The sequence below is a fragment of the Myotis daubentonii genome, chromosome 1, assembly GCF_963259705.1.
Source record: "Myotis daubentonii chromosome 1, mMyoDau2.1, whole genome shotgun sequence".
In the NCBI taxonomy this organism is placed as follows: Eukaryota; Metazoa; Chordata; class Mammalia; order Chiroptera; family Vespertilionidae; genus Myotis; species Myotis daubentonii.
In genome coordinates, this window is record NC_081840.1 from 90,296,345 (window position 1) to 90,368,433 (window position 72,089).

Genomic DNA, 72,089 nt, shown 5'->3' on the forward strand with positions numbered 1-72,089 from the left:
GTCTTAGTGTGGGCCTCTTTGGGTTCCTCTTGTTTGGGACTCTGTGATTCCTTGACTTGTAAGTCTTTTTCTTTCACCAGTTAGGGGAAGTTTTTGGTCATTGTTTCTTCAAATAAGTTTTCAATGTCTTGTTCTCTCTCTTCTCCTTCTTGCATCCCCATAATGTGAATGTTAGTATGCTTGAAGTTGTCCCAGAGGCTCCTACACTATCTTCATATTTTTGGATTTTTTTTGTTTGTTTTGCTCTTCTGATTAGGTGTTTTTTGCTTCCTCATATTCTAAATTGCTGATTTGTTTCTCAGAATCCTCTGCTCTACTCTTTTTTTTTTTTTTTTTTTTTTTTTTGCTCTACTCTTAAACCCTGTATGTTATTCCTTACTTCAGTTAGTGTATGCTTAATTTATGACTGGCCCTTTTTCATATCATTGATGTTCTAAGATCCTTGAAATTATCACTAAGTCCCTTGAAGCTATCATTAAGATCCTTGGGCAGAGTTGGCCTGGCTGGCAGCGACTGTGGTCTGTGCCTGGAGAGAGCGAGGAAGAGGGTGAGGGCAGGGCACCCTCCGGAGGAGATGCCGTTGAAAACCATCCAGAGCAGCAGTAGAAACAGTTGGTGTCCCTTTGTTTTGTTTATAAACTGACCGTTTGTTTTCTTTCCCGGCGAAATGTTATTTGGGTTAAAAGAAGAAATGGCTCCCCAAGAGCTCACCCGGCGACTGGCCACAGTGACCACTCATGTCGAGAAAAGGTCAGTAGAGTCCTGACAAGGAGGGCTGAATGTGAAATATTGCTGAAGGCAGGATGAAATAAAAAGAAAAATACCTTCTAATAAAAGAGAATTTGACATTTGCAAGATATTGAGTGATGAATTGACTGTGCCAAATACCAGCCTATGCATGAAATTTTGGTGTAGAGGAAGATCAGAGGATTGGGGGTATGACCTGTTGGATTTGAGTCCTTCCCTGGATAAGCCATTGAACGTCAGGCTGAAAAATGGGAGGTTTAATAATTCTTCCATACTCACTCCAAGGCTATTTGTAAGATACTGTGGGTAAAAATACCATCTACACTGTGAATGTGTTATTGGTCATATCTGGGCAGGACACTGGGCCTGGAAGGAGACCTGGATAATAGTTTTCAAGAACTGGTAGGCAGTATTCCTTGGCTAACACTAGGCTGCCTGTGGGGTCCAGCTATGGTATATTTTGCTCATCTTGCTACCTCCCTCCTCCAATAGTCAGCTCCGTGTAGGATACAAACATGAATTTGTGTAGTTTCTGCCCTCAAAGAACTACCACGGACCCCTGGCATCTGTGCCCTTTGCAGCATTCAGTCTCCTGTGCAATCTCACAAACATATGAAATAGGTGGAGTATCAATTACTCCTATCTTACAAGTGAAGGGATTGAGATTTTAGGAGACTCATATTTTATGGTTTCAGGGGTAACACATGATAGGCTTGGGACCATGCCGGAAGCCGGTCCATCCTTGCTGCTTGACACAGTCGCTGCAGGAAAGAAACATCTGCACAGCATATGTTTCAAGGGACCTGGCGTATATAGCATACTGTTCTTAATATGTTTGCTCCCCTTAGCGCTATGTGTTTTAACCAAGGTCACCTCTCCGAGAAAGGTTGTTTCCCCAGGTAGGGATTTTTCCCTGAAGTTAGGGAGGGAATAAAACCCCTTAACTAAATGCCAGGCAGGTAGTTAATCACTTTAACTGTGAACAATCACCCTTAAGCTACATAATCTTTACTCCCTGGAATGGAGATAAGAACCGCCCTTTGGAATAGAAATTGACAGGATAAATATCAACTGGTATAAATACAGATGTAACAAGACAATAAAACACAGAACTTGGCTGGAGATCCTGGACAGAACTTGGCTAGAGATCCTGGCTAGGCTGCTGATCAACTGAAAAAAAAAAAAATCCTTGAACATGCTTATAGCCATTGTTTTTTAACTCTGTACCTAGTAGACTATTTGTTTCCATTTCATTTAGTTTTTTTCTGGTCTGGAGATTTCTTCTGTTCTTTCATTTGTGACATATTTCTTTGTCTCTGCATTTTGGCTGTTCCCTGTGTTTGTTACAATGTATTAGGAAGAGCTGCTATGTCTCCTGGAATTGGTAGAGTGGATTTGTGTAGTAGATGTCTTGTAGGGCCCAGTGACTCAGCCTCCCCACTCACCTGAGCACCCCTGTGTGGGTTTTGTGCACAATCTTGTTGTAATTGAGCCTTGATTGCTGTTGGTGTCACTGGAATGAATTGACTTCCAGGCCAATTGGCTGTGAGGACAAGTTGCAACTACATTAGAAGAGCTGTTGTGCAGGAGATACCCCTATGGAGTAGGACTTGCTTCAGTGGGACTTTGTTGCCCACTGAGTATGCCCCTTGAGTGTATTGCTCATGGATGTGTAGAGCTGTAATCTGGTATGGTCTTAAGCTCACTGGGTGCACTGGTATGAGGTTTCCCTGGAGGTGCAAAGTAAGCCACTGCCCGAGGCCACTTGGCAGGAGCTTCAGAGCAATCTGCAGATGGCTGCTACTTGTATTGGGCTTGGTAATGCCTACGTGAGGCCCAGCTGTGAAGCACGGCAGGTTGGTGCTAGTTCTGGGTCTTGGGCCTCTTATTGAGAGGTATGGGGCATGTTGACTCCAGCTGCTGCTTATTTGAGAGATTTTAGCAAAGTCTGAAGCCTGAACCAAGACAGGCCATTCATATGGAAAAGCTGCTGCACACAGCTTGGGTGGGGGTGCAAATTGGATGGGGTTTCATGGAATCACCAGGGCTGTGGGGACAGTGTGAGCCAGGTTGATGGAGGCTCAGATATAGCTGCCAGTCCACTTTGTGACAGGGGAGGTCTCAGCATAGGAACAATGAACCCTGTGAGCTCCCCTGTCTAAGAGAAAGCTGCCTCCGAGTTCTTGCCCCATTGCCAGACAATCCAGTTCCTCTCAATATATCCCTGGATCTTCCCAAGCCACTACCCTAGTGTTGGAGTTCAAAGAGAGCAAGTCCAGGTAAATCCATGTGCAGGCCCTTTAGCAGCCTCTGTGTCACTCAGCCATAATCCCTGCTGGTTTTTATAGCTCAAAGTTAAAGTTATGTGGGCTTCTCTTTACAGTACTGGAACCCCAGGTTGGGAGTCTGGTGTGGGGCTGGGACTCCTTGATCCTCACAGGAGCCCTCTGCAGCCTAGATAATCCATCTTGATTAAAAACACACCATGTTGAGCAATGTCATCCCAATCAACTTAATAAAAATAACACACAGAAAAAATACAAGCCACACATGGATGTCAGGCTCCCATTCTGTGCCTCCATCCCTCCTACCAGTCTCAATGTGCTTCCTCCTCCTCCTTCTCCTCCTCCTCATTATCATCATCATCATCACCCTTCTTCTTCTTCTTCTTCTTCTTCTTCTTCTTCTTCTTCTTCTTCTTCTTCTTCTTCTTCTTCTCCTTCTTCCTCATCCAAATCCATACAAGGCTTTTATTGTATCTTTATAATACTGCAAACAAGTGTGACAAATCATTCAGCATCTTGGTGTTTCTATAGCTGGACAACTTAGGCCTTATTCATCAGCCCGCTGAGCTGTTCCTTTTTCAGAAACATAGATACCATCCCAAAATTTTCTGATATCCTTATTTTTAATTGTTGTGGCTTGCTGAATCAAAGAAGCTGAAGTTGATACAAATTCAATGTTGTTTCTTTCAAGAATCAACTCATCTTTCTTGGCTTGAGATACTGAACAAGCAATACGTGACCTCATTCAAACTCTGCGTATGTATTTTTCACTTAAGAAATTCCTAATTTCAATAAGAGAACCATTCCCCTGAATAACGACAGTGATGGTGAAGTGAGTGTACAGAGAACTCATCTTGCAGTGGAAGCCCAGTGTAATACCCTTGATCATGTTCTGTACATGACTGCAGATAGTGCGAACTGTGGCCAGTTCCTTTCTATTTGCCCACCATTTGTCAACCTGGAGCATCTTCTTTTTCTTTCCAAGGAGACTGAGTTATACATTGATGTGGTTGAAATCCCTCTGCAGGGTGCCTCTGGGGCCCTTTACAATAACTGTGTGTCCCTTCAGAGTGATGTCCACATTTTCTGGGTTGTCCACAGTCTGATTGCTAAGAATGGTCTTCATCCTTGCAGTAGATGCGGCAAAGAGAAAGTGTCTCTCTTCTTTACTTCTCTAGTTGTGGGACTGCTATTCAGCCAGATTCCAGGCAGTTCTGAGTGATGGTTGTTCTGTATTTCTCTTGTAATTTTGATGTGGTTGTGGGAGGCAGTGAGTACCACATTTACCTACACTGCCATCTTGGTTCTCTCAAACGTTCGTCTTTGCTGAGGTCTCCATGGGTGTTTTCCTGGTGGAGGGTGCACACCAATTATGGGAAGTCAGCCTGGTCAAGTCAGAAGTTCCACCCCCAGCCCTCAGTGAGCATGTTTGCTGTAGGCTGCAGTGTGGGCCCACCCTTCACTATTAGTGCCTCTGGCTAGACTTCCTGACCTCTGTGACCTCCTGAACATCCTCAGGAAGGTCCTTGTTGACCAGATGGCCGGGGGCTCTCCTATCCTGGGATGGGCGTCTGGTACGTATTGGTTCATGGCTGCCTAGAGGGCCAAACCCTGAGCAAGAGCTGCCAGGAGCTATGGGACAAGTACTGGGAATTCTATAAGGCTGACTGGTTCCATAGCTGAAGAACTTTCTCTTAGTAACCCCTCAACCCCATTCCAACCCACTTACATCAATGGCCTGACACTGGGCTGGGACTGTACCTTTCCTACCAGAAGTACCAGATTCTGGGCCCCCTAAAGCCTCCAGGCTGAGTGGCCCTGTGCACCATGCAGACCGAGCTGTCCTGTTCCTGAATCGGATGCCAGACAGGGCAGGACTGACTTCGAGGTGATCAACTGCAAGGGCAGGAAGGATGTGCCCCCGAGGCAGGCCTGGCAGGGTCCTGGGCCTAATCCTAGCCCCTTCCTCATTCTGCATCTGTCTGGGTGGCCATTTATTTTTATTTTATTTTTTTTAAAATATATTTTATTGATTTTTTACAGAGAGGAAGGGAGAGAGATAGAGAGCTAGAAACATCGATGAGAGAGAAACATCGATCAGCTGCCTCCTGCACATCTCCCACTGGGGATGTGCCCGCAACCCAGGTACATGCCCTTGACCGGAATCGAACCCAGGACCCCTCAGTCCACAGGCCGACGCTCTATCCACTGAGCCAAACCGGTCTCGGCTGGGTGGCCATTTATAAGCCCACTACTGAGCCTCAGTTTTCTCATTGTAACACAACCATGAAGATGGACAGTCTTCCCCAGCCCTTCTCACTGGAAGCCAGAGACCAGTGATGGAGATGTTCTGTCCTCAGCACTGGGCCCCAGCCAGCCAGCCAGTTCCAAGCCCCAGCCCCTCAACACTACTGTGGGCTGGGCTCTGGCCCATCTTCTCAGAGCAGGACCTCTCCTTGAATCAGTCCCCAGGATCCCAAACCTTAGGCTGTTGCCAGTCTCATTCTCTAGTCATGGACTGTGGAAATTCTATTAAATTTTATGTAATTTAAAAAAAAAAAGTATCTTCTTTTAGTCTGATCATTTGGAGGGGAAGTACAATATCCTCTTTTATCATTGTATTGTGCACACTGGGACCTGCGGTGCCTAGAACATGCATTTATCTTTTCTAGTAAATTTATATTTAACATATAAGAAACTTATGCTTTTCATTACTTCTATTACTGTTGAATAATCAATAATTATTAGACTACTAGAGGCCCAGTAGTCTGTGCACTCACGGGGGGTGGGGGGTCCCTCAGCCCGGCCTGTGTCCTCTCACAGTCTGGGAGCCCTTGGGGGATGTCCACCTGCTGGCTTAGGCCTGCTCCCTGGGGGATTGAGCCTAAGCTGGCAGTCAAATATCCCTCTGGAAGCCCGGGAGCCCTCGGGGGATGTCCACTTGCCAGCGGGGAGCAGGCCTAAGCTGCAGTTAGACATCCTTAGTGCTGCTGAGGAGGCAGGAGAGGCTCCCACCACCATCGCTGTACTGGTAGCCATCAGCCTGGCTTGTGGCTAAGCAGACCTCCCCCTGTGGGAGCGCACTGACCACCAGGGGGCAGCTCCTGCATTGAGTGTCTGCCCTCTGGTGGTCAGTGTATGTCATAGTGACCAGTCATTCCAAATCTTTCTGCTGTTAGGGTCAATTCACATATTACCCTTTTATTATATAGGGTAGAGGCCTGGTGAATGGGTTGGGGCTGGCTGGTTTGCCCTGAAGGGTGTCCTGGATCAGGGTGGGGGTCCCGCTGGGGTGCCTGGCCAGCCTGGGTGAGGGGCTGAGGGCTGTTTTCAGGCTGGCCACACCTCCTTCAGGGAGGGGAGTCCTGTTGGGGTACCTGGCCGGCCTGGGTAAGGGGCTAATGGCTGTTTGCAGGCTGGCCACAGCCCCCAGCCACCCAAGCTCCCAGTGGAGGCTGGCTGGAATAAAGTATCTGGGATTTCTTTATCTTCTATAATTGAAACTTTGTTGCCTTGAGCAGAGGCCTCAGCTGGCCAGGGCAGGCAGGAAGCTTGGCTTCATCCATCGCCAGGGCAACCAAGCTTCCTGCTTGGTCCAGCTCTGTGGCTGCTGGCCGCCATCTTGGTTGGGTTAATTTGCATATAGTCGCTCTGATTGGCTTATGGGTGTGGCTTGCAAGTGTAGCGGAGGTACAGTCAATTTGCATGTTTCTCTTTTATTATATAAGACATTCTCAAGTATTTTATATTATAAAATTAAATATTAAAATATTACATATTTAACAAACTAACATTTATCATTAATATTTATTTAATATTGTTAATAGTAATATACAATCAATTGTTCAATTTATAAATCAATATTTATTATATAAATTAATATTTGTTTTAATTGATATTTGTTATTAATAAAGCAATATCAAATAGCAATATTAAATACTTTATTAAAAATAAAAGTAGGAGGCTAATACTTTTCCCTTTTTTCATAGAAATGATATAGTAATAATTTTTACCACATGCTTTAAATTTTGTACTGTAATTGTAAGTAACAGGAAATAATATAGTGTTTACTCTAACCATTTGAATTAAAAACAATACCAGGTGTTCATTAATATATTTCGCATACTCAATATAAAAAAATTCTACAAAGAAAACTGTACTTATTTAAAGAAATGTTAGAAGTGAAAAGTACATCTTACATATATTTCCTGCCAATACCACAATTACATCGTTTCTATCTTAAAGAAGCAAATATCATCTGTGTTAAATCTAGATGTACCATTTTTTACAGATCCTTGCATCTTTAAAGGTGGCTGTCCCAAATAAACTTAATGGGTAATCTTTAACTCATTCTAGAAAAACCTGTTCAGTTCTTTTCCAATGAAATTGCAATCTAAAACTAAGTATCCCCTTAGAAATAGAATAGAAGAGTGAAGATAAAAAAAGGAAATGGTCCAAAATGTGACTCATTCCTTTGCTATGAGGTTTTAAAGAAACATGCAAAGGAGAGCAGAATATAGATTTTCATGTCGTGGTGTAAAAAAAATTACCTTAGTTATAAAATGTATAACACTTTGCATGAAATACTGCAATTTTTTAAGAGAGTAATCTGAAAAATTATTTGAATCACACCAAGTTTCTTAAAAAAAAAATAGCTCCTAATCTTTTCCCAAACTTTTCCTAGAACTATAATAGTAGAATGAGGAAAATATATTGAAAAGTGTTTTCCCTGCATTGTAATAAAATCCCCAATTATCAGTTTATTATTCTAGAAAGACATGTTACTGTAATTCAATTTTTAGTCCTTTTTTCTTTCATATACCATGTTCCAAAATCAATTACAATACTCTGAAATATAAATTGTGGTGAATAAGTATTTGGAATTGATTTTTCTTGTAAAATGTTTTATATAAGTTAGAAGTACCCTTAAGTGGTTGGGGCAGTTTTTCATCTATTTGACTTTTAGAAGAAATTAAAATACTTTGTTATGACATTTTTGTCGTGATGTTTCCCTTTGTAAAGTGGGAATAGAGTTTTTTGCTACCATAACCAAAAGTGTCAGGATGAATATTTTAAACATATTATTCTCAGAGAAAAAATGCAACAGAATTAGCAGACCTATTGTGCATCTCGTCCCAGAGCAAGACTGGAAATACAACTAAATTGGAGAACATTCACCTGGAATTACCAACTGAGGTCCATCTGAGGAGGTGACTTATATCAAGGAAGGACAGAAAACACTTGGAGACCAGTAAGAAGGGTGAGGTCTTGAGAGGAGCTGACCCAGCTCCCAGGGTGGCAGGCTGGCAGGCGGAGAGAGAGAGCGCGCTGGGCTATGGGAGGGTCTGTTCCCTCAGAAGATAGAGGCCCGGAACCCAGGCTGGGCTCCACAGCCCCGAATACCAGAGCTGACACCCACGAGACCCACGTAACATCCAGCCATGAAAGGCGGCAGGGCTGCTGGCTGCAGTGGAGCCTGGAAACTATAGACCAGAGTCATTCAGAGAGAAAGCCACAGTTTTGTTTTTGTTTTGTTTTTCCCTTCAGAACCCAGGAGTTTTCATTTGCAGCTACTCACCCAAGGCTTTGGTGTAGGAAGGGAGACAAGGACTTGAGGTGCCTAGGGAGAGGCCGGGGTTAGAGGCATTGCAGGGAGACTTGGAAAAACAGCGGCCAGGAGCATTTGGTCAGAGGCCCCCAAGCTGAAACACTATTTTTCCTGAGAGGAGCTATTAGCTGCTCCCAGAAGAAACAGGGAAGGAAAATAAAAAAAACCCGCCCGAGGACCTAGTCAGCGGTCGGCAAAATACCACGTGCGGGTACTCATGTACAGTGCGATTGAAACTTCGTGGCCCATGCCCAGAAGTCGGTATTTTGTGGAAGAGCCACACTCAAGGGGCCAAAGAGCCGAATGTGGCTCGTGAGCCACAGTTTGCCGACCAATGGCCTAGGTGATACAGGAGCCCTGCATGCCGCCCCCTGCATTTTGAGCTTTTCACAGGAAACAAGAGCAGAAGCCAAGCTTACAGGTTTGAACAGCCTCAAGGAGCCTCAGTGACTGGATATGGGGAGGGGCCGTCTGCCCCACTATCCTGGGAACCAGAATGATACTTTCCTTGCATGGGAAAACTGATAAAAATTCCAGGTTTCTAGCCGACCCCATTGGTCTCCAAACAAGGATGTCTGTCCAGCCAAGGTCAGATTAATGCAGTGGTTCTCAACCTTCCTAATGCTGTGACCCTTTAATACAATTCCTCATGTTGTGGTGACCCCCAATTTCATTGTTACAAATTGAACATAATTAAAGCATAGTGATTAATCACAAAAACAATATGTAATTATATATGTGTTTTCTGATGGTCTTAGGTGAGCCCTGTGAAAGGGTCGTTCGACCCCCAAAGGGATCGCGACCCACAGGTTGAGAACCGCTGATTAATGTTTTGGGCCACTTGCAGAGGAGTAGCTCTGGGACAGGGAAACACACCCACCACATTCCCTGATCTGAACAGCACCTCCCCCCACCTAAAGCCCTTTGAGAAACAGACTTTTGAGTGAGTAAGATTGACAGCTGGATAGTAGGCAAAGGAGGGCAGAGGTGAAGCCGGGGGAACCAGGGGAAGTTTGCTGATCCAGCCCTGGGCCCCCAGCTGCGAACAAACCTACTTAGAGGGCAGATTGGCACTGCTTGTTTGTAGCCAAGGCGTGTGGAGACAGACACAAACACTGGATGTGGACCGGTGGATTGCTTGGAGCTTCAAGCAGGTTGCTGAAAGCCAAAAGACAGTGCCTGACAGTGGTTAGCAGTGAAGTACTTAACAGGAAGCCCAGAATGGGCAGACGGAACAGAAGAGTGGGATCCAAAGCAAGCTCCCCTGGGGCACTATACTCAGCTGAAAAGAATACCACTTCACTTTTTTTAACTTAAAAATTTTTATTTCTCTCCCATTTTTCTTTTTTCCTTCCTTTTATCTTTCCTTTTTTTTCTTTTCAAATTTATCTTCTTTATCTATCTGCTTTATTGATTTGATATTATTCTAATCTGTTATTTCATTCATATATCTAATTTTCCTCTTCCCTTTTCCTACTCAGTTTTTTTCACGACTCAATTTTTTCTCTCTCTCTTTTCTTTTTCTCCTGCTTTCTCATCTTTTCTCTTTTTTAAAATTTATTTTAGGTCTATCTGCTTTCTCCTATATTTCCCTTTTCAATTTTTTCTTATCTTTTCATCCTCTCCCTTTATCTTTAAGAATTTTCCTTCCCCTAGTCCAATACTTCTTTATTCTTATTTTCAGTTCTGCATTTATATATATGCTAGGGGCCCAGTTCACAAATTTGTGCACCTTGAAAGGAACTGTGGGCTCCGAGGTTGCGGTGGGCACTGGGGTATGTCTTGGTCCATCCCCTGCACCCCCATCTGTTCCCTCCCACCACGACCGTGGGTCCTCTGTCTGTCGGAAGCCCTGATCCTGCCGCCACTGCTCCCAAGCACTGCCGATGCTGGCCCCACTCGCACCTGCTGATGGTGTGGAGCGATTGGGGCCAGTGTCAGCAGCGGGTGCGAGCAGGGCTGTCACTGGCAGCGAGTGTGAGCGCCGGGTGGGACCGCAGAATGCAGGAGCAAAGAATTTTCAGTAATCACCAGAGGCTCGCTCGATGACAGTGACTGGTGCCCTGCCTTGGTCTGGTGCCCCTGCTCACCTGCTCCACCATCCTGCCGTGGCCGATACCCGCCATATTCCGTGTGCACGCCCTGGTGGTCAGCGTAAGTCATAGCGACCGGTTGTTCAGTTGTTCCGCTATTCGGCCTATTTGCATATTAGGGTTATATATATATATACTAGAGGCCCGATGCATGAAATTTGTGCAAGAGTAGGTCTTCCTACCCCTGGCTGCTGGTACCAGCTTTCCTCTGGCCCCCGGGACCAGGCTTCCCTCACAGTCCTGGCTTCGTCCGGAGGGTCATCTGGAAGGACGTCTGGTCTAATTAGCATATTACACTTTTATTATTATAGATAGATTATCCTTTTTTCTTGTTTTTTTTGTTTGTGCTTCTTTCTTTCTTTCTTTTTTTCTTTTTTTCTTTCTTTATCATTCTTGCTCTCTTTTCTTTTCCCTAATTCTCTCTTCTCTGATGGTTGCTTTTGTTGGTGCTATAGGGGTCTTGTTTTTTTCTTCTTCTGTTTTGTGTTTTGTTTTTTTCTTCTTCTGTTTTGTGTTTTGTTGTGTTGTATTTTGTTCTGTCCAATCAGCACTTCCACAACAACTCCCATGATGTGGTCAGGGGTGAGCCACAAAATCAGCCAGCCTGAGAGGAGACTCCATTCATGAATGGGACAATAGCATTCAAGACCCAACTACAACAGGAAAACCCAAATAACTCAAGTAAGGTGCCTTCCTGTAGCACCCAACCCAGGAGATATAAGCAACTGCACTACTGGGTTCCACAAAACATCTACTACATAAGACCACCCCACAAAATCTGAGAGGCATAGCAGTTTGATCTAATACACAAACAAAAACAAAGAGACAGAAAAAAATGGGGACACAAAGTAATAACCCCAAATGAAAGAAAAGAAGGAATCACCAGAAAATGAAATAAATTAAATGGAAGTAAACATTTTGTCAGATAAAGAATTCAGAGTAGTGGTAATAAGGGTGCTCAAACAATTCAGTGAGAACTACAACCAACTTAATGAGAATTATAAAGATTTTAATGAGAGTTACATCAACATGAAAAGAGAGCTTGAAACAATAAATTATAATCAATTGGAAATGAGGAATGGCATAGGTGAAATAAAGAATACCCTGGAAGGATTCAACAGTAGAGAAGAAACAGAGGACTGAATCAATCAATTAGAATACAAGGTAGAAAAAACACCCATTCAGAGCAGCAAATGGAAAAAAAAAAAATGGGAGAAGAGTCTAAGGGAGCTTTGGGACAACATGAATCCTAACAACATTCACATTATAGGAATACCAGAAATTGCAGAATCTGAAAAAGGGATAGGCAACCTGTTTGAAGAAATAATGTCAGAAAATTTCCCTAACCTGGTTAAGGAAAAAGTCACTCAAGTTCAGGAAACTCAGAGAGTCCCAATCAAGATGAACCCCAAAAGACTCACACCTAGGCACATATTAATTAAAATGGCAAATATTAAAGACAAAGAAAGAATCTTAAAGACTGCAAGAAAGAGACAGAAAGTTACCTACAAGGGAGTTCCATTAAACTGTTAGCTGACTTCTCAATAGAGACACTCCAGGGCAGAAGGGAATGGCATGAAGTACACAAGGTAATGAAAAGCAAGGGATTGAACCCAAGACTACTCTATCTAGTAAGGCTATCATTCAAAATTGAAGGTTAAAAAAAAATCTTTGCAGACCAAAAAGGGTAAAAGGGTTTATTACCATCAAACCAGCACTGCAAGAAATGCCAAAGTGTAAAAGGAAGGAATAGAGAGAAAGGTAAGAACACAGGCATAAAGAATTAGAATGGCAATAAATAAGTACCTATCAGTTATAACCTTAAAAGTAAATGAATTAAATGCTCCAATCAAAGGACATAGGGTAGTTGAATGGATAAGAAAGCATGACCCCTGATGGCGGAATAGGTAAACACTGGAGTTTGCTGCCTCGCACAACCACTTCAAAAATACAACTAAAAGATGGAACGGACATCACCCAGAACCACAGGAAGGCTGGCTGAGTGGAAATTCTACAACTAGAAGGAAAGAGAAAAGCATACCAAGACTCAGAGGAGGCGCAGTGCAGAAGTAAAATACTAAGGTAAAGAGGCGCACACGGAGCGGGCTGGCGGCTGAGGGCGCAGTTGTCGTTTCCAATCGGGAGGGAGTCTCAGGCTCTGAGCTCCAGTTCCGGGCGAGTCTCTAGGGACCCAGACTCATACAGGAGAAGCGGGACTGTCTGGCAGCAGTCAGAACTCAAGGGCAGCTTTCTCTCTGAGGGGCTTGCAGCGATTACCCGGACATTGAGAAGCAAAGCCTCTGAGGGCAAGACTGAGAGCAGCCATAACTGCTCGCTCCACCTGCCCTGTTGATCCCGTGGGACCTGCCCCACCCAAGCCCTGCAGGGAGGCTTTTGCTGGATAGCCTCAGGCAAAGGCGAGATTAGCACCTCCCTAGAGATCCAGGAGCAAGGAAGCCCAGAGGTCAGAGTGGGACCATCCAGTTTGCAGCTCTGTGGAACCGTAAAGGACACACTCAGGGGGCAGACTCAGTGAGCACCAAAGCCCCATTGAAGCAAGTCTTGCCCCGGAGGGGTGTCTCCAGCACAGAAGTTCTCCCACTGAAGACACAGCTGATTCTCACAGCCATTTGGCCTGGAGGTCAATTCCTCCCAGTCATACCTACAACAATCAAGGCTTAACTACAACAAGACTGTGCACAAAGACCACAAGGGGGTGCACCAAGAGTGTCCTCCTCAGGTAATTAGGGAGGCTGAACCACTGGGCCCTAGAGGACACTTAGCACAGAAAACCACTGTATCAACACAGGGAAGCATAAAAAATGTGGAGACAAAGAAAAAGGACACAAATGACAGAAATGGAGGAAAGCAAACTACTGGATATAGAGTTCAAAACCACACTTTTAAGGTCTTTCAATAATTTCCTAGAAACTGCCGATAAACTTAATGAGATCTACAAGAAATCTAATGAGACCCCTGATGTTGTGATAAAGAACCAACTAGAAATTAAGCATACACTGACTGAAATAAAGAATATTATACAGACTCCCAACAGCAGACTAAAGGATTGCAAGAATCAAGTCAACGATTTGAAATACGAAGAAGCAAAAAACACCCAACCAGAAAAGCAAAATGAAAAAAGAATCCAAAAATACGAAGATAGTGTAAGGAGCCTCTGGGACAGCTTCAAGCGTACCAACATCAGAATTATAGGGGTGCCAGGAGATGAGATAGAGCAAGATATTGAAAACCTATTTGAAGAAATAATGACAGAAAACTTCCCCTACCTGGTGAAAGAAATAGACTTACAAGTCCAGGAAGCACAGAGAACCCCAAACAAAAGGAATCCAAAGAGGACCACACCAAGACACATCATAATTAAAATGCCAAGAGCAAAAGACAAAGAGAGAATCTTAAAAGCAGCAAGAGAAAGAAACTCAGTTACCTACAAGGGACTACCCATACAAATGTCAGCTGATTTCTGAACAGAAACTATGCAGGCCAGAAGGGAGTGGCAAGAAATATTCAAAGTGATGAATGCCAAGAACCTACAACCAAGATTACTTTATCCAGCAAAGCTATCATTCAGAATTGAAGGCCAGATAAAGAGCTTCACAGATAAGAACAAGCTAAAGGAGTTCATCACCACCAAACTAGTATTATATGAAATGCTGAAAGGTATCCTTTAAGAAGAGGAAGAAGAAGAAAAAGGTAAAGATACAAATTTTGAACAACAAATACACATCTATCAACAAGTGAATCTGAAAATCTAGTGAATAATCTGATGAACAGAATGAACTGGTGATTATAATAGAATCAGGGGCATAGAAAGGGAGTGGACTGACTATTCTTGGGGGGGGGGAGAGGGGTGTGGGAGATGCGGGAAGAGACTGGACAAAAATCGTGCACCTATGGATGAGGACAATGGGTGGGGAGTGAGGGAGGAGGGTGGGGTGGGAACTGGGTGGAGGGGAGTTATGGGGGGGAAAAAGAGGAACAAATGTAATAATTTGAACAATAAAGATTTAATAAAAAAGAAAGCATGACCCACATGCTGTTTGCAACAGACCCACCTCAAAACAAAGGACTCATACAGAATGAAAGTGAAGGGATGGAAAAATTTTTCCAGGCAAATTGAAATGAAAACAGCTGGGATAGAAATACTCATATGTGACAAAACAGACTTCAAAGTGAAGGCCATAACAAGAGATAATTAAGGCAACTTCATAATACTAAAAGAATTGCTCCAACAAGAGAATATCAGTCTGGTAAACATATATGCACCCAATAAAGGAGCATCCAAATATATAAAATAACTTCTGGAGGATTTCAAGGGATAAATTGACAGCAATACAATTATATTGGGGACTTTAACAACCCACTTACATCACTGGATAGATCTTCTAGACAAAAAAAAAAAAATCAACAAGGAAACAGTGATCCTAAATGATACACTAGATCAGATGGAATTAATTGACATTTTCAGAACATTTCACCCCAAAGCTACATAATATACATTCTTCTCAAGTTCACATGGGACATTTTCAAAGATAGACCACATGTTAGGATACAAACTAAGTCTCTACAAGTTTAAGAAGATTGACATCATATCAAATATCTTCTCAGATCTCAGTGGCATGAAATTAGAAATCAACTACAACAAAAACACTCACAAACATTCAAACACATGAAGGCTAAATAGCATGCTATTAAACAATGAATGTGTTACCAAAGAGATCAAAGAAGAGATTTAAAAATCCTGAAAACAAATGAAAATGAACACACAACAACTCAACTCCAAATTCATGGGACACAGTGAAAGCAGTCCTGAAAGTTCATAGCACTACAGGCTTACCTCAAAAAACAAGAAAAACTTTTCATAAGTTATCTAATCCTACAACTTAAATAATTAGAAAGAGAACAACAAGAAAAGCCCAGCATATGTAGAAGGAAATAATAAAGATCAGAGCAGAAATAAATGACATAGAGACTAAAAAAAAATTCAAAAAATAAAACAAAACAAAACAAAAACAATACAAAAGATCAATAAAACCAGAGCTGGTTCTTTGAAAAGATAAACAAGATTGATGAACCTCTAGCCAGACTTATCAAGAAATAGAAAGAGGAACCAAATAAATACAATCAGAAACGAAAGAGGTGAAATAACAGTGGAATCCTTAGAAATACAAAGAATCATAGAGTATTATGAATGACTATATTCCAACAAACTGGGCAACCTAAGTGAAATGGCCATATTTCTAGAAAAATACGATCTTCCAAAAATGAATCAGGAAGAATCAGAAAACCTGAATAGCCAAATAACTACTGATAAAATTGAAGCAGTAATAAAAATTTCCAGCAAACAAAAGCCCTGGTCCAGATGGCTTCACAGGGTGCCGGGGTCCAACCCCAGCAGGTCCAGGGGTCCCCAAAGGTGTGGACGGAGTCGGCGAAGAAGGAAGGGCACAGAGACAGCGTCCAGTTGATCAGCAGCCTAGCCAGGATCTCTAGCCCGGATCTCCAGCCAAGTTCTGGTCTGGATCTCCAGAGAGGTTCTGCTTCAGATCTCCAGCCAGGTTCTGTGGCCATGTTCCCTCGCTAGGTTCTCCAGCCAGGTTCTGTCTGAGATCTCCAGCCAGTTTCAGTCACTAGGTTCTAGTCAGGTTCTCTTGCCATGTTCTGTAGTCAGGTTCAGTCCAGGATCTTTTGCCATGTTCTCTCCAGCGAAGTTCTTCTGTCTCCAGGCTCTGTGTAGGTTCTGTCTTCTGAATTCTGTGTTCTAAGTTCTGTCTCTTTCTGTCTTGTTACATCTGTATTTATACCAGTTGATTCAATCCTATCAATCTCTATTACAAAGGTTAGGGCATTTCTTATCTCCATTCCAGGGAGTAAAGATTATGTAGCTTAAGCATGATTGTTTGTAGTGATTAACTACCCACCTGGCACTTAGTTAAGGAATTTCATCCCCTCCCTGACTTCAGGGAAAAATTCCTACCTGGGGAAACAACCTTTCTCGGAGAGGTGACCTTGGTTAAAACACACAGCGCTAAGGGGAGCAAACATATTAAGAACCGTATGCTATATATGCCAGGTCCCTTGAAACAGCAAGGATGGACCGGCTCCCGGCAACAGGGGAGTTTTAACAAACAGTCAAAGAAGAACTAACATCTATACTCCTCAAACTATTCCAAAAAAATTCAAGAGAAAGGAACATTTCCAAGCACTTTCTATGAGGCCAGCATAACTCTAATTTCATAATATGATAAAGATATGACAACAAAAGAGAATTACAGGCCAATATCCCTGATGAACATAGATGTTAAAGTCCTCAAAATATTAGCAAATCAGATCCAGCAATACATTAAAAAGATCATACACCATGACCAAGTGGGATTTATCCTGGGGATGCAAGGCTGGCACAATATTTGCAAATCAATAAATGTGATATACCACATAAACAGATTGCAAGACAAAAACCACATGATCATATCAATTGATACAGAAAAAGCATTTCACAAAATCCAACACCCTTTTTTGGTGAAAAGTGAGAATAGAGGGATCATACCTCAACATAATAAGAGACATATATAATAAACCTACAGCCAACATCACACTCAATGGGCAAAAACTAAAACCATTTCCCCTAATAACAGGAGCAAGACAGGGATGTTTGCTTCCATCATTCTTGATCAACATAGTTCTGGATGTTCTAGCCATAACAATCAGACATGAAGAAGAAACAAAAGCATTCACATTGGAAAGGAGGAAATAAAACTGTCATTATTCACAGATGACCTGATATTGTACATAGAAAACCTTAAAGACTCCACCAAAATATTACTAGATTTAATAAATGAATTCAATAATGTAGCAGGATACAAAATTAACATAGAGAATCTATGGCATTTTTATACACTAACAATGAACTCTCAGAAAGATAAACTAAAAGAACAATCCCATTTACCACTGCAACATAAAAACTAAGATACTTAGGAATAAACTTAACCACAGAGGTAAAAGACCTGTACTCAGAAAACTATAGGAAAAAATTGGAACTATTGGGAAAAAATATAGAGGAAGATATAAACAAGTGGAAGAATGTATTATGTTCATGGATTGGTAGAATCAACATAATTAAAATGTCCATACTACCCAATGCAATCTATAGATTCAATGCAATCCCTAGTAAAATACCAACAGTATATCTCCCAGATCTAGAACAAATACTCCAAAATTTTATATGGAACCAAAAAAGACCCCCAAATAGCTGCAGCAATCTTAAGAAAAAAGAACAAAGTTAGTGGCATCACAATATCAGATACCAAGTTATAGTACAAAGTTCCTGTGCTCAAAACAGCATGGTACTGGCACAAGAACAAGCATATAGATCAATGGAACAGAACAGATACCCCAGAAATCCACCCAAACTATTATGCTCAAACAATCTACACTAATAAAAGAGAAAGATGCAAATTGACTGTACTTTTGCGGTGCCCACCAGCCAACCAGGAGTGAGTATGCAAATTAGCCCACAACAAAGATGGTGGGTTAATTTGCATACATAGGCGCCAAGCGGCTGGTAGTGGGGCGGGAAGCCATGGCAACGGCGCAGGCATCCCGCACTGCCCCAGCCACTCTGGACCTCTGGGCAGCATGGGAAGGCTGAAAGGCGGCTCCGGGCCAGAGCGAAGGTGGTGCTGGCAGCCAGGGAAAGGAAGGCCTATTCTTGCACACATCTTCATGCATCTGGCCTCTAGTATTTTATATAAGAGGCAAGAACATACAATGGAGTCCAGATAGTCTCTTCAATAAATGGTGTTGGGAAATTGGATAGATACATGCAAAAAACTGAAACTAGACTACCAACTTATACCACACAAAAGAATAAACTCAGAATGGATATAAGACTTAAATGTAAGTTGTAAAACCATAAAAATCTTAGAAGAAACCATAGGCAGCAAAATCTCAGACATCTCTTGTAGCAATATGTTTATGGGTACATCTCCTAGGGCAAAGAAAACTAAGGAAAAAATGAACATATGGGACTACCTCAAAATAAAGAGCTTCTGCACAGCAAAAGTAACCATCAACAAAATGAATAGGGAGCCCACTGTATGGGAGAATGTATTTGGCAATGGCATATCTGATAAAGGTTTAATATCCAAAATAGATAAGAAACTTAACAAAAGGAAGACAAACAATCCAATTAAAAAATGGACAAAGGACTTAAATAGACACTTCTCCAAAGGGGACATACAGATGGCCAAGAGATGTATGAATACGTGCTCACAGTCACTAATCATCTGAGAGATGTAAATCAAAATAACAATGAGATATCACCTCACACCTGTCAGAATGACTACCATCAACAAATGACAAATGCTGGGGAGGATGTGAAGAAAAGGGAACCCTAGTACACTGCTGGTGGGGTGCAGCCATTATGAAAAACAGTATGGAGTTTCCTCAAAAAATTAAAAATGGGACTTCCATTTGACCCAGTGATCCCACTTCTAGGAATATATCCCAAGAAAACAGAAACACCAATCAGAAAGGATATATGCACCCCTATGTTCATAGCAGCACAATTTACAATAGCTAAGATTTGGAAATAGCCTAAGTGCCCATCAGCATATGAATGGATAAAAAAGCCGTGGTACATTTACACAATAGAATACTATGCATCTGTAAAAAGAAAAAACTCTTACCATTTGCAACTTCATGGATGGACCTGGAGAGTATTTTGCTAAGTGAAATAAGCCAGTCAGAGAAAGATAAGTATCACATGATCTCACAAATATGTGGAATCTAATGAACAAAATAAACTGATGAACCGAATAGATCCATAGACTGTTGAACCTCAGAGAAAGGGATGGGAAGGCAGGGGAAGCTGGGTGTGTGGGAAAAGATCAACTAAAGAACTTGAATGCATATATGCATAACTATGGACACAGACAATAGTGTGGTGAAGGCCTGGGACTCAGGGTGGGGGCGGTCTAGAAATCAATGGGGCGGAAAAGGGGACACATGTAATACTTTCAACAATAAAGATTTAAAATTTAAAAAATATTATTTTCATAAGTTTTTAACCAAAATTATTTCATAAAATGCTATTTTATTTATGGGTGTGTTATTTTTGATACCAGGAAGTATCCAGATTAAAAAATTCATATGGCCCCTTAAACCCTGGAGTCCTGGCCAATTAGGAGCCCAGTCCCAGAATCACTTGTCTCTTCTCTCCTTTCTACATACAGATGATGCTGTGTTGTTTGCCAAGGACTTCCCAGCAGGTGGAGTGGCCATGGCCATCTCCCAGATGGCAGTAGCGTCCATTGGGTGAGTCAAGCTGCTCCTTCAAATGCAACATGGCAATAAGCAAGTCACTGCAGATAAGCAATATAGACTGCGTGGTTCATATCCACAAGGAGAGGGAGTCCTGTCCTTCTGGCATGATAATCTGGCCAATGTCATCAGATACTTTCTCACCCAGTCTCTCAACTTTGTTTTCAAAGATAAATACAAGTAGACCTTCCTGGGTGGTGTGGACAAGAGAACCCCATTCTGCCACTACTTTACAGGGAATCTGGCATCAGGTGGTACTGCTCATTGTGTTTTGTGTATGATCTTGATTTTGAACATACCCATCTAGCAGCTGTTGTGGGCAAAGCTGGAAATGAAAGGAAAGCCAAAGGCCTCAGTATTGCCTGGTTAATATATACAAACTTGATGGGATTAAGGGTCTGTACCAAGGCTTTAATATGTCTGGCCAGGGTATTATCATCTACCAAGCTACCTACTTCGTACCCATGACACTGCAAAGGGAATGCTCCCAGATCCCAAGAACACTCACATCTTTGTCAGCTGGATGATGGCACAGTCCCTCACAGTGCTGGCTGGGTTGACTTCTGGTTTATTTGACACTGTTCCCTGCAGCTTGTTGATGCAGTCAGGGCACACAGGAACTGATATTATATACAGAATCATACTCAGTTGCTGGAGGTAGATTGCTCATGATGAAGGAGGCAAAGATTTTTTCAAGGGTGCATGGTCCCATGTTCTCAGAGGCATAGGTAGTGCTTTTGTGCTTGTCTTGTATAATGCAATCAAGAAGGTCACATGAATTGTTTCCTAGTCTTTCCTCCTCCCACCCCCATGAACAGGTCTGTTGTATTATGTAACACAGCGGTTCTCAACTTGTGGGTCATGACCATTGGAAAACACATATAGCATATCAGATATTTACATTACGATTCATAACAGTAGCAAAATTACAGTTATGAAGTAGCAACAAAAATAATTTTATGATTGGGAGTCACCACAACATGAGAAACTGTATTAAAGGGTCGCAGCATTAGGAAGGTTGAGAACCACTGATGTAACATATCTATTTATCAATGGCAACTATTTACTGATTGAAAATGGGAAGCAGTAATATTCATCTGACCAGTTTTCTCCTAAAGCCATTTCCATGATGATGATGAGACTCAATTATATTTTTTATTTCTGTCATTCCAGATAACAAATTTCAAAAAATAAAAAAATCTGAAATATAAAAAATCACATGTATAACCGGCAATTATGTATTTACTTGCATATATAACAGCATTTGATTATAGTGCCACTGTCACCAATATTCTCTGATGCCATAGAGGTTAATATTAAATATTTAAAAATCTAACTGTTAACAACAGTGATTGTTTGTGTATATAGCACTTTTATACTCATATGAACAACAAAGTAAGAACTTAAGCAATTTCTCTTCTTTCTTTAGTTTTAAAATATGTTTTTATTGATTTTTTTAGAGAGAGAAACATCAACTGGCTGCCTCCTGCATGCCCCCTGCTGGAGATCGAGTCCGCAACCCATGCATGAGCCCTGACCGGGAATCCCCAAGGCATGGTGCATGGGATGATGCTCAACAAACTGAGCCACACCAGCCATGGTGTTAAGCAATTTCTTCTGGAGAAAAACAGAAAAATGTCAGTAGATAGTGAAACAAAATATTTTAATTTATTCTAAAAGTTAGAGATAAAAACACAGCTCAACCATTTAAGGGTACTTCTGACTTGTAAAACATCTTTTTTTTTACAAAAAAAAAAAAAAATCAGTTCCAAATGCTTATTCACCACAATTTATATTTCAAGTTTGTAATATTTATTCTTTCCTATAAAAGTAAATATTGTATAAGAAGAGCAATTTAGCAAAAGCCTTTTATGAATACAATATGCCATGTTTGAACTTTCTAATTCATAACAACATGTGCATTTTCAGAGTATAAATTGTCAGTCAGAGATCCAAGATGGCAGTGGAGTAGGTGGAAGCTACACCCACCTCCTCCCAGGACCAAACTGAAGTACAACTAATACATAGAGAAATCAATCTGAATAACCAAGTGAACACTAGCTGAAGAGGAGTCTTATAGGATATAGACTTAAGAATTTACAGAAGAAGCCACATTACAGGTAGGAAGTGCGGAAACGCAAGAAGGGCTGGCCCCCGTACCAGGGGCCGTGGCTGAAGTTCCAGAGGGATATCTCAGCCGTAGGGTGGGGATGTGGGGGTTTGTGTGAGGGTTTCCTCTGATAAGCAGATCTCAAGCCCAAGCCGGGCTCCCAAGCCCAGAGCACCAGAGCCTGGAAGAGACACCCACATAACATTTGGCTGTGAAAATAGTGGGGTTTCTGTCTGGAGAGATGGGAGTCTGCTAGAAACTCAGGCACCACTTAAAGGGTCAATACACAAAATCTCTTTCACAGCCACTCACCCTGGGCTCCAGCTGAAGGAGGGTGGAGCAGACTAGACACCTGGGAAGAGAGACTGGTTTGTAGCTCTAGGGAGAGAGCCTAGGGGACAACCGCTGGGACCCCTGTGCTGAGTCACCCTACTGCACTAAAGGCACCATCTTTCTTGGGTAGAGCATCCCCCTCCATGTAGCATCAGCCTGGGGAAAGCAACTGCCCCACATTTGGCCTCTGTGTTGACCCATCCTGCAGGGCTTCCACCCTGGTAAGGAGTCAATGGCCTGGGCTGGGGTCTGGGCAGATTCAAGGGGTGTCAGTGACTGAGTTATATAGCTTAGGGAACCCTTCTCATTCATAATCAGGCCCAGAAGAGGCAGCCACAAACTGTGGATCATTTTGTAGCTCCAAATATTTTGCCCAGGGTGAGTCACAGGCAGTGTCTGACATTGACCTGTGTAGAGGCTCTCACAAGAGTCCCCAGAACCAGCACAGTGGCCAGCTTCACACATCAGAGCAAGGTCCAATTAGCTTCACAAGTGGCATATCCAAAGAGAGATCTTGGCAGGCACCAGATCCTGCTGAGGTGATTTCTGTTTTGTATGTTTAGCATATGCACAGTAGCTTGTACACTATGGTTGGGATTGGTCATAAGTTAGGCAGTCTGAGGGTGGGTAGAATGAATGGTCCAATCAAGTCTGAATTACAACAGGAGGGCCCACATAACCCACACAGGGGACATCCCTAGAGCACTTAGCAGAGGTGATCAAGGAGACTGCACCATGGAGTCCCACAAGACACCCACTATGTAAGGCCACCCTACCAAGACTGGGCGTCATAGAAGATGTAACACAGAGAAACAAATAGAAAGAGGTAGTCAAAATGAGAAGACAAAGAAACATTCCCCAAATGAAAGAACAGGATAAATCTCCAGAAAAAAGAGCTAAGTGTAATGGAGGCAAGCAATTTACAATTGTTATAAGGATGCTCAAAGAAATTAAGGGAAGAATGGATGAAATCAATGAGAACTTAACCAAAGAGATAGTAAACATAAAAAAGGACATAGAAACCATATAAAAGAACCAATTAGAATACAATATCTGAAATGAGGAATATGCTGGAAGGATAAGCATAAGGTTAGATAAAGCAGAAGGTTAAATCAGCAATTTAGAAACCAGGTAGAAGAAAATACCCAATCAGAGCAGCACATAGAAAAAAGAATTACAAGAAATAAAGGGAGTGTAAGGGACCTTTGGGATAACATGAAGCGTAACAACATCTGCATCATAGCGGGACCAGAAAGAGGAGAGAGAACACGGGATTGAGAACCTATTTGAAGAAACAATGACTGAAAACTTTACCTTACTGGGTAAGGGAAAAAGACACACTAGTCCAAGAAGCACAAAGTCCTAAACAAGATGCAGTCAAAGAGGCCCACACCTATACATCATAATTAAAATGCCCAGGCGACTTCTGCCTCTTAGTGAGAATCTTAGAAGCATCAAGAGAAAAGCAGTTAGTTACTTACAAGGTGGTACCTATACAATTTGACTGTTGGCTGATTTCTCAACTGAAACTTTGCAGGCTAGAAAAGGAACACTCAAACTGATGAATAGCAAGGACCTACAACTAAGATTATTCTACCCAGCAAAGCTCTTATTTATTTATTTATTGTCACAGGGGAACTTTATTGAGGGGAAACATGGTCACACCCAGCAGACATGCTTTCCCTCTCATTCTGGTCTCTCTCTCTCTCTCTCTCTCTCTCTCTCTCTCTCTCTCACCTCACTCTCATCTCCAGCCTCTGCCATGGGGTCCAGTTCTCAGCCACTGGGTGGGACACTCCTCAATTCCTAAGATCCAGAGGTAGCAGGGGCAGGAGGGAGTCAAGGGGGGGAGGGGGGAAGAGGCAGAAGTCGCCAGGTTCACGGTTCACGGGTAGGGTCTGGAGGGGGCGCAGGGCTGGGTGGAATGACCAGTGGTTAGGAGAACCCGACAGCTGCAGGAAGAGTGGGATCCAATGGCTTCAGGGGGCCTCAGCTCTGCTGGTCCCTCTCCATGGAGCCTCTCTGAGCTGGGGCAGAGCATTCAGGGAGAGGGTCGGGCCTCCCACCCTATTCTAGTCCTCTCTGCTGGGGGTGGGTGGGGCTGGAGCGGGCAAGGCAGGGAGGATAGCAGCGTAGCTCAGCTCTGGGGCTCCTCAGGTGCCTCGTCCCTCTCTTCCCCAGCGTTGTTGGCCGTCTACAGAGAGCAGCTGCAGGATGAGGGTGCTGTCTTTGTAGGAGCCCTCACTGAGCGTGTGCAGATCAGCCATGGCCTCATCGAAGGTGGTCTGGGCCAGTGAGATGGCCTCCTCAGGGCTATTTGCGATCTCATAGTGGAAAACGGAAAAGTTCAGGGCCAAGCCCAGGCGGATGGGGTTGGTGGGCGGCATCTCCTTCTTGCTGATGTCCATGGCCTCCTGGTAGGCTGCCTGGGCAAAGTTGATGATGCGCTTCTTGTCATCGCCGGTGGCCACCTCGGCCAGATAGCGGGAGTAGTCGCCCTTCATTTTCAGGTAGAAGACCCGGCTTTCGGCGTCACCGGCCTCCTTGATGAGGTGGGAGTCCAGCAGGACAAGCACGGTGTCGCCTCCCCCCCCCCCCCCCAGGGCAGTCTCCACCTTCTGCCGGTTCTCTCTCACCGCTGGGCCCTTCTCCTCCGAGCCCTCCTCCTGGCCTTTCTGTTCCATACTGGACAGGACCCTCCAGGCAGCCCTCCGGCCACCCACCACGTTCTTGTAGGCCACGGACAGCAGGTTTCGCTCTTCTCAGGAGAGCTCCTCCCCTTCTCACAGCACTCTCTAGGAAGGCTGCCATGTCCTCACAGCGTTCAGCCTGCTCTGCTAACGGGGCCTCTGGATCAAACTTGCTCTCTCCATAGCTCAGCTCTGGGGACAGACAGGCAGGCAGCAGGCTAAACGGCTGCCTCGGGACCAAGCAGGATTCTGGCATTTATTTTTTTAAAAATATATATTTTTATTGATTTTAGAGAGGAAGGGACAGGGAGAGAGAGAGAGAGAAACATCAATGAGGAGAAAGAACTGGCTGCCTCCTGCACGCCCCCCCCCCCCCACTGGGGATGAAGCCTTCAACCTAGGCATGTGCCCCTGGCCAGAATCAAACCCAGGACCCTTCAGTCCACAGTCTGACACTCTATCCACTGAGCCAAACTGGCTATGGTGCAAAGATCTCATTTAGAATTGAAGGTCAGATAAAGAGCTTCACAGACAAGAAAAAGCTAAAGGAGCTCATCACCACTAAACCAGTATTACATGAAATGTTGACGAGTATTCTTTAAGAAGAGGAAGAAGAAGGAAGAGGAGGAGGAGGAGGAGGAGGAGGAGGAGGAGGAGGAGGAGGAGGAGGAGGAGGAGGAGGAGGAGGAGGAGGAGGAGGAGGAGGAGGAGAAGAAGAAGAAGAAGAAGAAGAAGAAGAAGAAGAAGAAGAAGAAGAAGAAGAAATAAAAAATATGAAAATAAAATGGCAATAAATACATATCTATCAACAATTGAATCTAAAAATAAAAATAAATGAACAAAGAATCTAATGAACAAATAAACTAGTGAATAAAATAGAATCAGAGGCATGGAAACATGGAACAGACTGATGAATCTCAGAGGGAAGGGGGAAGGAGGGGGCAGAAAGAGATTAACCAAAGATCTTACATGTATATATGCTTTACCTATGGACACAGACAATAAGGTGGTGAAGGTGTGGGTCAGGGTGGGAACCGGGTGGAAGGGAGCAATGGGGGGGAAAAAAGAGAGGAGAACATCTGTAATACTCTCAAAAATAAAGATATTTTTAAAAAAGCAATGTGAAGAGAAAAATATATATATATTTTTTAGTAAATCTTTATTGTTCAGATTATTACATTTGTTCCTCTTTTTTTCCCCCCATAGCTCCCCTCCACCCAGTTCCCACCCCACCCTCTGCCCTTACCCCCCCCCCCCCACTGTCCTCATCCCTAGGTGCACAATTTTTGTCCAGTCTCTTCCCGCATCTCCCACACCCCTTTCCCCACCAAGAATAGTGAGTCCATTCCCTTTCTATGTCCCTGATTCTATTATAATCACCAGTTCATTCTGTTCATCAGATTATTTATTCACTTGATTTTTAGATTCACTTGTTGATAGATGCATATTTGTTGTTCATAATTAGTATCTTCATTTTTTCTTCTTCTTCCTCTTCTTAAAGGATACCTTTCAGCATTTCATATAATACTGGTTTGGTGGTGATGAACTCCTTTAGCTTTTCCTTATCTGTGAAGCTCTTTATCTGACCTTCAATTCTGAATGATAGCTTTGCTGGATAAAGTAATCTTGGTTGTAGGTTCTTGGCATTCATCACTTTGAATATTTCTTGCCACTCCCTTCTGGCCTGCAAAGTTTCTGTTGAGAAATCAGCTGACAATCGTATGGGTATTCCCTTGTAGGTAACTGAGTTTCTTTCTCTTGCTGCTTTTAAGATTCTCTCTTTGTCTTTTGCTCTTGGCATTTTAATTATGATGTGTCTTGGTGTGGTCCTCTTTGGATTCCTTTTGTTTGGGGTTCTCTGTGCTTCCTGGACTTGTAAGTCTATTTCTTTCACCAGGTAGGGGAAGCTTTCTGTCATTATTTCTTCAAATAGGTTTTCAATGTCTTGGTCTCTCTCATCTTCTGGCACCCCTATAATTCGGATGTTGGTACTCTTAAAGCTGTCCCAGAGGCTCCTTACACTATCTTTGTATTTTTGGACTCGTTTTTCATTTTGCTTTTCTGGTTGGGTGTTTTTTGCTTCTTCACATTTCAAATCTTTGCCTTGATGCTTGCGCTCCTCTGGTCTGCTGTTGGGAGTCTGTATAATATTCGTTATTTCAGTCTGTGTATGCTTAATTTCTAGTTGGTTCTTTATCACAACATCGAGGGTCTCATTAGATTTCTTGAGGATCTCATTAACTTTATCGGCGGCTTCTAGACAGTTCTTAAGAGACCTTAAAAGTGTGGTTCTGAACTCAATATCCTCCATTGACTGTTTTGTCCTGTTTCTTTGTCTCCGCATTTTTTATGCTTTCTTGGTGCACCCCCTAGTGGTCTTTGTGCGCAGTCTTGTTGTAGTTAAGCCTTGATTGTTGTAGTTAATACTAGGGGGATTTGACCTCCAGGCCAACTGGCTGTGAGAATCAGCTGTGTCTGCAGTGGGAAAACTTCTGTCCTCTAGGGAGGTGCTAATCTAGCCTTTGCCTGAGGCTATCTGGCAAATGGCTCTTTGCAGGGCTTGGGCGGGGCGGGTCGAACAGGATCAACAGGGCGGGTGGAGGGAGCAGTTATGGCTGCTCTCAGTCCCGTCCCCAGAGGCTCTGCCTCTCAGAGTCCCAGCAATCGCTGCAAACCTCGGAGAGAAAGCTGCCCTCGCGTTCCGACCAATGCCAAACAGTCCCGCTTCTCCCGTTTGAGTCTGGGTCCCTAGAGACTCGCCCAGAACTGGAGCTCAGAATCTGAGACTCCCTCCCGATTGAAAACGACAACCGCGCCCTCAGCTACCAGCCCGCTCCGCGCATACCTCCACACCTTTGTATTTTCTGCACTGCGCCTCCTTTGAGTCTCGTATGCTGTTCTCTTTCCTTCTAGTTGAAGAATTTCCCCTCAGCCAGTCTTCCTGTGGTTCTGGGCGATGTCCGTTCCATCTTTTAGTTGTATTTGTGAAGTGGTTGTTTGAGGCAGCTAACTCCGGTGTTTACCTATGCTGCCATCTTGGTTTTCTCCAAGCAACAACCGAGAAAAGTATTTTTAAAAGAGAAAAAATATGTGCAAATGTTTTATGAATGTATCACATGCTAAAGTGAAAAGGGATTAAGCAAAACAAAACAAAACAAAAAACCCCACAAAAAACCACTTAGGTAGACAACAGTATATTCATTACCAGAGGAAAATGGGGGTGGAGGGAGGCAGGATAGAGTAAAGGGGAAATAAGTGATGATGCAAAGAGATATGACTGCCCTAACCGGTTTGGCTCAGTGGATAGAGCACTGGCCTGCAGACACAAGGGTCCCAGGTTCGAGTCAAGGGCATGTACCTTGGTTGTGGGCACATCCCCAGTAGGGAGTGTGCAGGAGGCAGCTGGTCGATGTTTCTCTCTTATCAATGTTTCTAACTCTTTATCCCTCTCCCTTCCTCTCTGTAAAAAACCAATAAAATATATATTTTTTTTAAAAAGAGAGACATGACTTAGGATGGTGAACATATAATGTAATACATACAATACAGATGATGTATTATAGAATTACATACCTTAAACCTATATAATTTTATTAATCAGTGTAATCCCAATAAATTTTAAAAAATTGTCATTCATGACAAAACCGGCATATTCTAATAGGGGGGAAAAGGTCAACATTACTGCCATCACAATCCTTTGGAAGTTAGACTGCCCTTGGCTTCTTTTTCCTGGTTCCTCCTTTTTGCTGTGTGGAACAAGCAAGTGTCTTAGTATCTCTCAATCTCAGTTTTATCACTTATAAATGGCGAAAATAGCATCTATCTCCCATGGTTGCTGGAAAGTTTAAATAAAGCTTTGTAGAAAACATACTGTCTGGTACGGGGTAAGCACTTAATACCTATTACTATTGTTATTGCAAGTGTAGTACTTTATACTTTATACTTTATGAAGTACTTTTATCTGCAGTCTCCTCATTTAAGATGATTAGCTTTTGGATGACAGTACAACTTTTATCACAGAACCATGTGCAAGTATTTAATAAGCATGATTGCTACTGGATTTGTTCAGGTGAAAAGCAGCTGATTACATTCCCATGGCTTTGATGTCAGATCAAAACGTGTTCAAGGTATTATTTTTTTTAACTCAAATTGTACCTGATTTCAAACCATTTAAAGATAACTTTATTTATTCACGTTTGTCAGGCTTTCTCCCACAAAGCTAATTTTGATCCTTACTTTATGTATGGGGAAGAGAAATGTGAAATAACTTTTGTAAGGTGAGAGGGCCATCAGCTCTATAACTAGCCCTCGCTCGATGACGAAAAGCTCAGAATGTGCCATCTTCTGCTCTGGCTACAGTTGAATTCTGAAAATGTCAAATCTTGTTTGTAAGCATTTGAATGCACAGAAATGAAAGCAGGCATCGGAACAGTGGTTGTGTGAAGTCTTTGGTAGTGACCCTGCCATCCATTCTTGGCCACTTATGTCTTTAATTTTCTTACTCATCAGCAAGTGTTAAATCCATTTTAAAAAGTACCCTGTAACCCCAACCTTAAGGAGATGAAAAATGGTTTAGGTAGCAGTTAAAAGCCTTATATGTTGAGTAAAACAAAAAAAAATTTTTATGAGATTTCCTGAAAGCACTCACATTTCACTCAAAGGTTGAGAATTTTTTTTCTTTCTTGGTCTGGATGAAGTTAGGTTCTTGCCTGAAGGAAATAGGGTAATATTGGTAGTAGCCTCAGAATGACCTATGAGAACATTTTGCTGTAGGGGGTATTTCTAGAGGCAGATAACAAGTGCTGCCAATCTCACACACCAAAGCGTGCTGGTGATAGTGGTGCCAATTTGCACATTCAGCAAAGATGTCTGAGTTACTCCTGGACAAATTTCAGCTTTCTCCTGGGATAAAAAATTGTTCTAAGAGTCTTATGGGCAAAGGGGACATATGCAGAGCCCCTGCTATTCATTCTGACTTATGTGCATTGCTCTTTATGAATGGCTTCCTTGTAATTAACTGTTTAATTTAAAACAGAACTTGTGACTATAATAACCCCCAAAGCACAAATTTGAAACATTAACCATTTGAGGAGATTCAAAAAGTCTTTCAATCTCAAGGCTATAATTGGTTGTACAGCACACAAAAGAATTCTTTATTATTTTACAGGATAATTAAGAAAACATTATGGAAAGCAGCTTCTACCACTAAATAAAATCTAATTTCTGTTTTCAGAATTTCAATTTTTATTCTAAAAAGTTCTACCTTGATGAACGTTATTTCTTTTTAATTTTGGATAAGGTAAGTTAGAAGGGGGCCTTTAATTTGGTGTTTAATAAGAAAACTTACTTTGAAAAGGGAACAGTAAAATTTTTTCTTCTTCTTTTGGAGATAGTTTCCAAATCTGAAGGCATGACTTAGTACAAAAGTAAATGGAAAGGAACATTAAAAAATCAATGGTCATAGAAAACAAAGCACACTAAATGGAGTCATATATAACCCCAAGACTCTTAACATTCTTGAGGAAAAGAATGCATGGCAAATAATGCTTTTAGTTTTATTTAATAATTTTCTCCCTAAAATGAAAACAAAGGTACTGTATGCAGTCATTCTGAGACAATCCTAGAATATTAGCAAAAAGGAACTAGTCTGTTTTATATGTTGTGGAGGAAAAATCTTTACATTTTAGAATAGCATTCTGTGATTATTTTTAAGGGGAAAATAAAATATAGGTGAGCTCTCCAGGAATCAATATTCTCTTATCTCTATTAGTGTTTTGCAGGCTGATTAGTTTGCAGAGGTTGGGTTTGATTGCTACTGAAGTAGAAAGCATTATAGATTCTCTGTTATTCTTCAATCCACTTGGCTGAGGTCTATGGTTCTATCTCTATGTATTTATCTACCTTTCTACATGGTGCTTAGCACCGCAGCACTGGGCCTCTTCTAAACATATTGTGAAATTGTATTGTGCTGAACTCTCAAGTCTCTTTCTGTGAATAGGTAACTACTCTTCGTCCCTTTCCCCACACCACCACCATCGTCCCCAGGAGAGCTGTTCTGTTAGGTAAAGGCAAACGAGCCAGACAGAAACAGGCATTTAGAAAACAGCTTTGTGTGCATATGAAGGATGTATCCAGCTAAGTTTCGAAAGCAAAATGTGGAGGTACTGAAGGTCATAAAATTTATATAATTCATATAGCAATTAATATAGCAATAAAAAATGACCAAGAGAAAGCTTGCTCAACATCTAATGTATGGTATTCTTAAATGATTGAATAAAAGAGTTCAATATTTCCAATTTTTAACATCCATGGTGTACTGCCTTGGTTATGATAGTTGGCTATCAATCAATCCTTTATAAATATTTTTTCCGTTTTAAAAGAATGATTAATTAAATGAGTTATATCATCCATATTATCTGAACCATTTATTTTCAAAAGTTTGAGATAGAAATAAAGCATAAAAGAATGATGTTTTCTGTCCAGCCAAGCAAGAAATGTTTTTAATAGATTGCTTCTTTAATCAAATATTTTTTTCTATTTAAAATATTTCAGCATTAAACAGTAAAATTGCTAAGTCCTTTGACTTTAAATGGCAGGTATATTTGAAGTTGCATAAATGTGTGTTTGAAAAAAAATTGGGTAAAGTTTGTATAGTTCTAAAGGTTAAGTTGGTTAAATACAAACTGGGTCAAGTATTATCAGATAAATGCTTTCCAGTTGTTAGTCATACGATGATAACTTATCGTACCAAATGTTAGATAGATTGTCAAAACCATGTTTAAATACAAACTATTTAAAAGGATTCCCTTTAGAAGGGTGACCCATTTATAATCTAAATATATATTTTTATGCAGAAAGAGATTTATGCTTTAATAATTATGGTGGTCTATAAATAATATAAACTAAAATGATTTAATTGGTATTTGCTGAAAATGTTATTATTGAATTCATTATATTTACTGAAAAGTAAATATAGCAGTAAATACTTTAATATAAAGTCTACATATAAAAAAATCTGAATTCTTTCCCAGAAGCCAATACAGAATCATATTGGTGAATAAAGATCATTATTGCTACTGCAAACAGCTGCTTAAGAAATCTGCTCCCAATTAACCTCATAGACAAATGAAAAACCATCTTCTAAAAATGGACACATTTATTTCTGTAAATATGTAAATTCCTCAGCATTTCTACAATGTTGGAATACACTGTTTTCAATCTATATTTATACGTCAGAGTTGGGAGCAATTTCTCTATCCTTTATAAACAGCCTTGACTGCCTACTCTGAGTTCAAAACTGCCTTAAATTGTGTCATTTTTTTTTTATACAAAAGGCATTCTAAAATTGTATTATGCATTTATTGTGCTGAAAGAATGACCCTTGCCATGCTTTGTTTACTGAATGTCAGATTTTCATTTGTATTACAGCTGTGTACCATAGCAGTTTCGGTTTTGTATGAAGGGCAAATAATGCACAAAACAGCCAAACCACAGAGCAGTAATTAGTCTGGAAAAGATCAAAGTGTGCTCTTCTAAATCCAGCCAATTTGCTCTGGGTGTGCAAAACCAATAGTCTTTCTTTTGCTAAGGTCTCTTATTAATTTTTGCTTTCGTTTGTTGCAGAGCAGCTGCTTTACTGTCAACCCAACATCCTGCTCTAAAAAAAAATCCATTTTGATGCCACAAATGCAATTTCAATGGGTTTAGGAATAATAACCAGCTTTTTTTCACCCCACTTCTAGGAGATAGAAACCTGAAATGAAAGTTTTCAGCATCTGTAAAGTGAAAGAAAGAAACGTAAGTCATAACACTGTTTGGATTTGTTCCTCTAGAAAAAGCTAAAGAAGAGTGAACTGGAAATATTTCTGCTTTTAGTGCTTTTAACCAGCACTACCCTTTTCAGTGTATGGCCATTGCTCTCTTCTTTTCTTAATATGAGTTCTTTTTATCCTCAGGGTTACATTGTGGTTTTTATAGAAAAATGGAATGATCCAAGTTATTAATTAAATCCAATCCAGCAGAAAAAGAACTTAAACTAATAGTTTATACATTTCAGGATGAAAACAGTAAATAAGATAGTATCAATTGCTATTTTCTTGATGTAATTACTATTATTCTTGAGTGAGTATGGAAGTGGCTGTTGAGGATGGTAAGGAAATAAAACTTGTGAAGGAGAAAAGAGTAAAATGTTATAACCTAAACAATGAAATATGATCTTGGAGAATATATTTTAAGTATAGTATATGTATGTCTTGCTTCCCTTCTCCATTCTTGTCATTTTTCTCTCAATATTCTCTTTAGCAAAAAGTAGGGAGAAATAAACTAATTAGTTTATTGATTCTTATTAATGCAGCAGCTTTTCTGTAATTGTTACCTATATATAAACATATACTAGTAAATGTATAGAATATATAAATATATGTTTTTTAGTAATTTTTTCTTACCCAAGCAAATAATATTAACATGTATTAGCTGAGTAAATATATTTTTATGTGTCTAGTGTTGCAACAATTTTCCTGGCTTCATAAGAAACCATTTAAAATTCATTCTGAGTTATACTCCACTTCAAACATGTGCCAAATATTTGTTTTAGTATCAATATAACAAGCCTACTAGATACTAAAATACAGCCAAGCAAAACAAAAAGTGTAATGATACACAGAATTAACATGATGAAAAGAAGCACATACAAGTAATTAACAATAATTGATTCATAAACAAATGTATAAATGTCCATGAAATGACCAATTGGTTTGTTTTGGAAATGTTTTCAATTGAACAGGAATTTAGTGCTTTGGAAAAGTAACAAAATGATCATACATAGAAGTTAAATTATCTTTTTAAACAACAGGTACAAATCAGACACTAACTCCTGATTTTACTCTTAAGTAACCATGACATACTAAATGGACTTGAACTTCAGAATTCTTCATTTTTTAATATTATTTGGCATCTTATTAACATCTGTTGTTACCTCTATAGCTCTTATAATGAATTCTATTCTTCCCATTCTTTGTTATTTAAGAGGCCAACTCTGAAGATGATAGTGTGATGGTAATAAATCTATACTAGAGATTAAATAAATATGTGTGACCTTCATTTACAGCTGTTATTAGATAAAGTCTTCAAGTTCATATAAAATTTCCTTGATTACCTTTGTCCAGCATCTGTAGGACTTAACCTGAATTTCTCTAGAAGACAACTTGAAACATGGCATTTAGCAAACAAATGGCCTCAAGGAATGTTCACACAATCTTATTTATTTATTTATTTATTTATTTATTTATTTATTTATTTATTTATTTTAATTTCCAAGGTACTTTATTGTTCAAACAGGTCACAACACTAAGCCTCGGGCTGGTTCTGCCAACACACAAGCTACAAATGCTTGCCTGGCAGCTGAGGGGCGCTCTGCGGTAGCATGTTTGAGAATTGAATAAAAATCCATATAAAACAAATATTCAAATAGTTTCCATAGGAACACGTAAGTGTAACCCCGTCGCCTAGGCCTTCTACCTTGTTCCATCTGTGCCACCCCCACTTGCAAAGACATTCCAAACTAGCAATCATTAAGTTAAGTGGTCCCCCCAAATCCCTTAAGTCAAGGTACACTCGCGTAACAGCTACAGGAATGGCGCCTACACGTTCACGTGGGCTGACGCGCAGGCTGCTGGGAGGAGCTCCATCCCGCTCTCCCAGGCGCAGGACACAGGCAGGGCGCCAGCGTCCTCCTCCGCCTCGGGTGGGAAGTCGCGGTTCTGGATTTGCTGCATCAGTGGCCACATCGGCCTTGACATCACATAGTAGATCGTTGGCCTCTGGAACCCATTGAAAGTACAAGCAGCAGCCACGGTATAAGCACCCATGTTTTCGAAGAGCATCCAGTCCCCCACGTGCATCTCGGGCAAGCCGCAGCGCTCCACGACACAGGCCGGTCCCCAGATGCTGGATGAGTGGTACTTCTCACCTGGTTTGGGCCTCTTCTGCAGCAGGGGCTTCCCGTGCGCGTGATCGTAGAGGAGGCAGTTAAATGACCCGAACACTCCATCGTTCGCGTAGTACATGAAGGTCTTCTCGCTCGACTCCTCCTCATCGTCAGAGCCCGTTTGTTCCTTCAAGACCAGCTTTTTGGCAATGATATTAACCGCAAGCGTGAAAGCTGATGCAACATAGTAATCTGCGCGGCTCAGCTTTGAGTGTCACTCCCGAGTCTGATGGATAATACTGTCCAGGGCTGGGTTGATGACACTGGTGATCTCCTCAAATTTAAGCTTTGCATCCTCAGATCCAGGAAAGCCACCGCCAATGTCCAGCAGGTACATGTTGAAACCAACCTCAGCCCCCATGTCAAAGACACAGCGGGCATCGAGATGGCCTGCACAAAGGTCTCAGGGTCAGTACAGCCACTGCCCACGTGAAAGCTGACACCGATGACATCGATGTTGAGCTCCCTGGCCCGCTCCAAAAGAAGCCTGCTGGTCTTGAGGGTGGCACCACATTTAACACTGAGACGACAGACTGCTTTGGAGTCATCGGTGGCAATGCGCAACACCAGCTTTGCCTTTGGATGTGCCCTGGCAACTCTCATCAGCTCGACTTGGCTATCGAAAGTCATCATCTGGACTCCGTTATTGGCAGCGTATTTAACCTGAGACACTTGTTTACAAGGGTTTGCATAGATGATCCTCTCTGGAGGCACCCCAAGACTCTGCACCAACTGTCTTGCTGGCGCAGTCAAACCCCGTCCCGATGGCAGCCGGGGTCTTCACTATGGTCCTGCTGTCATTGCATTTGACTGCATAAAAGGGGGTGACCCGAGGAAGAGCTTTTAGCCACCGCAGATGTTTCTTTAGAATGTCTCCCAGGTCTGCAGTAGAAGGCATCCTTGTCGTCTGAAGAAGAGACTTCATTAATTTTCTGGTCCAGGATGTCCTTGGCAGTAAAGCCCTCATCGAGGAAATGGCAGTCAAACTCTTCATCACTAACGTTGTTCATGTTCATGGTTTCTGAATGCTCCGAAATGCAACACAAAGGAAAATGAAGAGACAGGACTTAAGAAATTATTGCCAGCCGTTCACGGGCGGCTCTCCAGGAACTCCCAGTCCGCGGGAGACAGGTCCTCTCCGTGCAGCAGCGGGAATGCCTCGGAGCGCCGGACGCCTCACGCCGACCCCATGGAGCCGCCGCGGCTGAGCGCGCAGGACCACTGGCCGCCCCCGTCAGCCGCCCGCCCGCCCGCCCGCCGCCCGCTCCCTCCCGCGGAGACCGCCGCCCGCGTGGCGCCGGAGCGCTGGCAGAGGGGCGGCGGCCGCCGAGGCTGAGGGGACTGACCCACACAATCTCATTTAGAAAATCCTGAAAATATTTGGACTAAGATTTTAAAAAATAATATTGAGGAATGAGAGATTCTAGAAGATACAATAGACCTTTTTTTTTTTCCAAAGAAGAAAAAAGCAAGAAAGGAAGAAAAAAAGAGAAGAAGGAGAGGGAGGAGGGGGAAGAAGTGAAGAAGAAGAAAAGCTAGTTTGCAAAGTGTAGATTGGTGGTTTCATTATCAGTTTAAATTATTGAGAGGGTAGTTCTAGAATTCTTGCAGAAGTCATTATCTCTGGCCAATGCAGTAAGTCAAAAAAGACACAAAAAATGTTAAGAACTGGAAGGGAAGAGACAAAACTTAAGACAACGAACAAACTGCTAAAACTAATAAAAGAATACAAGTTACAATGGCAAAAAAGCAAAAAAAATTTAACAGAGTTCTTCTACATTTGCACTAACCAATTAAAAATATAATGGAGTCCTGGTTGGTGTGGTTAAGTGGTTGAGAATCAACCCACAGACCAAAGGGTCTCGGGTTCAATTTCCAGTCAAGGGCATGTACCTGGGTTACGGGTTCATTCCTTGGCCCCAGTCAGGGCAGGTGCAAAAAGCAACCACTCAATGTGTTTCTCTCACATCGATGTTTCTCTCTCCCACCCTCCCTCGTTTCTGCTCTCTCTAAAAAAAAAATCAATGAAAAGAATATCCTCAGGTAAGAAGTAACAAACAATATATCTATATATCTACATCTATATCTGTATCTATATCTAATCTATATCTATATCATCTATATCAACATCAATCTATATATAAAAATGGAAAATATTTTTTAAAAAAATATATTTTATTGATTTTTTTAGAGAGGAAAGGAGAGGGGGAGAGAGAAACATCAATGATGAAAGAGAATCATCGATTAGCTGCCTCCTGCACGGCCCCCACTTGGGATCGAGCCCGCAACCCAGGCATATGCCCTTGGCTGGAATCGAACCCGGGACCCCTCAGTCCACAGGCCAACACTCTATCCATTGAGCAAAACCAGCTAGGGCCAAAATGGAAAATCTTATGCCATTTATTATAACAACAAAACTTGAAGCATATAGAAAATTATCTAACAAAAATGTAGATAATGCAGAAAAATATTTAAAAAATTTTAAAAGACCCCCCAAAATTTGTCTAATGTGATCACAGCTTTTAGAGAAGAGTCTGAAGCATGATAAGCACTGAAGAAATATATTAAATAAATGAATGAATATCTGAATAAATGGAGAGATATGCCATTTTCATAGGTGGGAAAATTAACATTGTAGAGCCCTCAATCCTTTTTTTTTATTTTCAGTGCAGTTACAATATTGTGGGGGAAGCCATAAGAAGAAATGGGATTGGAAATATATTATAAAAGAGAGTAACAACAACAAAAAGTATAAATAAAATAGTGGCCATTCAGATACTGATGATGATAGGGTGCCATGAATCAATCAACTCAATGATGGGTAACTGAGAGCCAAGAGGAGCATATGTTTGGGTCTTGTTTTCTTACCTGTTTAGCCATCCTGTATCTTCTGATTGGAACAGTTAATCCACTTGGATTTAAAGTAATTGTTGTTAGATACGTATTTATTGTCATTTTATTATTCATACTTTAATCTTACTTCTTCTTCTTCATAAAGAAACCCTTTAATGTTTTTTATGATACTGGTTTGGTGGTGATAAATTTCTTCAGCTTTTCCTTGCCTGGGAAACTCTATATGTCTTTCAATTCTAAATGATAGATTTGCTAGATAGAGTAATCATGGTTGTACTGATAAGTCCTTGCTTTTCATCACTTTGAAGATTTCATGCCAATCTTTTGTGGGCTGCATAGTTTCTGTTGAGAAATAAGCTGACAACCTAATGGTGCTCCTTTGTAGGTAACTGCTTTTCTCATGCTGCTTTTAAGATTCTTTATCTGTAACCTTTGGCATTTTAATTATGATGTGCGTTGGTGTGGGACTCTTTGAGTTCATCTTGTTTGGGACCTTCTTGGACTTGTGTGTCTATTTCCTTCACCAAGTTATGGAACTTTTCTGTCACTATATATATTTTTCAAATAGTTTTCAATTCCATGCTCTCTCTTTTCTTCCACCACCTCCATGATGTGAATCTTGGTATGCTTGATGTTGTCCCAGAGGCCTCTTAAACTATCCTTATTTTTGGGGGGATTCTTTTTTCTTTTTCTTTTTGGATTCTTCTTTTCTTCCACTGGATGTGGAAGGTTTCATCTTCTCCTTCATCTAATCTACTGTTGATTCCTTCCAGTGTATCTGCATTTCAGTTATTTTATTTTTCACTTTTTACTGTTCCCTTTTATGTTTTTTATCTCCATTTTTATGTTTGCTATCTCTTTGTAGGAATTCTACCTGAATAGATCTATTCTTCCCTTAAGTTTGTTGAGCATCTTTATAAGAAGAATTTTGAACTCTGCATCTGTAGATTGCCTACTTAGTTCTTTTTCTGGTGTTTTGTTCTTTGTCTTTTCATTTTGGCTGATTCCCTGTGTTTCTATGTATTAAGTGGAGCTGCTATGTCTCTCAATCTTGGTAGAGTGACCTTATGTAGTAGATGTCTTGTGGGGCCCAGTCTCTCAACCTCTTTTGTCACCTGAGTGAGGCATTTCAGGTGCACTGTGTGGAGCAACTTTTCAAATGCTTATTTGCATTGTGTATGTCTTCTTTGGTGAGGTGTGTGTTCAGATCTTTGCCCATTTCTCAGTCAAGTTATTTTCTTCTTGTTGAGCTTTAAATATTCTTTACATGTTTTGGATAACAGTCCTTTACCAGATGGTATCTTTTGCATGTATTTTCTCCAGTATGTGGCTTCTCTTCTAATTCCCTTGATATTGTCTTTTGCAGAGCAGAAGTTTTAAACTTTAATAAAGTTCAACTTATCAGTTATTTTATTTTCATGGAGCATGTCTTTGGTATTTCATCTAAAAAGATATCATCAGGAGGTATTACTAGGAGTTTTACAGTTTTGCATTTTACATTTAGGTCTATAATCTATTTTGAGTTAATTTTTGTGAAAATATTGTGTCTAGATTAATTTTTTTGCATGCAGATGTCCAGTTCTAGCACCATTTGTAGAAAAGACTATCTTTATTTCATTGTGTTGTCTTTGCTCCTTTAAAGATCAGTTGACCATATTTATTGGAGTTTCTTTCTGGGTCCTCTATTCTGTTCATTTACCTACTTGTTTATTCTTTTGCCCATACTACACTGTTTTGATTACTGTAGCTTTATATTAAGTCTTGAAGTCAGGTATCATCAGTTCTCCAACTTTGTTCTTCTCTTTCAATATTGGTATTCTCTGTCATTTGGCTTTCCATAAAAACTTTAGATCAGTATCCATAAAATAATTTGCTCAGATTTCGGTGTTCATTAATTTTTTTTTTTTTTAATCTTGCTAGGTAGTATGCTAATGATAATCCAGTCTCATCAAGAAAATAGGTAAACAGCCCTACCCGGCTTGACTCAGTGGCTAGAGCGTCAGCCTGCAGACTGAAGGGTCCCAGGTTCGATTCTGGCCAAGGGCACATGCCTGGGTTGTGGCTCGCTACTCAGTAGGGGGTGTGCAGGAGGCAGCCGATCAATGATTCTCTCTCATCATTGATGTTTCTATCTCTCTCTCCCCTCTTCCTCTCTGAAATCAATAAAGTAATATATTTTAAAAAAAGAAAATAGGTAAACAAATTTTGGGCATTTGTCTTTATAAAAGAAAAATATGTAAATCATTTTAAAATATGAAAGTTCTTTTTAAGTTCTTTGCTATGAGATAACAAATCTCTATGTAATACCTCAGCTTGTCATGATTATGTTTTACCTATTAAATGTTGATTTAAAAATATTGTAAAAATATGGAGTATATTTTAAAGACTTTGTTTTTATAAAATTTAATACCATCAATGAAATGTTACTCTGGGTTCAACATTTTTACACACAAAGTTGCTTATGATGATGTAGGTAATGATTTTACTAGAGTACTGTCACTTTATCCTAGGACAGGGGTGGGCAAACTTTTTGTGAGTGCGTGCCAAAACCAGCAAAATCTCTGACTCAAAATTCTTCCGTGTGCCAACCTTAATATTTTGAGAACATGTTACGCCTACTTGATATCTCTTAAGGTGTATGTATGTGAAGAACCTTGAAGGAATAATAAAATTCATTCGAGCTACAAAAACACAGTATATTATGATGAAAAATACATTTATTTTTTAATGTATACATGTACACTGATAGTTCGACAGAAAACTTTATGACTCCATTTGATATTATCAGTGGGACTTTTGCTGCTGCATCACTGATGACAGAGATTTTACATCAGGTTTATATTTTGTGACCTTCAGAGATATGCACGAGCTACTACTTTCATCCTTCAGGCTACTCCTATTATGAGACTTAACAAAATTCATCACTGAGAACAAAGATTCACAAGCGTATGTGGATGAAACCAAAACACTGGTCGGATCCAGGAAGGCAGAGAGAGTTAAGGCAGAGGCATAGAAATTGCTCTTCCCCTCTCTCGTCAATCCATGTCTATGGTCTTTAAGATAACTTGTTATGTAAAACTAGGAGCCCGGTGCACAAAATTCGTGCACTGGGTGTGTGTGGGGGGGAGTGTCCCTCAGCCCAGCCTGCCTCCTCTCACATACTGGGAGCCCTCAGGCGTTGACCCCCATCACCCTCCAATCGCAGGATCGGCCCCTTGCCCAGGCCTGACGCCTCTGGCCTAGGCGTCTGGCCCAGGCAGCGGGGACCTGCAGTGGCAGCGGGGGGTGCCGCGATCGTGCGGGCTCCGCCCCTGCCCCTGCAGGACGCCTCTGGCTGAGGCGTCCGGCCCGGGCAGCGGGGACCCGCAGCTGCAGCGGCCCCGCGATCGTGGGCTTCGCTTTAGGCCCAGGCAAGGGACCCCTAGCTCCTGGGACTGCCAGCTTCTACCGTGCCCAGCTCCCATCGCTGGCTCCACCCCTACTTCCTGCTATCACTGGCCAGGGTGGAAAAGGCACCTGATTCTCCGATCATGGCTGGGGGGCAGGGCAAAGGCGGTCCCAGGGCCGCCTTTGCCCTGCCCCCCAGCTCTTAGCTCCCCCCTGAGTTTCCAATCACTGTCAGTGGCAGGGGGCTTCTTCCTGCTTTCCCTTTCACCTCCCTGCATTGTGCCTACATATGCAAATTAACTGCCATCTTGTTGGCAGTTAACTGCCAATCTTAGTTGGCAGTTAACTGCCAATCTTAGTTGGCAGTTAACTGCCAATCTTAGTTGGCAGTTCATTTGCATATAGCCCTGATTAGCCAATGAAAAGGGTAGCTCGTACGCCAATTACCATTTTTCTCTTTTATTAGTGTTGATTATTTATTTATCTAAGATGCACCTACACTGAATTTATCTGAAAAATAAAAAAGTTGATATTAAGAAAAAACTTGTAAATGGAAGATTATAAGAGAGAGTTTTGCGTGCCAGCAAAAGTTACTGGTGTGCCATGTTTGGCACGTGTGCCAGGGGTTGCCCACCCCTGTCCTAGGACCTCTTCTTTTCCCTGCACTTTTAGTCAAGTTTGTATGTACATGCAGTAGTTCCTTACCAGAGTGGTTTTAAAGATATCAATACCGCCATGGCTGGGTGGTTCAGTTGGTTGGAGTGTTGTCCTCTACACCGAAAAGTTGTGGGCTCAATTCCTAGTCAGGGCACATAGCTAGGTTGTGGGTTTAATCCCCAGCCAGGGCGTACGCGTATAAGAGGCAATCAATTGATGTTTCTCTCTCACATTGATGGTTTTTTTCTCTCTCTCCCCCCTTCCTCTCTCTCTAAAAATCAGTAAAACATATCCTTGGGTGAGGATACAAAATAAAAGATAGCAATACTAATGAGAATGTATATTCTCCGTTATATTTTACTTTATTGGGTCACAAAAAAGTTGTTTTTTGATTTCTAAACACAAAGAAAGGCATGTTGATAATTTTTGGCCCATTTAATTCAGCGTCCCTGATTTTTACATTGTGGAATGAGAAGATTAATATACGGCCTTTAACCTTTGGCCAGCTGGGAAGGAGGGAAACTCCATCTCTATCCACCTCTGTATAAGGAGTTATGTAATGTTTTTCCCTTAGCGCTGGGACCCCCACCTCTGCTCCTCTTTTCTTCTGCTGCTACCCAGCTTCAGGATCAGGTGATGCCCTGGGTTGTGAAGACCTGAAAAACCTTGATGACCTCCAGGTGCTCAGCAACTACCTAGTGGACACAAGCTGTATCAAGGGGTATATGCCATTGCAAACAGATGTGGCAATATTTGAAGCAGTCTCCAGACCACTGCCTGCCAACGTGCATTATGCCCTCCGCTGGTATATTCACATCAAGTCTTACAAAAAGGACAAGGCCAGCCTGCCAGGAGTGAAGAAAGCTTTGGGTAAGTATGGCTCTGCCAATGTGGAAGACACCACAGGAAGTGGAGCTACAGATAGTGAAGGCGATGACATTGATTCCTTTGGATGTGATGAAGAGGAGGAAAGCAAAGCAGACAAGAGGCAAAGAGAAGAAAGCTTTGCACAGTATGAGCCAAAGAAAGCCAATAACGTGCACTTGTTGCTAAGTCTCCCATGATATTAGATGTAAAACCTTGGGATGCTGAGAGGGATATGGCAAAATTAGAGGAGCATGTCAGAAGCATTCAAGCAGACGGCTTGGTCCAGGGATCTTCCATACTAGTCCCATTGGGGTATACAATTAAAATACTTCAAATACATTCTGTAAAGTTGACACATTTGAAACAGTTATGCTGAAGGACTATGTGCATTCCATGGATGTGGCTGCTTTCAACAAGATATAAAATCTATCAAGGACCATTGCCCTTAAATAAAAGCTTTGGAAGATAAAAAAAAAAAGGTTGATTTTCATGTATTTCATTATTGACAGAGTCTAACAAATTTTAAGAACAGAAACATTTAATGACAATTTTATATCCAACTTTTTAGAAAAATAAGGCATGGCAGAAATGAGAAAAGAAAGGGAGGACTGGTCCAGTAAAGGGGGTGTTACCAAGAAGGTTCCTGCTGTGAGCACCTGGGACTCACTCCCATTGGTGAGCTCCAGAGCCAGTGCAGAATTTTTCTGTGTTGTTCCACTCCAGGCACAGTAATATTTTCTCTCTCTCTCTCTCTCTCTCTCTCTCTCTCTCTCTCCAGCTAGACATCAATCACAGAGTACTTCTGGTTTAATTATTTGTAGATTTAGAATCCTCAGGTGTAAGGATATAGGTGTTGCAGCAAGGTGCAGGGACAATGTATGCAGGAGATAATGCATTATCTACTAAGGTCACCACACTGGTCTTTTGACCTTGTTTTCTAAGACAGAAAGAACAAGTATTTTTAACTAAAGTTATTACTACTAAGTAAAAAACCCTGCAGAAAAGCTTATCAATCTTTACTAAATTAGTAAACATTTGTAAGCTCTTCATATTCTATATTTAAACCCATAACTTAAATAGTCATATATGACATACATATAAATATGTCAATGATATATATTTTAACAGATTTGAATGTACTGTTGCTATTTTTACCTGACTAAAAGAGAGTGTGCAAGGAGTGTAAGGATCAGCTCTGCCTTTGTCTTAGCTCCTCTTGTGCTTTCCCTATTAGTGTTACCTACAGTTTAGGGTTTCTTTGAAGAGATTTTTTTTCAGTCACTTGTTTATTTTCGGAGGGTTTATTTACTTAAAAGTAGATAATATTCACATATATGTATATACTTAACTAGGCACCATAAAATGCACCTTGTTAAATAAAAACAGAATGAATGATAGAATGATGGTCAACTGTCTAGCCCTCCATATTGTGGATATCCCATTTTTCCTTCAGGGTGCTTTGCTTGCTGTATATGACATGTGACAGTTTGACATTCAAACCCATTGAGGGTGCCAGTGTCACTCTAAATGAAATATTAGTAAAGTTTAATATGTGCATAATTATTAGGGTAAAGATAAAACAAAATAGAAGTTCTCATATTTCCCCAGTGGATTATCTTATGCATCTCCTGTAGTATGTGCATTCCAGTTTGGAGACCACTAGTCCACAAGTATGGCGTGCACATCCTCCACCACAGCCCTTGCCTGCTTCTTTAACCTAAGCTCCTGCCTTGTCACGCCTCATACTGGACATTTCAGTTATTGAGAGCTTTTTGAAGTTCCGTGAATTTATCATGTTGAGTTGTTGAGTCATGTGTCAGAGATTTACTATTGCTTCTTCCCAGAATGCTCTTTTTTTTTTTTGATTGCTTGGTAACAGCTCCTCTATGAGACTTTTCCTGGCTCTTTCCCATTCCCAGGGAGCATTGAAAACATACATGCTCTCAACCTTAGCCCTCAGCTCTTTTGTTGAATGTATTTGCTAATATTCTTGGCTCCTCCTGTAGATCATGGTATCCCTGAAATCAAAGATGTTGTCTAATTTATCTTAGTATCACCAGCATATAGCCCCAAACAGGTGCATAATCATGCTTGTTGAATTAATGATGGAGATGGTAGTCCTACTGTACACAGTATTGGTCATCCAGCAAAGGTTGTGTTTAGCTCTGGGTACCTTTTGAAGAAGGACTTGGAAAATTGATGTGTACTCAGAGGAAAATAATTCTAAACAATGTCATGAGAGCAATTCTAGCCTGGGCCCAAAGTATAGAATAATAGGAAAGAGGGAGTTGGTTTTAACATAAGGAAGAATTATCTAACAATTAGAGTTGCTTGAATACAGGATGAATGGCTTTGGGGTATGGTGTGTCTCTTGCCACTGGAGGTATTAAAATAAAGCCTGAATAAATAACCTCCTTGAGTTGCTTGAGCTGGCTGAGTAAGGGCTTAAAGCATCTGGAGTCATCAAGGTGAGTGGAAAAGAATTTAGAAAATCTTTGGATTATAAACAATCAGATTTGAAATCATTTGATATGTCTAGTGATTGGTCTAAACTTTAATATATATTATTGTTTTAAAAAGTGGTGAGCCTAATGCCTGGCCACTGTGGCTCAGTGGTTGAGCATCGACTATGAACCAGGAGCTCACAGTTCGATTCCCAGTTGGGGCACACGCCGGGGTTACGGGCTGGATTTCCAGTAGGGGGCGTAGAGGAGGCAGCCGATTGATGATTCTCTTTCAACATTGATATTCTTTCTCCTCTCTGAAATCAATAAAAACGTATTTGAAAGAAGTGTTGAGCCTATTTGAAGTGTACAGTTTCTCCGTAATTCACAGTTCCTGGATCTGGGGGGGAAACAACAGTAATGCTACTTTGCCTCTCACGAGTCCGGCTAGGCAAGTCTTTGAGCATGTACTGATGCTGTTATTTTTCTTTGTGAGTGTGACTACAGCCATCTAACTTGCTTCCTTTTTTCATCTCAGAAGTAGGCCACCTTCACCCTGCCCAACCATGGATTTAAATTTAGAGTCCTGAGAGTCTATGACAAAGTGATAGTGTCTTTTGAGATTTGGACCAGAAGCCGTTATCTTAATTTTCTATATATTTAGGGCTTTCTAAGACGGAATTTTCATGTATTGAATCAGTTAAACTTAATTCAGGAAATAAATAGTAAGACTCTATCATATATATAAATAACACTAATTATAACACCTTTTAAGGGCATGAATCTGATAACATGGGAACGGAGGCTCAGTGAGGTTAAAGAGATTTGGCTAAATGCTGTACAACTAATTACTTTCAGAGCTAGATCACAATCCATCACATCTAATTCCACTTGCATAGTTTTCTGCATTTTACCACACTGCCTCAAAAGTCCTGAAGGAATTTTACAATCTCATAAAGGAATAAGACATATATATAAAACAATTAGAGAGTGACAAAAGTAAAATCAAGTGTAATACATGTGTTAGAGCTAAGGAGTAGTTTGGAAGGTCAACAAGGTGAGAAGTCACAGGCTAGAGGATATGGACATTTTTTTTTAAGAGCAAATTTAAAAATAGCTGTGAAAGATAATTAGGCTTACAGAATTTTTCTTTGGGTCTCAAAGTGCATGGCAGCTTTGTTCACATTTACCAGTGCACTTCTTCTCTTTTGTTTCTTTTTAGTATTACTACTCTCTATCACACTGGCCAATAGGATATAAGCATCTAATTGCAGCTAATTATTATACATTCCAGTGACTCCCACAAAAACAGGTTGCCCTGGTAACCAAACAAAAAGAGAGTAGAAAACAGAAGCAAAGTATTTACTTCATGTCTGATGGGCTCTCTGCACCATTTTCATTAGACCTGTTGCTGGCTTTCTTTTTGGCTTGGGTACCAGTCACTGCTTATTTTTTAAGCTATTAAAAGATTGAAAATTTTATCAGGTCTTTTTATATAGAAATTTATCCTGAGTAGTGAAGTCACAGCTATTGATTCTTTAAATATATAAATCTTATTTAGAAATGTTGATTTATTGCATACATTTAACCCAGGAACTTGCAACCCTTGTCAATGGGATTCAAGAGAACAGAGGGTCATTTGATGATGGTAAAAACTCTTTTTAAGAATGTTACAAGAAGGGAAGGTGATAGTATATTTGAAATAACTTTTTTAAAGGCCTTGCTATTTATTTTGCAACATCAATAAGAAAAGTATAGACTAACCAGTTGACATAGAGACTTCATTGCTAATTATTTTATGTACAGAGTCTTTAATTAATAGACTAAATAATTAATACAATCTACTGTGTCCTAGCTAATTTTTTTAAAAATATGTGTTTTTTATTGATTTCAGAGAGGAAGAGAGAGGGAGGGAGAGATAGAAACATCAATGATGAGAATCATTGATTGGCTGCCTCCTGCATGCCCCCTACTGGGGATTGAGCGCACAACCCCGGCCTGTGCCCTGACCTGGAATCCAACCATGACCATCGTTCATAAGTTGACACTCAACCACTGAACAACACCAGCGGGGCCTAGCTAGCTTTAATCCCTTGGTGAAGAAGATTTAAATGATGAAACAGAAAGCCATTTAGGTTCATAAAATATGTCTAACAGTTCCTGAATTGGGGAATAGGCCCGCTCTCTTCATCCCTCCTGTGTCTTGGTACCTCTTTGAAGTACTAAACATGAGAACTTCAAAGGCAATCCAGGAAGATGGCATCTGCAGCTGATGGCAAACTCTGGAGGTATAGACAAACACACATGCCGCTAGGGATCTTGGCGTAATTGAATTTTCTTAAAGAAAAAAAAAAGACAATGAAAATCTGCATAATCTGTATATAATAAATTGCTTCATCTAACAATTACTTTTAAAAATCACACTTTGTGTATATCTTACAAAAATGTGATTCTACAATGGGAATGTCATTTGAAAACAAAGCTGGATGCTTGTTTGGAATAAGCAGGAGGGAAAAAAGGTTGTTCCATAAAGAGGTAGATCTTCTATGGACTGTCACTACTCTGTGACATAGATCCACCCATGTGTGTATCTGGAATTAGCTGTATTAAACTAAAATACATTCTTTGCATCTTTCTATGCTAATTCTCTTAATCTAGCAGCTGAGTGTGGGATTCTTGGAACAAGATTTTTCTTCAAGGCATTGCCTTTTAGGAGTAGAGTCAACATTATGCCAAGTTAATTCTGCTCTAGGGTCACAAAGTAGAAAGGTAAAAAAATATAATACAATTTTTCTCCATATAAAGAACACTTGCTTGTAATAGCAATAACATTAACAACCTATGAGATAGTTCAGTATGTGGTGCCTCAAATGTGACTTATTTATTTATTTATTTTGGTTAATCCTCAACTGAGGATATTTTTCCATTGATTTTTAGAGAGAGTAGAAGGGAGGGGGAGAGACAGAGAGAGAAACACTGATGTGGGACATTGATTGGTTGTCTCCTGCAAGTGCCCCAACCAGGGCCGGGGATTGAGCCTGCAACCAAGGTATGTGCCCTTGACCAGAAACAAAACCACGACCCTTCAGTCCTTGGGGCCAATACTCTATCCACTGAACCAAAATAGCTAGGGCATGACATATGTTATTTTTGGACTTTGGGATGGATATAGAATTCCTTTGTCTTATGAATTGGTTTTTTTATGTGAAGGACTAAAGGCCCGGTGCAGTCCGTGACCCTCGCTCCTTACCGCCCACCTGTTCACTGCTCCTTAGCACTGCCGGGGAGGCAGGAGAGGCTCCTGCCACAGCCAGCCGCTGTGCTTGCCAGCTGTGAGCCCTGCTTCTGGCTGAGAGGTGCTCCCCCTGTGGGAGCACACTGACCAGCAGGGGGCAGCTCCTGCGTTGAGTGCCTGCTTCCTGGTAGTCAGTGTGCATCATAGCTACCAGTCATTCCACCGTTAGGTCGATTTGCATATTAGGGTTTTATTATATAGGATGCTAATGCAGCTGTAACCTGTATCACCAACATCTTGCTACCACTGTAGCCATAGAAGAAAAATTAGAGTCAATATGATGGCTAATTCCTTTTTGGAATGTTTCTATGTGGCAAACTCCCCATGCAATCATTCTTTGGAAAGGAGGTGGTAGGTTTGAGTGAATTTTTTTGAGTTAAGATCCAATAAAAACAGCTTGAGTTTCAGCCTACAGGAGGCAGATTTTGCTCTGAGAAGGGTTAATAGTTTTCCATGCTGAAGTCTCTGTGTGTGGTATCCAGTACATGCATAGAATAGGTCAGGCTTTAAGAGTCTGAAAGCAACATCAAAAGAAGCTTGTAAAGAGTTCTTTGCTGAAGTTAGGGAGATTGGGAAAGTAATTTTGTCCTTTGTCTATCTCCAGTGAAAAAATGTAGGTTGGTGACAAAAAAGGATTTCTGCTAAATTCTTTCTGATTTATCCCACAGCAGCATTTAAATGCTTGTCATTCTAACTTAGGAAATGATTGATACTGACTTTTCCTCACTAACTAATATTCATTCATTGTTTTATTTCTGTCTATTAATTAAATCTACTAATTGAAGACTTTAAATGTTTCAGATAATTAAGACTACACTCAGCAAAATGCTAACGACTTTTCCTGAGTGTAGTCTTAATTACAGTCTCTGAAAATTGTATTTATAGTCTTTGGTAAGTGGCCTAAGGATAATTGAAAAACTGAGTTCATATTACCAAATAGTAACAATAACAACAAACCCCATAGCATCCTTTCCTGATTGCATAAAGGATCTCGTAGACTGACCTCAGCTACTTTCCATTTTTTCATTTGTCTAGTGAGCCTTGTCAATAATTTCTTAAGTATCTGAAGGACTCCCTCTCTTTCTTTGGCTTCCTCTCTCACACGGGCCTATTACCTTTATTAGCCTGCCTTAGAGAAAGAGGAGACATCTGTGACACGGTCTAACTTCTCTGAAGTCAAGGATGCCTCAAAAGCAAAGTTTGAGCAGCCGGAGGAGGGGGAGCAGGGATGGGGGCATCAGGGAGGAGAGAAGAAATTGTAAACAAAGGGATAGCTGGGGAGTGGCGCCTTCTTTCTGGGCATTCTGTGGAGCCTCTTCAGAGGCAGCGAAGAAAGTAAAATCCAGAGGCATCTTTTAAAAAATGCTGTTTAAGGTTCTGTCTTCTTAAGCTGATCTGCATAGGGAATAAAGATGAGATAAATAGTGTAAGCCAGATGGCCAGGTACAAACCCAATCCTATCTGTACTTACGTTTGCTATTTTTTCAAAGGGACCATCAGCTTCTCTATTTGGCAATATGCCAGAGGACCCAACACGGGTAAGCTATGCGTCACGTGGTTGCAGTTTCCTGGACCAAGATCTAAAACCCTCCAAGGCTACCCTAGTTAAAGGAGTGTGTGGGCTCTACAGACATAGATTTTTTTCCCTCAGCTTATATCTTAAATAGCTTTGTTGAAGTATGATTAAGAAGGAAGGAAATTATGGAAAGAGAAGACAGGAATTTTTTTTTTTCTTGATTGACTAATTTGAATTCTTAAAAAATCCTCACCCAAGGTTATGCTTATTGATTTTTTGATGTCAAGTTCGAGTGATAATTGGACTATATACTTTGGGGTATTATTCCAGGTTAAGGTATGGAAATACTGTATATTTGTGAATAATTCAGAAATCCAGGGGGCTTAAATTGAATTTAAAAATAATTACGAAAATCATTTCTTGTTGGTTTCTTTCATGTTTCTCCTCAGACATATCTATTTAGTAGAAAAAGTGGGAGCGGCTTGATTCTTTTCTTTTCCCTTTCATTAGCCCTGACTTTTGTTGAGGGGGGGGTGGCGGGGGGGGGGTGTTACAGAATTGGTTGGTCATCATACCTGCATAACTTAGGTGCAATTCAAGATGTTCTCTTAAGAAAATGAGTTCATGAAACCATAATTGGCATCTGTTTTGCACAAACAAAATATTCCTTTGCTGAGCTAACACGCCCTTTTAATGCTTTGGGGGTGAATCCTGGGACAATGCTTTATCTGCTTCTGTACGTCTCTGATAAAAATAAAAGGGCCTTAAGAAAGCTTCTCAACTGAAGGTGTGAACCTCTGATTAATTGGGAACAAATGATACCCATTTCCTCTCCCAAACAAAATGTCTTCTTTGAGCCTGCCCCAGAAACAGAGAGAGGGAGGCGTATCTGCGCATTTATCTGGAGGTTGGAAGCTGGAGAGAGAATTGAATTGTCAGTGAACTTTGTACTGTGATTTGATATGGAAGTGGCTGCATCTGTGCCACCTGTTGATGGCATGATTGGAGCATTAGTCCTGGCTCAGCCTCTGCACCATTGAAAACTCTGCTTAACATCGCCCTGGGGGAGGCTTTATTGGAAACCCAGTCACTTTGCCTCGGCAATGGTGTACATTGGCGCCCCATTCAACCCTTTTTCTGACATTAGCACTTTTGAATGGGCCACCAGTGAAGCCTTTCAGTGAGAACATGCAACCGGGGTTTCTGGGTGGCCTAGGGCTGAGCTGAGAATTCTTGTTAATGGACTGAGAGACTTAGCCTATTGAGGCACATGAACTCAGTGACCAAAGAAAAGTGAGACAAAGATGTCCCTCACAGGAACATGTAGGTCAGAAGTGGACAAAAGCAGACATGGACCAGTCAAGCTATTTGATTACTGAGCTGAATAGGGCACATGGATCCCTGTAAAAGGGGTGGGGGTGGGGTGGCAGTGTGACTGATTTGACAGAAATCTCAAAAATACCCGCACACTCTGAGCTCAAGACATTTACAGATTTGCAGGTGGTATGTGAAGTTATTCTTAAAATGTTTTTTCCCCTTCCACTCATCTTTGTGGTCATTTCCTATTTGGTAGTACTTAGAAAAGACCCTAAATAACTAGAATGAAAAGGAAGTGCTGCAAAATTGAACTGGAAAAAGCATGCTTAAAAGTAGAAGGTGACCATGGGCAGCATTCCCCAAAGCACTGGTGCTCTGGGTTATTTTCAAGCTCTTAAGGGAACATAAGATGAGCTTTGGGAGCCTGAACTTTTATATGTTTAGGATTATAACTTTAATATATGAGTGTAATTTCAAAACCTTTTTACTCTAAGACATAGGGTAAAAAATATAGGTCTGAAATTTTGCAAAAAACAAAGGAAAAGAACAACAACTCAAAAAGGTTAAGAAATCATTTTGTATCTATCAACATGGTCAATGACAGCATGCGCCCAGTCAGCGTGGCTCAGTGGTTGAGCATCAACCTATGAACCAGGAGGTTATGGTCTGAGTTTTGGGCCCAATTCCCAGTAGGGGGCATGCAGGAGGCAGTCCATCAATGAATCTCTCTCATCACTGATGTTTCTCTCTCTCTCTCGCTCTTCTTTCCTCTCTGAAATCAATAAAAATATATTTTAAAATAATAGTAATAAAAAATAATAGCATGCTTAATTTTCATTAATTCTATACTGCTGCTTCTTGCTATATAAGTTTTTGTGGGAGAGTCACTGGTCCCTTATGTCATCGGTGGAAAGAGCTCCCTATTCCTACCAGTTGCTGGTGGGAGTGGGACTCTTGGGTGCCACCGGAATAAGAGTTTCCAGAGGGCCCCTAGGAGGATGAGATATTGTAGAAAGCTGAGTTTCTATGGCCCCATTTCCCTCGGTCCCACCATAGAAGTGTAGCTGTGGCTTCAGCAGAGCTAGGATCAAAGCCAAAGCCAGTGTCCAGCATTTCCGCTCCATGTTGGAGCACAGGTAGGTCCAGTCCAGCATCGGGCTAGCTTAGTTTGTGCTCCCCACTGCAGACCGTCAGGCCATTGCATGTGGGATCCACAGGGCCACATGGCTATGGAGGGAACACGGGTGAATGCAAGAGAGCCACAAGAGTGCCAAGAGAGTCAAGAGCTCTTGTCTAGGGGGTTATATGTTCCCAAATTGTCATGGGTTTGCAGTGGCCCTGCCTACTCTAGCCAATGATCTCAGTTCCCAGGTTTGACTGATAGGCATCTTCCCTATGTTACCCCAATTTCACTGCACATGTGCCCATCTCCCCTTTTGTTCAGTCCATTCCCCCAGTAATCTTCAGAGGATGGGGTGGTGCTTCCCTGGGGGGTGTGAAATTGCAGCTTCCTGGTGAAGCTGCCCAGATGGCCATGCTTATAATGTCTGGTTTCCCTTATGCTCCCTCCTATTATTAATAACTAGCTAATTACAACAGTATCACTTACATTTAAACATGTGCAAATGTCTGGATATAGCCACCTAAACAAATCAATTTTAACTTATTTCAACTATTCCTTTCTAAATTAGTAAATTTTAATTAAGGTTATTGAATCTCTAGATATTTTTAAATAACATGAAATACTGAAACATTGATTACTAAATAAGTCTTTAAATTAACCTGCGTTTGTCTTTATTGCCGAAAGTCTGTAAATGGATTTAAGCTTTTGATAGAATGTCTGGTGCTTGAAGGTATGTTTCTTGAAAGTGAGAGTGTGTTTAAAATGTGTTCATAAACGTCAGTCTAAGGAATGCTGGTCACTTATTTCATTTTATTTTGGTTATTTTTGGAAATTGAGGCTTCTAAGAGTTTAAAGTTCAAATTAAGTTGGGAGAAATTATATGGTTGTGATAATAGAATGCATGAGGAATGGAAATTCATTTTTGAGGAAAAAATTCTTGCATTTTCTCTGCAAAAATTAGTAGTTCAAATTATGTTAAGGTCTTTATGTGTATGGTCTTTATGTGGTATGTGTTTGTGTATTACGTGTGGTAAATTTTCAGGTCCAGATGGCATTACTAGGATATAATCTTTTATTGGTCTAACTAAAAAAAAGAAAAAGATTAAATACTTATACAAATTAAGCAGAATTCTGTGGTCTGGATAAAATTTTTAATATTAAAACTGGTTTAAGTTTGATTAATGTCTTTTAGAGTTATTACCATAAAATATATGTTTTTTCCTAGATTTACAAAGAGTTATGGCATAATCTTTTGGTTAAATATATTTGACGATCTTTCCAAAGTTTAAATTTTAAGACTTTTTAACTGAGAGATGACTTTGAGTTATTCCAATGGGCCCTGGAATAATTCAAGGATTTATTCTCTCTTCTTAGAAGAACTATTTTTGAACTAAATTAGGATGATTTAATATACTTGAAATTATGTGGGAATCTTTGTCAAATAAAAATTAATAATAACTATATTCTACATATATATCTATCTATATATATATATATTGTTAAAATTAATGTTATAGAACTTTCAGTCTGCTTCAGAAAGGAATTTGAAAATATTCAGAACCAAGTTCAAACAGGAAACTCTCAGGGGTAGAGGGTATCCAGTCAGGGACACCAGGTAAACCAGGAGTGATGATTCCCTGTGAGGGCATCTGCCAGTGATACTCTGGATATTTGCGTTTCACATATTGGGAGTTTATGAATTATTTTCAGTGCTCAATACACCATTTCAATAAGCCATGTGCCACGTTTTAAAACCTTACATATTATTTGTTCTTTATATGCTAAAGTTATACATTGAATATAAATATATACAAATTTTATATTTTTCTCTATGTCATTTTACAGTAATTATTATTTACCAAGAAATTGTTGTCTTGGAATATTATATCTTATAGAAATCCAAAGTATTTTTTTATCAATTGCATTATAATCAAATCTATAACCATGCCACTTTAAAATTTTGTCATTCATGGATAGTCATGGCTTTAGTCTGATGCATTTACAGGTACATTATATCTTTAGAAAAATCCATGAAAAGGACTCTGACGTACTCTAACTTGCAGGCTTCTAAGCAGGTCATATCTTTGAATTGGATGAAGATTTATAGAACTTCAAGGGATAATTCTGTTCAAAAAAATACTGTCAAATAATTAGGATAAACAAAAATAGTTATGGGACAAACTAAATTGAGAATAATTATTATGACTCTGTTTAAAATATTGTTGATTTTTAAATCCTTTGTTTCCAAAATATAAGGAAAACTAAAAAACAGACATTCTGCATAATAGGAACTAATAAATTAGTAACATTCATTTCACAGTATTCCCAGGAGACAAAGATTCAAAGGCTACGACAATCTGGAGATTTTTTTTTGTCCATTGGGAAATATATTAAAGACCCTCTCCAACAGTGTTAAAGGGACCTTACTTTATCAGGTACCTAACCAGGAATGGACATCTGCCCTTGTCACTTGACACTCACTTTCAGCTCAAGGAGGAGAAATCACCAACTATGGAGGAGGTAGACAGCTATCTCAAGATGTCAATTAGGCCTGTATGCTCACAAATTGATGCTGCTCAAACCTTGTTCTTAATATCACCTAATTGTTATCAATTGAATGTATATAAAATGATTTTTGATATTGTTATTATCTTCCTTATGGGTTCCTAGTGGAAATAATATTTGTCTTTTCAGACCTCTCTCCTTACTAGACATGAAAAATTTAACTTGGGTACCTGCTAATCTTTCCCCCCTACTAGACAATAATATTCCAATGATCAGTTATGATAATAAACTTAATGTTTTGTTGGCCACACACTGGTGATCTTCTACTATCAATATCATCTTTGGTACAGTTTTTCAGGCTATATCTATTATAAAGAACCTACCTTGGACAAACTTCTCCAAGAACACCTCACTAATAATTCCCCTGGTAGAATTATATATGGATCTAATCTAGATGAGTATTTTAGATGAATATTGTCTAAATATAGGAATGGATGAAATTAACTGCCCAGAAGAGAAATTGGAACTTCTGTATCATAGTAGATACTTGTTTCCCCTCAGATCCTTCTGTTAACGTAAAAAACCATTGAAACCCGTAAAGAATTTTTGTGAGTTTATTTGAGCCAAACTGTCGACATATGCTGGGAAGCAGAATCTCAAATTGAGATAGTGCTCCGGAGAAAGGCGGGGTTACATTTGTATTTATACATTTCAATCAAAAGGAGGAACATAGGTGGGTTACATGAAATTCATTGGTGATAGATTAAGGAGGAGGGATAAGCAAAGCAGGGAAACCCCTGGGATTGGATAAAAAGTAAAATGATGGACACATACTTAGGTGGGTGCAGGAACAATTAACATGATGATGAAGGAATCTGTGGTATCTGTCCTGGGGCCCAGCACACCTGGTTGTGCCCCAGGGGCTCCAGATAAAGGGAAGTCACAAGTTACCCAGACATTTCAAGGGTATGTTATCACAGATGCAAATAGACAGATAGGCTCAGTTAAGGTGAAGGTTGACCTTGTCAGTGAAGATACTGGCCCAGGACGTAACTGCCCACCATAACTGCCTTTAGTTAAAGTTTAATTTCAGACCATCCTTTATGGATGGACATAGAGAGCGTTAGGCTAAATGAAATAAACCAGTCAAAGAAAGAAAAGTACCATATGATTTCACTCATATGTGGAATCTGATGAACAAAATGAACTAACAAGCAAAATAGAGACAGACCCATAGATAGAGAGCAGGCTGACAGCTGTCAGGGTGGGTTGAGGGGCTGGGTGGAGGAGTTGACAGATTGAGCAAAAAAAGAAAGAGAAAAAACTCATGGGCATGGACAACAGTGTGGTGATTGTGGGGGTGGGGTTGGAAGAGGTGGAGGGGGTATAGGAGGTATAAATGGTGATGGAAGGAGACTTGATTTGGGGTGGTGAACACACAATACAGTATACAGAGGATGTGTTGTGGAATTGTGCATCTGAAACCTGTATAATTTTGTTAACCAGTGTCATCACAATAAATTCAATAAAAAGCGAAAAAAAGTAGTCACCAAGATGTAAAGTACAGCATAGGGAATCTATAATAATAAAAGTGTAATATGCAAATCGACCAAATGGCCGAACAGCGGGACGACTGTCCGGATGACCTTCCGGATGAAGCCGGGGCTGCAAGGGCCTACTCTTGCATGAATTTCGTGCGTTGGGCCTCTAGTATGGTCAATAGTATTGTCAATAATATTGCCTTTCTTTCTCTTAAGCTCCAAGGCCCTTCTTTCCCTCTGTAACTGGTTCTACCTCTGTGACTTTCTAAATGAACTTTCACTTGTATTTGAGTTCCTTGGCTCTGAATTGTTTCCCAGCTGAACTCAAGAACTGAAGTTGATGAACTGAGGCCTAACATCTGCGGGCTTTCACCATTAACAATATAGGCCTGCGCCCTTTGAAACAGCAAGAGCCTCATTAGTAATTATATTATACCACACACTGGGAGCGCCCTTTCCCTTCATACTTCATTAATGACACATGGTGCTTTCCCAGCAGTTTCGGGTCTGTAAGGGCCCAGCCAAAAGGGTACCTGGATATGCCAGAGCACTGTGGTTGCAGCTAAGACTCACAGCCGCAGTGCATTGTGGTAGGAGGATTGTGGGAGGTCTATGTTCAGCATTTGGACCACAGTCTGAATACATTTTATCAGGAACTCGTTCTTTAACGTTAGCAGCTAGCTAACATGCTCTTAATTCTCCTATTATTATTATTATGCTTGCTGAGTCTGATTTCTGCTCCCACATGTCTCCCTTTCTGGTATCATTCAGGTGGTCTACTTTCTGATTTGGTTTTTCTGAACAAAAATGAAAATATTTTCTAAGTTGTGAAATAATGTATCAAATAATGTGGTATTACAGTTACATTTCTGCTGTTTGGATGATTATTCTCCTGTGAAACCTCACCCAAACTTAGGTTTAGGAAAATGCACCTTTACAGTTTTCATCACCTGAAGAAAAAGTAGCATTAGGTGCAATTATATATTTTATTGTCAACTAGAGGCACCAGTGCGGTCCCTAGCCTGGCCTGTGCCCTTTCTCAATACGGGACCCTGGGGGAAGGTAGTAGTGCGCCAAGCAGCAGGCGGCTGGGGAGGAGCCTGAGCCCCGCTGGACGCCTCTCCTGCTCATCCGGGCCTGCCACCACCTCAGCTCAGTAGCGCTGTGGCGGAGGTGGGAGAGGCTCGTGCCACTACAGCTGCGCTTGCCAGCCCCGAACCTGGTGTCTGGTGCCCATCGGTCTGCTGGGCGGCACTCCTACTGTGGGAGCGCACTGACCACCAGGCGGCGTTGAGTGTCTGCCCCCTGGTGGTCAGTGTGCATCATAGCGACCAGTCAACTGGTTGTTCGGTCGCTTGGGCTTTTTATATATAGACTAGAGGCCCGGTGCACAAAAATTTGTGCACTCGGGGCGGGGGAGGGGGGTCCCTCAGCCCGGCCTGTGCCCTCTCGCAGTCTGGGACCCCTTGGGAGATAACGACCTGCTGGCTTAGGCCTGCTCCCGGGTGGCAGAGGGCAGCCTAATCCCTAGGTGCAGCCCCTGGTCGGGCTCAGAGTAGGGCCGATTGGGGAGTTGGGGCACCACCCCCTGTCATGCACAGAGCAGGGCGGATTGGGAGGTTTCGATGCCACGCTCAGTCATGCTCAGGGTAGGGCCGATTGGAGGGTTGGGGCACCGCCCCCTGTCACACTCAAGGCAGGGTCGATGGGGAGGTTGTGGCGCCACCCCCTGTCACGCACAGAGCAGGGCCGATCAGGGGGTTGGGGAGCTCCCCCCTGTCACACACAGAGCAGGGCCGATCAGGGGGTTGGGGAGCTCCCCCCTGTCACACACAGAGCAGGGCCCATCAGGGGGTTGGGGAGTTCCCCCCTGTCACGCACAGAGAAGGGCAGATCAGGGGGTTGGGGCACCGCCCTCTATTACCCACAGAGCAGGGCCGATCAGCGGGTTGGGGCGCCACCACTGTCACACTCAGGGCAGGGCCGATGGGGAGGTTATGGCTCTACCCCATCACACACAGAGCAGGGCCTGTGGGGTGGGGGGGTTGGGGCGCCACCACTCTCACACTCAGGGCAGGGCTGATGGGGAGGTTATGGCTCTACCCCGTCACACACAGAGCAGGGCCTGTGGGGTGGGGGGGTTGGGGCACCGCACCCTGTCACACACAGAGCCGCAGGGTGATCAGGAGGTTGAGGAGCTCCCCCCTATCAGGCACAGAGCAGGGCCGATAGGGAGGTTGTGGCCCCGCCCCCTGTCACACACAGAGCCGCAGGGCAATCAGGGGGTTTGGGTGCTGCCCCCTGTCATGCTGATCCCGGTGCCAGGAGACCTTGCGGTTCCGCTGATCCCGGTGCTGGGAGGCATATTACCCTTTTACTATATAGAATAGAGGCCTGGTGCATGGGTGGGGGTTGGCTGGTTTGCCCTGAAGGGTGTCCCGGATCAGGGTGGGGGTCCCCACTGGGGTGCCTGGCCAGTCTGGGTGAGGGGCTGAGGGCTGTTTTCAGGCTGGGACTGAAGCTCCCAACTGCTCTTTTTTTCTTTTTTTTTTTTTTATTCTGAGCCAGCTTTAGCTCTGAGGCTCCAGCTCTTAGGCCTCCGCTCCTGAAAGCAGGTATCTGGTTTGTTTAGGTTCTACAATCAAAACTCTGTATCAACTCCAGGTCTGAGATCCCGGCTAGCTGAAAGCTGGTTTCTTGGGTTTTGTTTAGCTTCTATTTTTGTAACTATGTTTCAAACTGCCAGCTCAGAGGCCTGCAGCGGCAGGCGGGGAACGTTGGAGTCCTCCGTCACTGAAGCAAGCAAGGCTCATGTTAGTTTCAAGCTGCCTGGCTGCCGGCTGCCATCTTGGCTGGCAGTTAATTTGCATATCTCGCTGATTAGCCAATGGTAAGGGTAGCGGTCGTATGCCAATTACCATGTTTCTCTTTTATTAGATAGGATGGTGCCACTCAGAAGAATGGGAAGCTAATGCTCAAAGCTCAAACTCCTGGTGGTGTGTAGGTTATAGATGAGAGGGCAAAATCATAGGGCAGCGTGATGTAGGGGTTTGGGGTTGTGCTAGGAGCTGATAGGTTGGAGGTGAAGTAAGAGAAATGAATCATTTCTTCAGGTCTTGAGGGCAGTTCTGAAGTCTGTTCCTATATCTCTCTGTCTGGTTTCATGGGATAGTAGCCAGGTGGTCATTCCACCTCAGGGCTCAGGAGCTGAAACATAACTTAGGTTAAGATGTTATCTTTACCCTGCTAGCGGTCCAGACCTTGTGATCATTAGTCAGATCCAGGCTCCTGTCTTCTGCTGCCTCAGGGGTTGTTTCTTGGGGTGAAGGCTAGGTCTCTGAGAAAGAGAGATATGACTTCTAGGGCTAGGACTTAAAGGAAAATTTTAATCAAAGCCATAAGGACTCTAGGTTTCAATGTTCTAGGCTACCTTGTGTTTTTCTTATCCCAATTATTTCTGGAATTAGCCCTTTCTCCAAGGAAACTTGGCTTCTTTTAGTGAGAGACGATATTTAGAAACACTATCTATGTGGTTGTAATCGCTGTGATTACTATGCAAATCTGTTATTTTGAATATAGTTCATAATATAGTTATAGAAATGGTACAAATAAAGATTTTATTAAATTAGAGACTAACTCTTTAAGAGTTACAATCAGGCAATTAGTAAGCATTTGAAAAGTGGGTTGGAACACAATATGTATTTAGTAAATATTGATGGATGGATGAATGAATGAATGAATGAATGGCTTTGAATTCTGGGGTTTGCTTGGTCTGCTAAGAGGATCTTCTAACCCAAGTGAATCTGAGGCTATAGTGAATGGAGGAGCTTGGGATCAGTCTTTATATTTTATCTACATTTTCAGTCTGTATCTCTATTTCCTGTTATTGAAAAAAATGCAGATTCCCCTTTCCTGACCCTCTATCAGTTCTTATGATTGTTTTAGTAATTGATTCTGATACTGTTGTAATCAGCTAGTTATTAATAATGGAAAAGAGCAAAGGGAAGGTCAGACATTACAGACATGTCATTTGGGCAGCTTCACCAGGAAGCAGCACCTTTGCATTTCCCAGGGAACCACCAGCCTATTCCCTGCAAAACACTGGGGGGAGGGATCCAAAAAAGAGAAGGTAGATGCAGGCCCAGTGAAGTTGGGGTGACTAGAGAAGGTGCTTGTCAGTCAAACCTGGGGACAAAGGTAATTGGATAAGAGTGGGTGTGGCCACTGCAAATGCCCATGAAAATTTGGGAATACATAATCTCTCAACAAAGGAGTTCTCTTTATTGTTACTCCTCCCTCTCGTTGCTCTTGTTGCACTTGACTCTTGGCTTGTGGGGCTCTTTTTCTCCTGCTTCTTTGCATTCGCCAGTATGGCCCACAGGCATGTGGACCCCACATGAAATGGACTAATGGACTGCAGTGGGGAAGCACAAGCTAAGCTAGCCTGATGCCGGACTGGACCCGACTCCAACATGGAATGGAAATTCTTGACACTGGCTCTGATTTTAGCTCCACTGGAGTCCCAGCTACACCTCTTCTATGACTGGACTAAGGGAAATGGGACTTTGGTAACCCCGGGGTGTGATTCTAGGGAAATAAAGCTTTCTACCAAACCTCATCCTCCTATGGGGGCCTCTGGAAATGCTTATTCCAGCGGTACCCCAAGAACCCCACTTCCACAAGCAACAGGGGGAGATGAGGCCCTCTCCCCTCTGATAACAACTCTATGAAGCCTCTAACTTATTACCTACTAGTGACCCAGTGCATGGATTCATGCACATTCAAAGGCAATTAATTGGAAGGTGGCCGGTGGGGCAGGACTGAATGAGATGGGCTGGACACACCCTGGAGCACACCTCTCGTGGTCCATCCCCGGTGTCTTTGCAGTGAGCGGGGTCCCTCTGGCAGGTGGGGTCCCTCGGCCTGGCCTGAGGGGATCAGGCCAAAAACGGCTCTCCAACATCCCCGGAGGGGCCCCAGAGTTCGAGAGGGCACTCTGCAAAGTTGCTGTCATACAGAGGGTGGAACACAAATGCAAGTGTGCAGTAAACCAGATTTGGGGCCAACAGTGCCCCAGCAACAACATAACCCACGGCCGAAGGTAGAATCACATTTTCCCTCAAGGAATTGGGCTCCCTCCTCCCTGGGGTGCGTCACCCAAGAACTGCTGCTGCCAAGTCACTGCAGCTCTGCAGCTCCTGCGCTGAGCATCTGCCCCCGGTGGTCAGTGCATGTCATAGCGACTGGTTGGATGTTCAGACACTTAGCATATTAGCCTTTTATATATATAGATGGTTCTCAGTGTATCCCTTCAGATTTCTGGGGGGATGAGATAATTTATCTTAAAAAGAATACTTGAAAAGAAATATTTTTTACTGGTTTTACAAAACAGGTAGCTAAGGAATATTTTTTTTCCCCACAGATGAGAATTCAGTTAAAATGAAGCTAAAAATACATATTTTAGAGCTCTCGAGACTCTCAAATTTTTAATATCTATTCTGAAGAACAAGGATTCGGTCACAACCACTCTTTTGAGGATTTATTTACTGTCAAATAGTAATTGGATTTTGATATAGCAATTCATTTTGGTGGGGGTGGGGATGGAAAGGTGATTACAAAGTAACAAACAAAATGTAAGTGATGGTTCCTTTGGTTTTCTTTTTCTTTTCTTTTCCTGCTCCTGAATCTTTGAAGATACTAGAAATAAACCCCCTATTTCCCACAGTGGTCTTAGAAAATAAGGCATACACTTCAGCTACTTCTGTTGTGAATAATCCATTGAAGCCAAACAGCGTTATACTAGATTCATGAGTGTTCACACATAGGTCATATCCTTACATATCTCTTTGAATTTGTGGGACGCATATGGTGTACCACTTCTATAGAAGAAATATTTTCATTTTAGAATTCAACTTTTGTAACCTTTGGCAACATGTAGTATCAATGGCTCTTTGTTGTTAAAAAAAAAAGTAAGACTGTAAGCTATTCCCAAGGATATGCAGGGCGTTGCTATAGCAACAGAATCTGCCTCCCAGCACCCAAGAGAAGCTATGAATAAAAGATGGTGTTCTAAGGACAACAGAATAGAAGAGGTTGTTTCGGTCCTTCTAATACCTGAAATTTGCTGTTATTTTGTTAAATGCAGAATAAAAATCTTGGGAAAAGGTCCAGTTCACTAAAGGATGAATTTCTATATTGTACTTCAGATGTCATGGGGAAAAATACATGCTTTCCAAATAGAGTCACTTCATGGTAGGAAGACCAGGGAAAGGCCAAAATATTTGATTTATGTATTTTTTTTACTCCAAATGAAATAACTCAAAGATGAATATGTTACTCAAACATAAAAAATAGGACTATTTTAAATTCTGACCCTAAATGGTTTTCTGGTTCCATATTTAAACACTTTACATGAAAGATGGGGCAAAACAAAATACTCTAATTTGAGCTTGCATTATCTATTCTGAACCCACTTATTTTGTGTACACCCACTTTAGTCATTGACTTCTAGCTCTTAGTGGCTTCACTGTAGCTGGCTATTTACCTACCAACCTCGCTATTCTAGGACGATAGATAAAGGTTTCAGATGACCCAGAAATGAATGAATGTTGAATCTCTCTCTCCACATACATGTGTATATGCATATCTCCCCACATTTATCTTTATATTATGTTTAGTTTTTAAGAAACTTTTTTTGTATGTGAAGTTATTGGTGAACTGTTATTCAGAGAAGTAAAGAACTCACCTCTCTGTAAGTGCTTATATTTAATATATTAAGAGCTAAATGAAATTATTGTTGCCAGAGATATGACTATCAGAGCCAAGGGCAGCCATCTATAAGCCATGAAGAGAGGTCTTACCAAAAACAAACCATGCTGGGTTCGTGATCTTGGATTTCCAACCTCCAGAACTATGACAGAATGAGTTTCTGTTGTTTAAGTCATTCAGACTATGGCATTTTATTATGGCAACCCAAGCTAATACGGGGATTAAAACATTTGGTACGGTTACTTCCTAAATTGTCTTTCAGAGTCAAAGTTTAGCCTCTGTTTGTAGGGGACAGGTGTGCACACAATTCTCTAAGTTTTTCTAGGACTTTTCTTTTGCTACTGTCACCTTGGCAACTTTACATAATTGGGGAACTAAAGGTTAAGAATGACTATGTGTATTTAAAAAACAGTACTTGCCCGCCAGCATGGCTCAGTGGTTGATCGTCGACCTATGGACCAGGAAGCCCACGGGTGGATTCCCGGTCAGGGCACATGCCCAGGTTGTGGGCTTGATCCCAGTGGGGGTTGTGCAGGAGACAGATAATCAATGATTCTCATTATTGATGCTTCTATCTCTCTCCCCCTCTCCTTTCCTCTCTGAAATCAATAAAAATATTTAAAAAACAGTACTTGGCTATGATACTTAGAAAATAGAACTTTTTTTTTAGATGGAATAATTTTCCCACTGAATTTATGAGTAAATTCAATTGTGGAACCTTAACAAAAAGGTAGCATTTAGTTTTTCCTCTCTATCTTAATTTAGATGTAGGTAGACGAGATTTGGGAAGGATGGACTAAAAAACTATATATTGATGCTAATCTTATAAGAATAAATTCTGGCCCTAACTGGTTTGGCTCAGTGGATAGAGCATCGGCCTGCGGACTCAAGGGTTCCAGGTTCGATTCCGGTCAAGGGCATGTGCCTTGGTTGCAGGCACATCCCGAGTAGGGAGTGTGCAGGAAGCAACTGATCGATGTTTCTCTCTCATCGATGTTTCCAACTCTCTATCCCTCTCCCTTCTTCTCTGTAAAAAATAATAAAATATATTAAAAAAAAAGAATAAATTCTGGATAACTACTGTCAAAATTTCAGAGATCTTCTTTTTTCTTTTTGAGGGTTTTCTTCTCCTTGGATCTGCCCATAATTCAAAGGCTTCAAAGATTTTAGTAAAGAATCTATTCAGTTGAGCTGGTTATATGACTTGGTTGTTTCTCCTCCTCTTGAAACTGATCAGGACACTAAAATGTTACTAATAGCTGGCAAGAATACAGGTGGGAATATGGATGATTTTATTCTCCTTACTTTTCCACTTGTTCTTGTGAATGTTATATAATAAGCACTTATTACTTTCATAAAGGAAATTAATAAAGTTAAAATATATTATGTATTAGAAGAACTTGTAAAAATCCTGTATTTTTTCATGAAGAATTTTAGGTGGTTTTACAATAAGACATTTGTACAATAAAGCTAAATAAACTAAGAATCAGAAATGTAAAGGCATTGAAAGAAGGAATACTCTAACATGAGATTTAATATAGTTATTGTAACTGAACATTAAATTGAGCTCTTAGCTTTCTGTCAGTTGAAAAAAAGAAATAGCAGATTAGAAAATTCTCATGATCTGATCAAAAGAAAGTATATCAGCACTTTGTGAAAGAATATTTTTTCCTTGATAAACTCCCAAGAGGAACTTGTCATAGTATGTTCTTATTTGTGTAAAACATAAAAATGTTTTTTACATGCTCATGAATACAGAGAAAATATCTGGGAGATACCCAGGAAACTATTGATGATAATATAAAGTTGACTTTCGCTGCTTAGCACACAATTTTTCTTTCTATTGATGACAACGTCCCTCTTCTTCAAGGGAATTGCTCCTCTTCTATTTCAGCCATGAATTTCTGGGCACTGCCAACCATAGTACTTCTTTGGCCTAAAACAAGCCAATAAGAACATGTCCCTGGTATTTTTCTAAGGAAGAAAAAAAAATTCCTTTTCCTGGTAGATGACAGTGATGCAAGAATATGATCCCTCAGTCACCTGAAGCCCTGTTCACCACCTGAGAAAATGTAAGAGAATAACCCTAAACGTGCATGAATTAGAGACAGGAAGTTCGTATCCCAGGTCTGTTCCCTGGGGCTTTGGTCTGCCCTGGTTTCAGCAGTGGTTGTTTTGATCCCTTGCCCTACCCTGTGGTCTTCAAGTTCCTCTCTTCATTTAACTTCCTTCAAACTATAGGTCTGTCACTTGCAATGGAAGGAATCTTGACTACTTGAATACTTCTGGAGGTTAGAATTGTATCAGCCAGCAGGGAGATATGGGAGCTTTCATGTTGCTTGAAAATTTTTTTACAATAAGCATATATTATCCTATCTAATAAAAGACAAATATGCTAATTGATCATACCTTCGCTATGCCCATCAGGCAATCAGAAGAGTATGCAAATTAACTGCCAACAAAGATGGCAGCTAATTTGCATACTGCAGGCAGGGCGGGACAGTGTGAACCCCCAGCCGGGCCTTCCCGAGTGCGCAGCCCTGGGCAGCGAGGTTTGGCGGTGCGATTGGCCTGAGGAAGCCCTATTCTTGCAGGAATCGTCCTGCAATGGGCCTCTAGTATTTATAAATAAAACACTAATAAAAATAAAAACAAGAGTAATTTATCATGACAAAATGCATATAAGGGATACCCAACAATATAGAGGATAATGTTTCCAGAAAAGCAAATGCACTAAGGCTTTTTTTTATGTGTCTATTTTTTATATTGGGCTTTGCTAAAGTCTGAGAATAACACTGAAGTGGTACTCAGTGAAGGAACTAAGCTAATGTGGTACTCAACATTTATACTAGAATAGACTATAGAAAACCTAGAAGAGTAGCCAGAGAACAAATCTCAGGCTATCAGCCTATTGATCTAAGGACCTTTAACAATTCCAGGTGAAATTTTCTGACAGAAGTGTGTATATACTGTTAAAGGCACAGTGATATGCTTTCAATTGCACATGAGCAGATGGTAGGGGTGACATTTTATGAAAGAAGGTATGTTCTTCTTATGTTCTTACTTGAATGAAAGGTCACCTCGCTTGCAAATGGAGATGAGTCATTGAGGTTCCTGAAGGTGGGGCCAAATATTCTTCAAGAGGCAACTTCAGTTCTGCTCAAGGCCTTGAAAGTATTTTACTGAGACCTGAGGGTAGCTTAAGATGGATATGGCACATCACCGGGGAAAGAGAGACTTGAACTCTACACTTTTCCAGTGACTCACTGACACCTATAACCTTAGCAAACCTCTCAATGCTGTTGTTCCTCTTGAGCAGCTGTAATTCCAGAGACCCAACTTTATTTTTTTTTCTCACTAATCTGTGTGAAAGGACGTCAAAGTCAGTATGCCTGAAACTGAACTCATTATACATTCCTGAAAACATGCGTGCATTTCTTTATTCCCTCTCTGGTTTTAGGATACCTCTACTTATCCAGTCACCCAAGCCAGTAATCTAGGAGTCATTCTAGATTCCTCCTCTTTCTCAGTACCAATATGCAATTGCCCCTCTCTGAAATATTAATAGATTTTTGTCTTTTCCTCTTCATCTCCACAACCTCTGTTTTTGATTCTGCTCTATTTCTCATAGGATTAATTAATTAATTAAACAAATATTTATTGAGCATGTATCCTATGTCAAGCACTGCTAGGTTCTGAGGATTTGGTGGTGAATGAAACCAACAGACCCTGCTCTCATGTAGTTTATAACCTAGGGAGCTACTGCAATGCATTTGCAATTAGCGCCTCTGCCCCTAGAATAGATGCTTAGACTGTGAGCTTGAGCTCTCTCTCAAATACAAACACAAAATGCAAATCTGACTTCAATTAATGAAATACAAACCCCTTAGCCTGGAACACAAGTTTTTCATGGCCTCGCTCCTGCCTTTGTTTTCAGACTCTTCTCCTCCCCCACCCCCCCACTATAGTAGCATAAAGAGTGACCCATCCACTGTTGAATATTAGCGTACTTATTTATAACAGACCTCATAGTAGGGTTAAATCCTGATGTAATCTTCATTCATCAAAAAGCTATGGAGGAAACCAGATTTTCCCCTTTTCCATATAAAAAACTTTATATTCACTGCTTTGACTCAGAAAATAAAGGATTCAGTTCCTTGATTTGGAAGTTCCTTTGCTCTTTGTTAAGTACTCTCTTAAAAATAAAAGAGGGCTTGGGGACTCTTTCCCCTTCCCCATGTGGGAGTCTGTGCTTGTTTCTCAATAAATTTCCACCTTTGCTACAAAAAAAAGAGAAAGAAAGAAAGAAAGAAAAAAAAAGGGCTTGTAGATAAATTATTAGGACTCACAGGAGATTCATCAGTTATTGGAAACAAGTTTAATATATATAAAAAATAGAAAACAAAAGAAGCAATGTTATTTGCAATAACAGCAAAAACTTCAAGTTACTGAGAATATATTTGACAAAAGATATGTAAAACCTTATAGGATTAATTATAAAACTTTACTGCAGGATAAAATAGACATGTAACAAGTTTATGGATCAGAAGACTCAATATTGATATAATTTCTCCATTCTCCCCAAATGAATCTTTAAAATCAATTTATCCTAACAAAAATTCCAACAAGTTTTTATCAATCTTGAAACATGACAAGTGGAAACTAAAATTCACATGGTATAACAAAGTGCTGAGAAGAGACATAATAATTCAAAGAATAAATTGGGGGAGTGATACCCTAACAGATAACAAGATTTAATGTGAAATTACAGCAATTAAAACAGTATGATATTTGGCCCGGAAGGTGTGGCTCAGTGGTTGAGCATTGACCTATGAACCAGGAGGTCACGGTTTGATTCCCAGTCAGGGCATATGCCCGGTTTGCGGGCTTGATCCCCAGTGTGGGGTGTACAGGAGGCAGCCGATCAGTGATTCTCTCTCATCATTGATGTTTCTCTCTCCCTCTCCCTTCCTCTCTGAAATCAATAAAAACAAAAACAAAACAGTATGATGTTGGGGTCCAGACCTAGCGGGTCCAGGGGTTCCCAAAGGTGTGGACGGAGTCAGCGGAGAAGGAATGACACGGAGACAGCGTTCAGTTGATCAGCATAGCGAGGCTCTTCAGCCAGGTTCTCTAGCCAGGTTCTCTAGCCAGGTTCGGTGTTTATTCTCTTGTTACATCTGTATTTATACCAGTTGATTTTAATCCTATCAATTCTATTCCAAAGGTTAGGGCGTTTGTTAATCTAGTTCTGTTGAGTTTAATCCTATCAATTCTATTCCAAAGGTTAGGGCGTTTGTTAATCTAGTTCTGTTGAGTTTAATCCTGTCTAGGTTAATCTCTGTGTTCCATTATAAGGGCTATTCCAAGGTCACTGCTCTACTGATAAGATACAAGGAAGTAACTGAAGGAGATTATCCTACCCAGTAAAGGCTATGTCCTCCCAGCCTCGCTGCTTGCCTTCCCTGGGACTGCCCTGTGTCAGTGGATCTCCAGGGGTATAGGCTTTGGTGCTTTCCCTGGTGGGCAGGCCCCTGGGGATGTGGGCCCAACAAGTCCCAAATTTATTGCCAACAGTCTTAGTCCAAGTTCTTCATAAGTAGCACATGGTATTTCTATAACACTAGGGGGATTTACTGATTTATTCTCTTCCTTAGTCCTGTTAATCCCTAACCTGGGGAAACAACCTTTCTCGGGGAGGTGGTCCTGTTTAAAACACATAACGCCAAGAGGGGGAGCAAACATATGCCATATACCCCAGGTCCCTTGAAACACAAGCTGTGCAGATGTTTCTTCCCTGCAGCGACTGTGTCAAGCAGCAAGGATGGACCAGCTTCTGGCAGTATTATATTGGCACAAGGATAGGCAATTAGATCACATATACATGTGGAATATTGGTATATAACACAGGTAGCAGTATAATCAATAAGGAAAGTATATATGTTTTTATAAATTATACTGGGACAGTTGGCTATCTATATGGGAAGAGAATTAGATATCTATTTCACAACACACATAAATTAAATTCCTAAAAAGAATTAAAGACCTAAAGGGAAAACAAAAACTTTAAAACTTGAGGATATCTTTAATCCCTGGGTTAAGAAAGTATTTCTAATATTAAAAGCACAAGCAAAAAATGCACATATTAACCATATTAAAATTTGCATTCAAAACGCCACAAAGTTAAAAATTAGTCATTTTGAGTAGGTATTTGCAATACATTATCTGACACTGAACTCAATAACTGTTACTGAAAAATGTGCCTGAATCTCTTTTTTTCTTTTCTGAATGAAGAGCATCATTTTGTACCCACTAACCTAAGCCAATAACTAATATATGGAATAAATTAAGGGTCAAGTCAATAAAAAAAAAATAAAAACAACGCCATAAAAAAAAGAGCAAATGATATAAAAAAAACAAATAATAGAAGAAGAAACCCTAATAGTTGATATATGAAAGACATTTAACTTCACCAGGGATAAAGTAAATGCAAATTAAAACAGTAATGAAAACACTACTTTATGCTTAGCAGATTGGCAAATTTTTACCAGTTTGGGAGTACCAAGCATTGGCAAGAATGTAGTGAAAGAGGAGCTGCCATATGATGGAAACAATTTAGTAACTAACAGTTGATAAAATGAAAGATGTACAGCCTTTCATGATTCCACTTTTAGGTAACATCCTAGAGAAACTCTCACACACGTGTGTATAAGAATGTTTACTGTTGCCTTGTTCTCATTGCAAAATTTTTTTACATTTGAAACTTCCTTCAGAGCTGGACTGAGTAAATGCATGACTTGGACTGCTCGGGCTGCTATAACAGAATAGCGTAGACTAGCTAGCTTACAAACAACAGACACTTATTCTTCACAGTTCTGGAAGTTGGAAGTCCAAGGTCAAGACATCGGCATGGTTGCCTGCCAGGGAGGGCGTTCTTCCTGGTTCATAGCCAGCACCTTCTCACTGTGTGCGCACATGATTGGAAGGGGCTAGGGGTCTCTGTGGGACATCTTTTACTAGACACTAATTCTACTGATGAGAGCTCCGCCCTTGGGCATTAGGATTTCAAAATATGAATTTAGAAGGGACATAAACATTCAGACCATAACAATGCATTATTGTATATTCACATATTTAATGTAATTACAGATATACTTAGGTTCTTTCTGTTCTTTATTTTGCTCTGTTCTTTATTTTGTAGTTGTCCCATGTTTTCTATTTCCTGTTTTACTCCTTTTTTTGTTGTTGCTGTTAATCCTCACCTGAGAATATTTTTCCATTGATTCTTAGAGAGAGTCGAAGGGAGGGGGAGAGACACATCGATGTAAGAGAGACACATTGATTGGTTGCCTCCCACAAGCCCCTGGGGCGGGGGAGCAACTGAGGTCTGTCCCCTTGACCGTAATCAAACCTGGGGCCCTTTAGTTCACAGTCTGACACTCTATTCACTGAGCCAAACTGGCTAGGGCTGGCTTTTATGAATTAAAATACTTTAAATTCCTTTATTTCCCCCTTCTATTTGCTCATTAGTTTTTTCCTCTTATACTCTATTTTAATGTTACCCTTGAATTACAATGTGTATCTTTGACTAAATAGATCTACTATAAATTAGTACTTTTACCGCTTCCCAATAATTACAAGGTCTATAGAATACTTTATCTTATTGAACCCCCTTGACCTTTGTACTATTGTTTTCCTTCTACATATATTTTAAACCTATATTATTATTATTGTTTTATAAAGTCAATAATCATTTGAATTTGGCCACATATTAACCTTTTCTTGCTCCTTATTATGTCCTGTATTTCTTTGCTGACATCTAAATTCATTGTACTTTTGCTTGAAGAACTTTGAATATTTATTTTAGTATGGGTCTTTTGGCAATAAGTTCCCAGAGTTTTTATTAGCCTGAATATATTTTTATTTTTCCTTCATATTTAAAGGATATTTTTTGCTGGGTGGGTAATATAAAATTGGAAGTTATTTTCTGTCTGCACTTTAATGATATTATTCAATTTCCTTTGGTTTCTTTTTTTCTGTTGACAAGTCAACTAATTATTTTTATTGTTTCTTCTTTAAAGGTAATGTGTTGTTCTTCTCTGGCTGTTTTTAAGATGTTCTCTTTGACTTTAGCTTTAAGCAGTTTTGCATGATGCTTTTAAGTGTAGTTTTCATGATATTATCCTGCTTGTGACTGGAGAGTTTTTAAATCTATAGTCTGAGACCTTTTGCCAGTTTTTAAAAATTCTCATCTAGCTTCTACACCATTCTTTTTTACCTCTTTTCTGAAATTTCAGTTATACAGGTGTTAACTCTTTTATCATGTTGTACATATCTCTTGTGCACTTTTTCAATTTTTCACTTTTTTCTTCATGTTCTAGTTGTGATTTTTCTATTGACCTATCTTTCAGTTTTTTAATTTTCTCTTCTTTTGCATCTAGTATGCCTTTAACTCTGTTTATTGAGTTTTTATTTTCAGCTATTGTATCTTACAGATTTGCCGGAAGCTGGTCCATCCTTGTTGCTTGACACAGTCACTGCAGGGAAGAAACATCTGCACAGCATATGTTTCAAGAGACCTGGCGTATATGGCATACTGTTCTTAATATGCTTGCTCCCCTTCTTA

At 40.9% G+C, this 72,089-nt stretch overlaps 5 pseudogenes; 2 read left to right on the forward strand and 3 right to left on the reverse strand.

Moving 5' to 3' along the window:
* Positions 1 to 3,528: 3,528 nt before the first annotated feature.
* On the reverse strand, positions 3,529 to 4,196 carry LOC132225899 (large ribosomal subunit protein uL6-like; annotated as a pseudogene).
* Positions 4,197 to 18,992: 14,796 nt separating this feature from the next.
* Positions 18,993 to 21,034, forward strand: LOC132230223 (ADP/ATP translocase 2-like; annotated as a pseudogene).
* A 3,618-nt stretch (positions 21,035 to 24,652) lies between these two features.
* LOC132225909 (14-3-3 protein sigma-like) lies at positions 24,653 to 25,450 on the reverse strand (annotated as a pseudogene).
* Positions 25,451 to 34,587: 9,137 nt separating this feature from the next.
* On the reverse strand, positions 34,588 to 36,464 carry LOC132241805 (ornithine decarboxylase-like; annotated as a pseudogene).
* Positions 36,465 to 42,165: 5,701 nt separating this feature from the next.
* LOC132228134 (elongation factor 1-beta-like) lies at positions 42,166 to 43,330 on the forward strand (annotated as a pseudogene).
* Positions 43,331 to 72,089: the final 28,759 nt, after the last annotated feature.